The following is a 70,580-nucleotide window of genomic DNA, read 5'->3' on the forward strand; positions in this document are numbered from 1 at the left end:
CGCCCAGTTCACCAAGCAGTGACCGTCAGACACCATATTCGTGCCACGCCAAAGGAATGCACGACGAAGCTTGTCGATGGCGCTTAAAGCCCAAAGTGGCAAGCATGTTGCAATAGACAAGTAGATAGGGATCATCAAGAGAGTGAACTTGGTCAGGACAGCTCGACCAGCCATGGTGAGGAGGCCAGCCTTCCAAGTCAAGAGCCTCTCCGCCACCGCGTCCACAAGCGACTGCACATCACATTTACTGAGCTGCTTGAGAGATGGGCGATCCCAAGTATTTAACCGGGAAGTTGACCACTTGACAGGGCAAAACACGCTGCAAGGAAAGCAAGTCGTCCTTGTCGCAACGGATTGGAGAGAACTGACACTTGGTAACATTAGTTCGAAGGCCGGAAGTTGCAGCAAAAGCATCAAGGATCGCCTTAGCCAGCACAACGTCCTGCTGACAAGGCGAGATAAAGATCACCAGGTCATCGGCAAAGAGAGAAACTCTACTGCGAAGTTCGGCCACACCAAGATCCCTGAATAACCGGCGCTTATCCGCACACATTAGCAAGTCGTTCAGAGCTTCCATTGCCAACACAAAGAGCAACGGCGACAGGGGATCCCCTTGGCGAAGACCGCAACCATGACAAATATGGCGACCGGCACAACCATTGAGAAGGATCTTGGTTGTAACACCCTACTTTACAACTCAGCCTATTTATATGAAAATAGGATATTTTGGCAGCATTTCCTCTATAGAGAGGTATAACTGACCAAAAGAAAGATCTCAGGCAAACAGAATCAGATATAACCAGCATATATATAAACCGTTATGACACTACTAGCGTCTGCCACAACATGAACCAAGCAAACGATAGACCACCAAAAACACCATTTATAACATCGGTTGAGCTATCAACATGGTGATGAGGTAGTGTGTGCAGCTACCAAGATCCATCCCCAAATGCACGTCAACATCTAAACTACCTGTAAAGAAAGCACGGGTGAGATTCAAAAATCTCAGCAAGTGAAAGGTACTTTAACAAAAAGCTATTTAGCCACAGTTGAATGTGCTAACAATTCTAAATAGAAACTAGTAATGAAACAGACCGCCAACACTAGGAGAAACAATCATGACTAAGCAAGTCTAACGATAACATTAAACATTTTAACATTCGGTTGGTATAATCCTTCAGAGCCGCATATATATCTATATACAAGCTAACTAAAGGAAATCAGATTTGATGCGAATGATTCATTGAATTTCATAAGAAGACATAACCATGCACATGATATGCTCTCCTCACCCTTACCCCTCCTCGGGTAACGTAAGGGTGTGCACCGTACCCCTCCTCGGGTGACATACGGTACTGTACCGGTACGGTCGCGGCCAGAAGACGACGACAAACTTCCAATACATGAGATGTATATGTATAACGTGCTTCAAGCATATCCAACATAACTCCCGGAAAATGCTTGAGACTTAAAAAAACATTGCATAAAATAATAATGAACAACTGCAGAATGGCATATCGTACTTACTGCACTTCATAAATCAATCATCGAGTAAACTTCTGGAAAAGTAAACAACATAGTACCCAGCTCAGAATCAGTCATTCAGATTAGATGAATGCACTGTAATTAAAGAATGTAGGCAACCCAATATTAGGTTAAAGCATAGTCATACAATACATTCACTTGCTTTACCGACGATGAAGAAAATTCGATCAAGAACGTCCGGAAATAGTACCACCTGTACAGGCATAATATTAGAACTAAAACACATTTAAAACACATAAAATATGAGGCGTCAATTCTACGTCTGAAAACGTCACGTATACGCCTACATTCCGAAAAACTGAACAGACAATTGTATCACATGAAATGATACACTATTTTCAATTCAGAATCGAACTAAAATCTCACTAATTAGACTTCGCTCTGATGATCGAAATAAATACTTCGACTCGGATATCGTATCTTCGAATCAATAATGATTATCGAAACGAAACAGACTATTGATCACATGAAATAATACGACAGGAATTGATTGATTTGATTTAATCAAATCACAAATATCCAGAAATTACCGAGAAATCGCCTTCGAAAAAATTGACGACGAATCCGACGAAAAATCCAAAATTTCCAACTTTTCCCCTTTTTTTCTTTTTTTTTTCCTTTCTTCCTTCTTCTTCCTGGCTTCTCTCCCGGCCGGCTCTTTTCTTTCTTCTTTCTTCTTCTCTCTCTCTCCTTTCCTTTCTTTTCCGATGCTTGATTCTTTTCTAGCTCTCGGTTAGCACACACACGGAGAGAGAGAGAGAGAGTGAGCACGGCGGCGGCGCCGGCAGGCGGTGGTTCGGCAGCGCGCGACGCGGTGGCTCACAGGCGCAGGACGGCGCGCGGCAGCGGCGACAGCGGTGCAGGCGCACGGCGCGAGCTGGTCCGGTGGCGCGGCGAGGCGCGCGGCACGCCGGAGGACGAGTTCGACCGGCGGACGGCGCGGGCAGCAGCGCACGGCGCACGGCGGCGCACGCGGGCGATGGCAGGAGCAGCGGCAACAGACATGCTCAGCAACGAGAAGAGAGAGAGCAAACGCGAACGAGAGCGAAGTGTCTGGATGGATCGGTCTCCAGTACTTATCCTCTCTTTTTTCATTTTATTTTTTTAAAACAACGAACGGTCTAAATTTATTGGACTTGCTACGGGTCACAAAGTGCCCGAAACGAACATATGAATAGCAAAATGGATTCATCTCGACGAGATGAACGCAACCACGGTCTCCGATCATCCATACGAGCAACGGATCAAAAAATCAACTTTTTGTCAAATCTCTCTCTTTTTTTCTCAAAAAATTAGTATTACATTGGTGCATGCCGTGGACAACATAAGAGTGATCCAGTTGACCCACCGGCGTGAGAAGCCTAGATGAAGAAGCATGTCAAGGAGGAAAACCTAGGAGATGGAGTCGAAGGCCCGAGCGATATCCACCTTGAACAAAACGCTCAGGCACTTGTTTTGGTGAAGGATTCTCGCACCCAATTGCACCGTTTGGAAATTGTTGCGGATATGTCTTCCCTTGATGAAAGCCGATTGATTTGGTTGTACGAGAAGGTGCATAAATGGTGCAAGATGAACAGCAAGAGTTTTGGTGAGAAGCTTGCATACGCTATGCGTTAGACTAATAGGACGGAAGTTCTTGATTTCGTGTGCCTTTTTCTTCTTCCGGAGTAAGATCATTAGAGAATCATTGACCAGATGAAAACTCCTACCATACAGCGCCCATAAAGCATTGAAGGCACGAAGAATATCATGCTTGATCACCTGCCACGCGGTTTTGTAAAACAAGCCAATGAAGCCATCAGGCCCTGGTGCTTTTTCCGTCGGGAGTTCTTGGACCGTCTTCCAAATCTCCTCCTCTGAGAAGCAAACATCAAGGCCGGTCAGCTCGAGTGAAGGAATGTCCAGCGAACTCAAATTCAGGGCTATCGACCGCGACTCTTGCGACCCAAGCACATCATTGAAAAAACTAAACACCGTGTTTGCCTAATCTTCTTCATTCACAAGAGTTAACCCATGAACCTGAAGTGATTCAACGAAGTTTTTCCGCCGGCGATGGCAAGCCTGAAGATGGAAAAACTTGGTATTTGCGTCACCCTCAGACAGCCACGTGATTCGGGAGTGCTGTCTAGCGATGGAGCGCGCCAAAGATGCGAGTCCCAAACACTTGTACTTCAATTCCTTCCACAGGTCATGCTCATCAATGGATAATTGTCTTTTGTCCGACGCCAAATCAAACCGGTAGACGACCTCCTTGGCCATAGCAAGTTGTAGACGCACATTGCCCACCAACTTTTGGCTACAACGCTTGAGAGCCTTTGCAGTGTTACAAAGCTTAAATCAAGGATGTGAAATGCATCAGCATCCTCAAAGGGGCACTGCCAGGCCTCAGCCACAGTTTCCATGTACCCCGGGAAGCTTGGCCAGATGGATTCAAAACGGAAACGGCCTTTGAATGAGGACTTCATGTTGGTATGCAGAAGGATAGGGGCATGATCAGAGTAGTCTGAAGAAAGACTCCGCAGGCGATGATCAGGGAAGCCAACCTCCCAATCCAAGTTTACAAAGATGCAATCAATGCGCTCAAGAGTCGGGTGCAACCGCTCGTTGCTCCACGTATAAAGGTGCTCATGAAGGTGGAGTTCTTTGAGCTCCAAATCATTGAGGAAACGGCAGAAGCGACCCATAGTTCGCTGGTGCAAGGCATTATTATTTTTATCCTCCGCTTTATAAATCATGTTGAAGTCGCCACAAAGCAACCACAACCCGACACAGCCAAGCCTCAAATCACAGAGTTCTTGCAAGAACAGAACCTTGTCATGCTCATGCTGCGGTCCATCGACCGACGTGAGCCACCAAGACGACTCGTAGGACAATGATGCTTTGATAGTGAGAGAGTATACTCTATGCGTGACATTAGTCACTGACCCAATGTCTGTACGCCAGGCGATGAGGATGCCTCCACGAGTTCTAGAAGTAGGTAAAAAGCAATAGCTAAAACCGGCTCCCAACATTTCCATCATAATTTTGTTATCAATTACATGAAGTTTAGTCTCCTGAAGGCACAACAACGAGACTTGCTCTTGATCGACCGTTTCGCGAACCGCATCTCGGCGCGCCCGGGCGTTAAGACTCCTAACGTTCCAAGCTAAAATGTTTGTAGAAGCCATAAAGGACACAAGTGACCACACATGAACAACCCTCAAGCGGCCATCGTCGGCACTACGGTCCCTGGTGAACCCGAAGGAGCACCTATAGGGAACAACTCCCTTATTGCAGCTCTGTGAGAGGCAGATAGTGGAGAGTCGAAGATGCGCTCGTATTCCACCAACGCTGCTGCATCCGGCGGGCGCGAGTTGAAAGTGATGTCGAGGCTACGCATCAGGACATTTTGAGCTTGAGTTATCAGGTTGGAGACACGGGACCTTTGCGCCACCACACGCTTACTTCGATGGGGCAAGGAGACAGTGCCCTCACCAGATTTAGGTGAACGCGCTCGCCTCCTGGGAGGTTGCGAGCTCAGGACGGGCTGCGGGATTGGAGTGGACACCGAGTTAATGAAGTCTGTGACCGTTTCCCCCACTACCGGATCGGAAGCTTCCACCAAGAAGGGCAGGGGTGACCGCGAAGCAACCGACAGAACAAGAGTAGGTTGCTGATCCTGAGGCAAATTCGCGTTAGTCACAATCAACAAGGCGCGTTCCGGTTGCACCGGTGAAGAGGCACGCTGAAACGTAGGAGACACAGCTCTAGAAGGGGGGTCACAGGGGCCCATAAAAAACTGAAGCTCCTCTGGAATTGAAGCATCCAAAGTACCGAGCCCAAGCTGAGGCCCGGCCTCCTGCGGGGCCACAACAAAAGGGGAGCCCATCAGGCCAGTCGAATCAGAAGGAAGCGAATCGCAACCCCTATCTGGCCACGGGGCGCAGGGCTGGTTTCCCGCGACCTCAACAAGCATGGGATCCCAGCACGGATGTGACTGGGCCACTGGGAGCAGGCAAAAGAAGTCGTCGGGTACTCGGTAGACGTCACGTGACCCAGCCAACGCGCCGGCTCCTTTTGATTTTGTGGGTGGGGGGGGGGGGGGGAAGTGACAGGCACGACGAAGTCACCACCCCGTTCTAACGGCCAAAGAGGATGGGACCCACAAGGGAGCATGCCAGGGAATCCACCAGTGAATGATCTGTTCTTCCCAAGCTTGTTGAGGTCGGCAAGGAGGCAGTTACCCGACGGGAATCATCGCCGAGAACCATGGAAGCAGTGTGACCAGCCAGAGGATGACCCACAAGACCAGCGAGCGCGCTCGATCCACCAGAGCTTGGAACACGACAAGCGCCAACGCCTGCAACAGGACTGTCGGACCCAGGTTCGACAAAAGCATCCGAGGCACCAGAACCACCAGCCGCCGATGAGTTATCAAAACGCGTTCGCTTCGGCCAAGGCTTCGAGCAGCACGGCGGGTTGAAGCCCGGGTAGTCATCTCCATCACTGTCCTAAGTGTCCGGAGGCGTACCTCCATCGGAGGAGTCCGACAACGCACGCCAATTGCGAACCTCAACGATGCGAATGGTGACTCAGTAGTGGAGGAAATGGAGTTTTGAATGGATTATTTCCTCCGAGCGTAGGAAGAGGCCTCGCTCCACATATTCTTGGACGGGCTCCGGCACAATGAGAGTCTTCTCAACTGGAATAAGGTCTTGATCAAGACACCATGCAACCACACCAAAATAGCTCAAGTCCTCCTTAGAGGTGGTCTCCGGCGTTGGTTGCAAGTCTGAACACAACAAGCCTAGGATGCGCTCAACCGTGGATAGGCTCCAAGCATGCGCCGGAATCCCTCTAATCTCCAATAGAACACGAAAGAGCAACGAACGAGCGGACGCCGTCGATTGATGCCGCCATGGTCTAAACCTCAACTGGAATCGAGAGTCCGCAGGCATGGGAGAACGGAGCACGGAATCTCGTGTAGCCGGGTCACGGAAAACCACCAGAAAATCCTCAAGGCAACAACGGTGAACAAAGAAGGCCTCGCGATCAACACCATAGGAGCTCGACAAGAGGCTCCGGACCTGCTCCAGACTAACTAGCGGCCTTGTACTGACGACAAGTGCGACCAGGGCAAGCGAAAGCCTTCCTTCCTCCAGGGCCAGGTCCCCAAAACGAGGGATGACGCAGAACTCGTGGGAAACCCTATGTTCCGGGGCGTCACAAACCGATTCAGAAGGTGAAGGCGCAGGGATGTAATCCGGCGGCGACGACGGAGACACCACTGCACAAATGGAGGGCGCCGAGAAGCTTCTCCCCGTGGACTGCGACCTCGCCGATGGTGTTGTTGAAAGAACCGGCAACCACCCCCCCCCCGGGCAGGCCCGCGATGACGTCTCAGGGAGGAAGTAAGACGCACACGGTGAACTGGGGGCACAACACGACAACAACGGAACGGCACGGCTCAGCGAGAGACATGGAGGGAGCCGGAGCCTGGAGCGACCTCAGGTGGAGGTCGGGGAAGCCTGCAGTGCCGTGCCTAGTGACATTCGTGACGACATCTCAAGCAACACGATGGGTTTGAGCATACCGTCATGACGTGCTCGGTAGAGAAACAATTGAAACAACGACCAACCAAATCCACCGGCACAGGCCTGGAGGGAGGTGGAGGCACGAGCAACCCGAGGCCGCCTCCTTTTCTTCTTCACGACCAACTGCCAGCCATCTGGATCGACGACCGAATGGCGTTGACGCCCAACAACCTGATGCAATGATAATGCACGACCAATCACGAGGCGGGGAGGTGGCGTAGCACGAGTCGCCTGAGGAAGCCGTGACTCCCAAGCTATGTCGTGCGGGGTCTCCTTGTGCATGGCTGCGACGGAGTATGGAGGATGACGGGACGACGAAGGAACATCGAAGGCCAATGAAGAAGCAGAAGAGGGGGCTAAAACGGAGCCACTCCGGCAAATCTGTGGCAGCACGAGGGTGGCTGGTTGAACCAGGTTGGAATGAGGTGGCATCGGGGTTGAGGGGGGATGGCGGCGCAGCCAGGGAGGCCGACACCGGAGGGAGAGAGCTAGGGGAACCGCCCATCTTCACCTTGCAACACTTGACTAGATGTTTCCTACCGTATTCCCTCACCGTAGCTACACTTGTTTCCTTGCTAAGAATGAAGAACAAGCCGATCGCAAACCCGCTCTAATGATATCCCACGGTGCAGGCATTTCCTTGAGCTCCATCCCCTGGAAATGGATGTCCTGCACATCACAAGCAAAACAACTCAGATGTCACAACCCATGCACAACACTTCATTCGAACCACGTACACAAGAATTGATAGTGTCGATCTTAACATACCGACACAAAATGGTTGACATCGCGGTGGTGCACCTCGTCGGCGCGCACCACGATGACAACGTCCTTGAGCGTGGTGTCAGCGGGGAGGCACCAGTAGTCGATAGCAATGGATGGGGCAGGGACATTCTCGATCTTGCCAACCTCAAGGTCCTTGAGGTACTCGGTGTAGGAGTGGATGGCCTCCTCCTTGAGGTAGCCAACGATGCGGTGCACGAGCTTGGGTGAGATGAGGTAGCCGAGGAAGTAGGCGTTGAAGAAGATGACTTGCACGGCGAGGACGAGCGCGCGCTCGTACCACTTGGGCTTGGCCACTTCCATGAAGGTCATGAGGTGCATGTGCTCGTTCTCGGCCTCCTCCAGCAGCGCCTAGATCCAGCCGCCGCTGTGCTCGAAGCTGTGGAGCGAGCGCAGGTGGAGCAGCATGCCGCCCACCATCCCCGGTACTGCCGCCACCATCTCCAACATCATCGCCCGACAGCCGTACCTCCTCTGCACACAATCAACTCGCCGTATTAGCATCGACAGAAATATTTTACTTTTTTTTGCCTCGTTTTCTCGGAGATTGACATGTACACTCCGAGAAAATGGGAGAGAGGTAGGAGAGAAATCGGAAGACCTGGAAGAAGATGTCGGTTGGCACGCGTAGCAATTTGACGGTCCAGTAGGCGATTTTGTCGAGCAGCACCTGGGCTCGTGGTGCCTGGTCAGATTGATCGAGGTGTCTAGCTTGTACATCCCTCAAGGCTGCAGAATTAGCACACGGGGCACGCCAATTTAGACGCCGATTAGCAAAGATGCGACCTTTACGCAGGAGACAGTGGGTACTTACCCTGAAGCAAGACCACTTCCATTACTTATTTGATGGAACATCCTGAGCTATCCTTCTTTCTTGCCATTGACTCAACAAAAGTTATAGATCTCTCATTTAAGGACACAATTTTACTAATTTGGTCTTCTATCCACTTACACTTGTCTTCGCTCTTTTTCCCTTATCTTTGTCATCACCACACGATCTCTTGTTTGCTCTTGCCACTTGGTATTATTTCTTCTAGCTCACTATCATCGTCTAACTTAGCCTCCTCATCACCACCATTCGAGCCACAATTAGGACTTTGAGGGATTACACCTGATAAAGCACAAAAGTGGTCATGACCTGTATTATGAAGGTCTTCAAAAATAACCTTCAACTCATCTTCATTTTGAAGCCCATTCTCTTTAAACTTGCCACATTTTGGAATTTCCTAAAATCATGTATGTATATGTTATAAGTTTATTATTGGTTTAAGCATGAAAAAAACAAATAAATTATAGCTTGCAAACTTACTTTTCTCATCTTCTTCCACTAATCGTTGTTCATGTGATCTGTCACCTTCTTTTCATCCCAACCTATACCTATTTGTTTCAACAAATCCTTCCAAGCAGTATATTCTACCTTCAATTTTTCCCATTTATTCTTAAACTGGCATCTATTGTACAAAATGCTTGTCTCCTCATGAAACTTGCAAATCACATTTTTGTACTCTACATTGTTCAAATGGGTGCTCGAACGATTTCCACATCTAACTTGTTCAGTAAATAATCTACAAATAACTCAAGTGTTCTCTTCGGACCAATCAGCCTCAACCATCTACAAATCAACAATTATAGCACTTAGCAAATCGACAAACATATTATAACACCATTGTCACTAACCCAATCATGCACAATAGGCCTTTTGTTTTCATATCCAAGACAAGCACAAGCCTATCTTCAATTACCAGCACAAGCACAAGCCTATATTGAATATCCAGCACAAGCACAACAACAGCACAAACATTTAGCAAAATAGAGTTAGCTGATAACTTGAAACCCTTGGACGCATTCCAGATCAATGAGCATCTACGCATAATGCAATTATATGAAACATACAAATCACCATTCCTAGAACATCTATGTGATCCCCAAACCCGCATATGTGAGCTCGATCAAACAATCAGCAGTTGTGAGCTCGATCAAACCCAAATATGATGAACTAATGGCCACAAAAACAGACAAATATGAGCTCCATCAAACAATATGTCAATCCAAACCCTAATCAACTATCTATTGTATTACATGAACCAACCAACGTGCCTCTGATTCCATGACACAATAAAAAAACTAAACGAGCTTAAGGTCCACAACCATACCTCTGCTCGTGGCTCTTGCTTGACGTGTGGCAACACCTGAGACACGGGCCGGCATGGTGTAGGTTGGTGCGTGGACCAATGCTAGTGTGCTACAAGTGCTATGCATGCGGATTCGGGGAGCTGGAGCAGCGCCGCAAGCCTGGCGCAACGCTTATGCCGGAGGGGAGGCACCTGAATCCAGGGAGGCCAAAGGGGTGGCATGGTGCTCCAGATGGCTCGAGGGGCGACGCATTGCTCCAGGACAGCTCGAGCGATGACAGAGGACTTAGGGCGGTGGATAATTTCAAGGCACCAAAGATGGGACGAAAAAGGAACCTGTTGTGGCATGGATATGGGAAGGATGCTATTGTGCTCGGGCAGTGGCAACATGTGCAAATACTAAGAAACAGCTTTCTAGGCGTTTCACACCCGTAGGCTTTTCCTGAAAAATGTTTTTCAGCCATTTGGTAGCGATCCTACCAAAAACATCCAAAATTAGAAACATTTCAGCCATCCAAACAGGCCCTAAGCGGCAGTGGGCTATCGGTCCACATTTTAGAGTTGTTTTTAAACAGCTTTAGAGGTGCTTTCAATTGACAACATGACATGCTAAATCCCAATCCTTGCTGCAGAGTCCATCTCATGCTTCCTGCCATAAAGCGGGCAGCCATGCGCGTGTGACGAACTGACGATCAAGAGCATTTGGGGTCACCGTTCAACATGTCACCAACCACACTATACGAAATGGATGGAGGGTCGGTCTGCTAGCACGTGCAATCCATCGTGCTATGTTTGGTTCGATTGGATGACTGCTGTGCTGCTGTTTGACGTGAAACGTACACTGGGTATGCGCAGCTTTAGAATCGAATTCCGGTTGATGCATTTCTACGGCCTTACCAGTCCTCAGGCATGCAGACCTCCATGGAGGCCTATCCAGCCCAATTTTTTTTGACGTACTGTGAAGTGAAGCCCAAATCCAGCTCGTTTTTTCTAGCGCACGGGCTATGGCGCCAAAGGCTCGCCCGGCGCGGCTGGTGGGTGTGTCGCGCCCATGTCCGGCAGGTCCGAGTTGACGGCGAACCTGAGCCATCCCTTCTTTTCCACGAGCCTCAGGCCGGGCTGCAGCACGAGCCCGACGGCCACCGCACCGAGGCTCACCAGCGCCACCTTGAGCGTCGACAGCGCGAGCACCACTACGATCAGCGCCGTGGGTGGCACCAGCATCGCCACGCACCCGGCGGTCCCGAGCGGGACAAGGTACGGCCGCGGCGCGTCGGGCCGGCGCACACGCAGCAGCACGAACGCCAGGAACTCAAGGAGCATGCCGAAGCAGTAGAGGAAGTTCTCGGCGGCCACGATCTCCTGGAACCTCATGGAGGAGAGCAGCAGGACGCCGGAGGCCGAGAACAGGATGCCCACCAGCGGCGTCCCGTGCCGCGACCGCCGCGCAAAGAAGGCCGGGAGCATGCCCCGCTCCGCCATGCCCAGCAGCTGGTACGAGTCGCTGCTCATCTCCGCCACGAACATGCCCATGTTGGACAGCGCCGCCGCCGCCTGCACCCACCACATCAGCCACGCGCCGCCCATCAGCTTCGCTATGTCCGCGAAGTAGCCGTCGCTCCATTGCCCCCTGTCCAGTGGCACCGCGCCGGTCCCGGCGAGGAGCGGGTACAGGTAGCCCACGACCACGAAGATGACCGCGTAGAACAGCGCCTTGGGCAGCGTCTTGCCGGGGTTGTCGACCTCACCGGACAGCGTGCTGATGGAATCCCAGTAGTTGAGGTTCCAGAACAGAGTGTTCAGGTACAGGTTCCAGTCGACGTTGTGGAGGTCGACCACCAGCCACCTCGTCGGCCGGAGCTTGGGGAGTGAGATGAGCCCCATGACGAAGAAAGGCAGGACAGAGAACACCCCAAGGCAGATTGCAACCCAGCCGACGACGGTGAGACCCCGGTAGTTCAGCAGCGTCAGCACCGCCGTGAGTCCCAGGACAGCGAACGCCCTCGGCGGGCCGCCGCCCAGCGCCGGGACGGCGGACTTGAGGTAGTCCAAGAAGAGGACAGGGTACAGGGCGTTGTCGATCACGCCGCTCAGCCACTTCATCCACCCCTGCTGGAAGCCCCAGTAGGGGCCGAGCGCTGAGGCGACCCAGACGACGTACCCGCCGTTCTCCGGGAACATGGTGCCCAGCTCGGCCGTGATCAGCGCCTCCGGGATGCTCCAGATGACGGGGAGGATCAGGAAACCGGCGATGGCGAGGAGCGGCCCCGCCGCGCCCACGCTGTCCTCGATGCCGAATGGCCCGCCGGAGACCTCGTAGAAGATGAGGAAGACCAGCGGGACAATGGAGACCTTGCGGAGCGCCTCGGCGCCCTCGCCATTGCCGTCGGGGAGGCCCCTGTACTCCGTGCTGCACTCGCCCATCGGAGCGGAGCTGGCTGTTGATGCGGTGTTCTGGGTGGGCTTCTGCATGTTGGAGACAAATTGATCGGTCAGATGATAGCATCGTACCAAGTAAGAACTGCAGCAGGATTCGGGTTCAGATGTCAGATCAAACCACACCGAGTATAAAGCATGAAACATGCAACAGATTGGAAAAGGAGACAAAGGTTCACCACAAGAAGCAGCCGTGCGAGCCTGTAATCTCTATTATCATACTCTCGCTCTGCGTTCGTTTCTCAAATTGAAACATTGCAATTGGAGATATATCCCGTGTCGCTCTCAATGCAGAGTTCGGAATTCGAGATATGCCTAGGCTGCATGCAATCCTGCATTTGTATCCGTCGTCGTCGTCGTCGTCGTCGCATCGACGAACACCTCCATTCCTACATAAGCATCCGAATACCACCGGACCAGAATTATTCTGGCTCAACCACCATGAGGCGAATCTGTTGCGCTAAGCGGCGGCGGCGCCCAGAGAAGATAGCGGCGGCCGGTGACACCTGTTGCTGTAGAGACGGCCATGCAGCCTGCTCCGGCTACACCTGTAAGCTGCTGGCGCACCGTGGCAAAATCACAGCGGCCACATCGGGATGGGTCCCCAGCTCCACAGCCGAAAAAGCCCGGTTACGTTTGGAGCGGCCAGGCCAGTCCAAGCCCGAGTTTTTTCTTCAATATTTGCAAAAATAAATGAGGATTTTAAAATATTGTATATATAGATTATCATTGTTAGTTGAAAGGGCGATAGCGAGGTCACTCTTGTAAGGCTCATGGCTCAACAGGTTAAAATTAAATATATTAGCTGACGTGATGTCTACATTAACGTGTCGCACTATCAACTAGTAATACCTTTGATGTCACTGTTTAAAGGATGATAAGACTTTTTTGACACCTTTTCACATACGCTTTTTCATGTTTACTTTTAGACATGTTTTTTCGGTAGGTGTCGCCTCACATGCTTGCACGCACGCATCATGACACATACTGTCCAAGTCCATTGAAAAAGCATATATGAAAAGGTGAACGGGTGATATATTTTTCTGTGGGCTCAGTAGAGTCATGTCAACTGTTAGTTAGGTGACACGTTAACGTGGATATCACATTGAACACGGTATTTAATTTTTAACCATTATGTCATGGGTCCTATAATCGCCCGTTGGATAGGCTACATTTTACTGCTGTTCTTCCAACTGGCAACAGAAATCTAAATGCGCAATATTTTGAAATAGCCATGTATTTTTGCAAATATTAAAAAATAAAAATATATAAATAAATAAAATTCTCCAGGTCCAGGTTCTCCCTAATACCCCAGCAAACTGGACCAGTATTGGGCCGTGCTGGCTAACCATACGGCCGAAGCATTCCGCACTTGAGTAAACATGGGCCGGACCTAACTCTGACGGCCCAGGATAGGGATGGCACACAAGTCTGTAAAAGCTGCGGTTTCTCAAAAAAAAAAAAACTGCAAAAAAAAAAAGAGAGTGCAAACGGAGAAGGAATTACCGGCGACGAGGCAGGCTGGCGAACGGAGGACACTAACGTCGAAGCAAAGAGCTCCACGTGTGCCAGCCACCACATCCGCCGGCCACCATGACCGCTGCACCGTGCGAAGCAGCTTACCACTGAGCGGCGGCGGCGAACACAAGAGCGCACATGAAAAAGGGGTAGGGATGGGGACGGAGACCGAGCGAGCTCACCTCTTGTCCGGTGTCTGAGCCAGGATACGCCGACGTCGCCGTCGAGCCCGACCGGTCCTGGATCACGGCCAGCGGCACCTCCGACCGTCCCGCGGCCGCCATGAGTTCCTGATTTCGTCTCTGCAAACCCTGTCCAATCTTCAAGTGCGCAGGGCCGCGCGGTGTGGACCTGTATAAGCACGGAGCAGAGTCGAGAGGGGGAGAGTAAGAGGTCACTTTCCTTGCGATCCCAGCGTGAAGTACTCATGAGCTAGCACAGCCTTGCACGGCTGGATTGGACTACACCAAGGATTTTCTTTTCCTCTCCGAAACACGCAAAAGGAGTGCGTGCCATTGGGTGAATCGACGAAAAAAGAAGGAAGTTTCAGTGCACATCGGCAATAAGAAAATGTTGGATAATATACCTTAAATAATAGTAGAGTTCTAGTAAGATACAACTTCATAATAGACATCCATACTATACCTTAAATAACTCTTGTACTTCTACCTTACACCATCCTATTAGAGATTTATCTCCGTGATTTATTCTCTTCATATTGGAGGTTTTTTTCATGTTAATTAGTGCCTCTCCATCTATTCCTAACAAGTGGCATCCGACGCCCGTCCGATCTGTTCGCGTCGCACCGCCGTCTGCGTGCTGCTCTCCCGCTGCACGCCGCTTGCCCACCGCCGCCATCGCGACGCCGCTTGACGAAAAAAGAAACAAGTTTCAGTACATATCGGCAAACAATCTGCCTGCAGGAAGGGATAGGAAAATAGAAAAGCGCCTGCCTTTCTCTGGAGCAATCGGTGCACATGGCCAGTGGCATTTTCAACATTTTCCTCTGCTATTGTTTCGGACAATCTGTACGAGTATCCTAGAGCAACCAAGGCCGTGTGGGTCTGGGATGCAAGGAGAGGTCAAGCACTGGACTGCTGACCCACCCCGGTGGCTCCGATGCAGAGGACGCAGTGCAAGATAGAAGTCCAGAAGAGAGAGCATCTTTCCATGTGTGCCTGCATGGCAAGGGTTCATCTGCTGTGTTACCTGCATGGCTTGCTGCTACTGTAATCAGATCGAGCACGTGAGCAAGCAGTGGACTTTATGGATTGATCTCATCCCCGTCCAATCCCACTCTGTCCGGTCGCATTTGACGACTCAATGCAAATTAAGTTTCCTTTTTTATGTAGGCATTATATATAGAGGGGTTTGGAGGAGGACGAGAAACGAGAGATCTCCGAAAGAACAGGCAGGCTGGACGAAGCTTATGATGGTTTGCGGTTGCGCAGCAGTTTCAGACTTGGGGTGCATGAATTATTTATTATTCCTTGCATAGTTGCATGGGATTCAGTTTCGGCGGGTGCAATTTCAGGCTAGCAATCTGGTTTCAGTGGACTCCATTCATGGATGAACACTTTGTCATTTCACCAGTTCTGGCATCACATGATAATGGCAGAGAAATCATTGCACCCGCTCGTCCCATAAATACAAAATCTGCAGAGAAGCGAGAACAAACTCCCAAATAATGGCAGAAACAGTTTATTAACATTCCACAATTAATCGGACCGACTTGTCCTTTGGACCAAAGCAAGCAGCTTCTCAGGATCGATCACACCGAGCGATGGTGAGGGGCTACCAACTGGAGAGATGGGTTGATGCGGAGACCCGTGTCAGCTTCCTTGCGTCGGGACCAATCCAACGCCATAATGCACCTCCCATTCGGCAGCGAAGCGCCGGCGGGGACCAGGCGAGACGAGACGACGATGCTGTCAGTGGCACGGAATGTAGAGGCACGGGCACCATACTTGGTGCTGTGGCCCGTGATCATCCGGGCCATCTTTTTGTGTCCAGCAGGTGCAGCAAGTGTGTGTGACCTAACGGCAGCAGGTTGGTCCGCTAGTTGGGACCATCGAAGTCCATCGCCATCGGACTGAGGATCGACGGAATGATCCAAGTAGAAATACCGGTGAGAAAGTAGCTACCATGATTTATGATCATTCTGCGACGAGAGATTAGAATCAACCGCATGCAGCTCTGGGTGTGAGTGTTTGGTGCGGCGCAATACGGTTACCAGATCATCAAGACGAACGGAGCGTATACAGACTTGCTTAGAACGCGTCGTTGCAATTGGTAGGCATCACTAACACACACAGGCGTCACCATCGTGCCGGGAAAAGTCCACCCGGCGACAAGTGCCGCGTCCCATCGTCATCTCGCTCCAAATCGTCATTAACAATGCATTACGCCGCGATCTCAAGCCAGCCGGCTCTGATGCCAACTTCGTTTCTGGAGCAATCGCTCTGACGCCAACTTGCCAAGCGGCTCCGTCGAAAACGAACGGAAAAGTGGGGAGGGCAGGTGAAAGGCGAATCTTTTCTCATCATCCGCCGCGGCGAACCCGGAAACGGGCAGAGAGCGGTTAAAAAGCGGGCAAAAAAAGAGGAGACGCTGCACCGCGAGCGGGCGAGCGGCAGACGGACACGCACAGGTAGGCAAAGGCAAGGCAGGTAGGCGAAGGCGAGGCGGAGCGCGAGAGGCGACGCGAGGAGAGGAGAGGAGAGGAGGCGGGCGGGGTGGTGCGGTGGCGGCCATGGTTATAAAAAGTAACGGAGCGCGACGCGGGTAGAAACCGGAAGACGGTGGAGGCAGGCCGCGGCTCCCCCTTCTTCCTCATCGCCCCCCCCCCCCCACCTAGCCCACCCCACGCCGCCGCCGGTGCGGCTTGCTTCCTTCCCCCGTCCGTTGGGCCCCCGCGACACGGCGCGGGCTGTGCGAGCAGGGAGGGAAGACACGCGGCAACCACGTGGGGGAGACACCACCCTATGCTCTGTCCTCGCCCGCAGGGTAAGGTATGGAATCGATTCCCTTCATCTTCCCTCCTCGCGCTTTTTGTGCGCACTGTCTCTTTGCGTGCTTCGTCGCTTTGCTTGCTCCGCGGGATTTGGCCCGGATCTGTGCACCAGGCGCCGGATCTGGGCGGGTTCCGAGCGTTCTGTCGAATGCGGAACTGTGCGTACGTTTGTGCCATTAGTAGTGACTCTTGCGTGATGCTGTGTTCTGTGGGTTATGCTTAGAATGTTTTGGATCTGTTTCATTGGGATGATTTGGATTATATGGGAAAAGCTCCTTTTTTTTTTCTTCCAAGTTGGTAAAAAGTCTCCTTTTTCTTCCTTCGTATGGACGATAAAAAAATTGTGCTTTTGGTGCGGAGAGGAGGTAAATTGCGATTAAGGTGGCAATGCAGGTTGTTTACCACTAAGTTCCAACCTAATGCAGTCTTTCCTGTTTCGAGATGGTTGTATGTGCATATTTGCTTGATTGTCTTCGCACGATGAATTGTTGTTGCCGCTGATCACCTAGCAGAATTATTTTCAATGTGCTTATTCGGGGTATATCATGATTGTCATGCTACGCTGAATCGTTATTGCAACTGATAGAATAGCAGCCTTGATGTACCTTTGTTATGCTAATGTTCATATCCAGAAATGCTCATGTTCTACATTGATATTACTGTAGTTCGTATTGAATTTAGCTGCAAATGCAACTATATTTGTTTTTCCAAGAACATGATGCTGCAGTGTGCGCATTTGAATGCTGGTGATATACTTTCTAGCAATGTGTGGTGGGTATAATTTCGTTATTGTTCACAAATAGAAGATAAAGTATCCTAGCTTTCATTAGAAATCTCAAGATCGTCTTTTATTTCTATGTCCGCCGATATATTTGGGCATGCTAGATGGATTGATCGTGCAACATTTGGACATGTTCTGGTAGTTGTGAATGTGGTTGAGTTTGTCGAGCGTCTACACTGTTCCAACTGGTTGCTTGTGGTACATACCTTAATGCTGAATAGCAATTCTTTTAATTCCTTTTGCATGTTGTGTGTGAATCATACACGGAAGAGTAGCACTTATAGATTATATTATAGCTTTCTGACTTAATCTGTTGCATTAGCTTGCACCAGCAGTGATTTTGGGAGCTTGAAGTGCTCATCTGAGACATGGAAAAGGTGGTCTACCGAGCATATCTCCTTCAATGCAATCAGCTCTTTTCAAAAGAAACTCTTGATTGGTGTGTTTTAGCTCGTGGGAACATCCATCTCTCCTCTCTGGTTAACTACACATAGTGGTTCTATGCTCCTCTATGCTTAACAACAGCAGGCTGATGCGATCTTTTCCCGAAGTAGATGTTCGTATAAGTGGGGTATGCACATCTTTCTGGGCTTTTCTGCATCAATTGGCATGTGAAGAAATTAAATTCTAGCGGCTTACTTGGAATATTCTGAATTTCATTTTTCCTTTCCTCTCTTTGCAGGGTTAATATCTTTGCTGCGTTCAGTTGACATCTGTTTCTCCCCTAGTTTGTTGACGTTTGCTCTATTGTGTACATTTTGAAATTTTCTACTATGGTTGCATCTGGCTTGTTCTGAGTGGAGCAGAATCCAAGATACTGAGGTATTTGTTTATCTTTTAGACCTTATTAACCTTACAGATTTCATTTTTTTTCCCTCTGAGCTATAGCTGTCTGTTGACTGAATCATGTATCGTATTTGCTAATTGTAGACAAGAGATTGCTCAGCTCGAACTTGGCAGACAACCTGTCTGTGTTGGTTTTTTATATTTCTCTGGACTTGATTGTTCTGAAGGGAAGGAAAAGCTTGTACAAGACAGCCGGAATACCGGAACAATGGATAGGTAACTTTTGTATTGTCTTGCTATTTTAAGTTGCCTTTGTCTTACAACATGTCTTAATTCTGCAGATTCAAGTTGATTAAGGAAGTAGGTGATGGGACTTTCGGGAGTGTATGGCGTGCTATAAATAAACAGAATGCTGAAGTTGTATGTATCTGACTAAAACTTTTGGGGAACATATTTTTACCATGAACTCTCAATGAAATATGATAACGTGAAATAATTTACTTGTCGATCTAATGTAGGTTGCGGTTAAGAAAATGAAGAAAAAGTATTATTCTTTTGAGGAGTGTATGAGTCTGCGTGAAGTAAAGGTATTTTAGACCAGTGATGTACTTTCTGTTGTTCCCTTTCGAGCTAGTATGAGAGTATATTCTTTCATCTGATATTTCTTTCTTGAAGTCTTTGCGGCGCATGAATCATCCTAACATCGTGAAGCTCAAGGAGGTTATAAGGGAAAATGATATATTATACTTCATAATGGAATACATGGTAATTAAGATGTGATAGATAGAAAAATTCAACTGCCCCAATATTGTGCTCTTGTTGAATCTCAACCCTTGTTTTTCTAGGAGTGTAATCTCTACCAGCTTATGAAGGATAGAGTCAGGCCTTTCTTGGAGTCTGAAGTCCGCAACTGGTGCTTTCAGATTTTTCAGGCTCTTGCTTACATGCATCAGAGGGGCTACTTTCATCGTGACCTCAAACCTGGTAGGTTTTTGTCTATTGTCAACAATTCAGTGGAGATGTTTCAGAAGCTACTCCCTCTGGTGACAAAACAAAGTGTAAAACATAGCAACATTACAATGTTATGTAACTACTTTTCCAGACAAATATATTCATATCATTTGCAAATGTTTAGTCTCATCATACAAAAATATATTGATCACCAAACTTTAGATATTTTGACTACATGGAACAAAAAAATGACACTTTCTTGTGACTAGATGGAGTGTGTCACATCTGAATCAGCCGACCAGTTTTACTCATGCATGAATTGTATTGTACTGATAGCTGCATTACTTGATTGTACCAGAGAATTTGTTGGTTAGCAAAGATGTCATAAAGCTAGCAGACTTTGGTCTTGCAAGGGAAGTCTCATCAGTGCCACCATACACAGAATATGTCTCAACTCGCTGGTTAGCACTGCCCACCCTCCCAACTAAACACTCACAAGTGCGCCTCAATAAAAGGAAACCATCTTTTATCTTTTGTTGATCCCTATGTTTGAATGTCTCAGGTATCGAGCACCTGAAGTGTTGCTCCAGTCATCTGTTTATGATTCTGCAGTTGGTATGGGATCTACTTACTGTTTGCTTAGTGGTAGGCTATCCATAGAACCAACTCATAATCTGATGGTTCTTCACTTTGCCAACTCATAGATATGTGGGCAATGGGTGCCATAATGGCTGAGCTGTTGACACTTCATCCTCTTTTCCCTGGCACGAGGTAATATTGGTTGACTATGTGTGCTACTAAATTTGTCACTTTCAAATCTCTTTTTTCTATTTTGTTTGCTGATTTCTCATTGGTAGCACCTCGATGCTTGAACACACACTAAAGGTCACATATTGACCTATCTCAATTTTACAGTCCATCCTTGAACATTTTGGTTGCAAATTTTTGTGTGTTTGCTTCATTATCTTTCTAGATGATGGTCTTGCAGGTCCCTCATTTCTACTAAATAATTAAGATCTGTCTTTTTTTTCCTTGTCTCTTCGTGGTTGTTTTTTGCTTACTCCTGTTTTCTTATCTCACCATTTAGTGAAGCGGATGAGATTCTCAAGATATGCAATGTTATCGGTAGTCCAGATGAGCAATCGTGGCCCCAAGGATTGTCTCTTGCAGAAGCAATGAAGTATCAGTTCCCACAGGTCAAGATTCATGAGTTCATTTTCTCTTTGGTACTGCCTCAAGTAAAAAATAATTGTCGTCCTAAAATGATGCAGCCGGTGTATTTGAAACTAATGAAAGCAAATTTTTCTAAGGAATTATCTTTGTAACATTTTAATTTCGTTAGGTTCCAAAACATGTTACAGTAGAAATTGGTGGTCAAGATTATGTTTAGGAGGCCGTGTCAATGTCCAATTCGACGCTTATTTGTCATTGGAGTGAGTGCTTTTACTGTAATTCTCCTGGTGATCCCTATCTTTTGGGGAGTTATTTATTGCAAACAAGTGAAACAATCTCTATCATTTGAATCAGGCTAAATTGTTAGATTCTGTTATCTTATGCTTAGTTTTTCTTGAATCTCATCCATTCTGCTACAGTTCCATTTTATTGACCCTTGTATTGTTGCCAAGCCGTGCATGAGATACCAGAAGTACTACACTATGGCGTTATGCATGCTTTTCTATTCCTTGATTGCCAGTTTTTCTGGATTGTGCTACCTCTTGCGTCCCCTTATGTGAATGGATGTGAATAACAGCTTGATGATAATCTAATCTTGAGTGTGTCTTCTATCCATGCAGATCAAAGGTAATCAACTGTCAGAGGTGATGACATCAGCTAGTAGCGAGGCGATCGACCTCATTTCTGTAAGTTTTAAGTTATATTGTCTTAGATGGTATATCTTTCAACCATTGGATTATATTAACTTTTTTGTCAATCTTGTAGTCGTTATGCTCATGGGATCCTTGCAAGAGACCAAAGGCCACAGAAGTCCTCCAGCATACCTTCTTTCAGGTAATACTATCCTTTCTACTCCCTTACCATTGATGAGGTGCTCTTCTTGTCTCCTCAGGAGCATAATCAGTTTTCTCCTTGCCAACTTTTAGGGTTGTACATACGTTCCACCTCCTGTCCGGTCAAAAGCTGCAGGGCTTCCTAAAACGCCTCCATGTGGTTAGTTAACACACTGTTTGCTTAGTAGCTTCTTCATTAAGGATATTTTGTTTTTATCAGTATTTGGTTCTTTTGTTTTAGTTGGAGCAAAAGGAACTTCAGAAAACAATGTTGCTCGAAGATACTCTACTGGAACTCTATCTACAATGAAATCCCAAAGCAACACCTCTGTAAAGTCAAATGGTTCATCTAAAACTGGTAATGTTTATTTTCTGTTTTTTTAGTTGGGCTTAGTAAGCCAGTATTACAGGCTGTATTTTGATTGTCCCTCTTGTTATCCAACTTACAGGTGTACAAAGAAAACTTCGCATGGATCGTCAGGCATCGCTGAAGAGTACAAGACCAGCTGAGAACAATAAACTAACTATGAACAGAGTACCAGCTCGGAATAGCCCAGGCAAGTTTCCTATAGAGTTGCTTTGCCCAAATCCTTACATGAAATTTGTATTTTGACTGTTGAAAGTTTCCACTTTCTTGGAACTATAGGGAATCCTGTACTGAGGCATTCAAGCAGTTTGCCTGAAACTGGCCGGGGAGCAATGCACAAGGTTTCAACCATTACTGAGAAGCTTTCCCATATGTCTGTGACCTCGAGAACACGCAGTACTGTGAAGGCTCCTGCCCCGAGGATGAAGGCTGGGCATGGCAAGTCGGACTTCCTCGGGAAGTCTGACGAGATCCCTCCAGCAAAGAGGTTGACAAGAAAATTGGTCAGCTAAATGAGGGTATGTATAGCGAAAATTGGTCACCTGCAGGAGGGTATAGGGTATACAGAGCAAAAACCGGTGTGCTGAAGCGGATAGCGCAGCCGAGCCTTTGCCTGTTGATGGTTGCGCGGATTTGTTGTCTCCCTAGTTCTGCTGCATCCAAGTGACATGGTAGAAGAGTTGCAAATTCCTGTAAGTTGGTTAACAAGAGCCTGCTGACCTTCCCCTCTGCTGGGCCGTTGATCTATTTTTGCATCAAGCTTGCCCCCATGTTTTAACAAACATGATTGTGCCATTAATTTGGTTTGGTTTGTCACGCAATGCTATCTTGCACCAATCCTGTCACAAATTGTTTGTTTATATGCACATTAATAACCTGTAAGTCCTTGAGCCCCTAAGGGTGGATATTTGGTTTTGCATGTACAGTCCACGAGTATTTGGTGAGGACGTAGTTAACCTGTTGTACTTTATGTTGGGCCTCTTGCAAAGCACTTCAGCACATGACTTGTCGAAATTTCTGTGAGTGTGCATGTTGCTTTCGTTTGTCATTGCAATATGATGGTTCTTCTGTAACTTGAACATGGCAAAATGTATGTGTCCAAGGATTGAAAGATGAAACAGTTTGCAGGATCTCTTGTCGGAGGCAGTGGCCTTGGCCTTTGTAGGTGATCTGTGTCCTACATCACAAAATGTGAGCGTAGATATAATCTGAACAAGTCATTGTTAAAGCAAACGAATAAAAGCACACAGGTCACATTGTTTACACAAACCAAATACAAATTATCAGTAGTAACATTGTTTACAAGAGCAGGCTGAACCCTGAGCCTGCTGCTCCAAACCTCTTCCACCTCTCTGTTCACCCTGTAAAAACTATCACTAACCGAGCACTCGCACTCGTAGTAGCACCACTCAACCCGACCCCTACTCTAATCTTATCTCACTGGCATATTGGCTTCTGTCACTCTTCACCAACGCTACAGATACTGCGCGTGTATTCGGTCTCTGTTCTGCTCCCACCACACCTTCGCCCTGTCCTCGCCGAACTTCTCCCGGCTGCAGCAACGCAAGAATGCAAATTCACTTCACATGAGCACAAGTACCTCGGCGTAATTAGATGATGAATTGATGATTCTTGTTCAATAATCAGATAAGGTGTCGAGTATCGATAGATTTGGCGTGCCTGAACCGGACGCGGCGGAGCTCGCGGGTGCCGTCCCCGAACTCGCGGATGGTGATGCACACGCCGGGCTCGTCCTGCTCCACCCACTCCGTGGCCTCCAGGTCGCTCGCGTTGCTGACGGACACGGAGGCCTCGTCCCGGGACGACGCGGTGGCGCGCGACGCGTCGAAGGGTGGCGGGGCCGGGGCGGGCGCGGAGTTGAGCAGGTTGAAGTGGTGCGCCCACACGTGGTCCGAAGGGTCCGGCACGGCCGTGGACGGGTTGCACGTCGCTCGGCCCGTGGACGCCGCCGCGGCCATGGCCCTACACGAAGTGGCACGGGCGATCGGTTGCTCTCTGCCAACCGCTGTCGGCGGCAGTATCACCGGGCTCTCCCTCGTCGAGTCGGCAAGGGAGTAGAGCGAATCTCTCTGCACAACAAAATTTCAAATGGTGATTCATTTGATTATCGGCGGCGACAACACAAAAACGTACGCGCAGAATCCACCGGCCTAGACGTCGACGTACCTGCGTGGCGTCGTCGACGGAGGACGACGGGGTCGAGAAGCCCTGCTGCCGGCTGAACGTCTGCACGTTGTACAGCTCCACGACGCGGTCGTAGTTCTCCCCCCACCACCGCTGCGCCTCCCACTTGTTGAACATCTCACGGCTGCATACCCACACGCACACGTGCATTGCGACGTTAGTTCGTCACATGACCACAAGCCCACTACAAGCTCATTACTGTGAATGCATTGCTGGCGAAGCCGATCGATCGGTACGCACTTGAAGCGGATGCGCTTGAGGTCGTTACCGGCGCCGCCCGGGATGGAGACGAAGGTGATCTGCACGCCGGGCTCCACCTGCGCCGTCCACTCCCGCGGCACGCGATCCTCCTCCAGGACGACGACCTCGTCGTCGTCGTCGTCTTCCTCCCCGATGCTGTGTATCCAGCTCGCGCTAGGGCTCCTGACGTGCTGCTGCGCGCCACCGTTGATCTTGGCCATTTGACCCAGGTCCCACGTCGACGGGGCGGTTCTTGCGGCCACTGCGCTCGTCGTCGTCCTCATGTATTTAGTGTATGCCTCGGCGGCCCCGTCCGACGTGAAGCCCGAGTCATCGATGATGCCCGGGTACGCGGCGAGGCGGCTGGAGCGGTGGAAGCGGTTGCTCCTGAACGACGGGCTCCCGGCGGCCTTGTACTGACTGCCGGAGCCGGAAAATTTGAGCATCATGTCCTTCAGCTGAAAGCACATTTGTGGAAGCGTCCTCAGTCAGGTGTTATCTTTTTTTGACACGAACAAGCATACAGTTGCTCAATTTTCCTATTACGGTTGTGGGAACTCGTAAATTTTATGTACGGATGTACATGTATATTCAGATGCTAATCTTGGAGCAGCAATTGCCTTCCATTATACAATACGCGCACATTTCGTTCGGAGCAGAATGAAAGCACGCCTTGAAAGACAATCAAGCGTAAGCGAGAATTCAGTCTTTAAGTAAAGTTTCAATGATAACAACAGATGGTTAATGATAGATGATGTTCCGTTTAGGACCTAACATAGCAGGACACAAGGCACTTGAGCTGAGACTTCTGATTAAATGCCTAGACGAAGGCTATAGAACACACAAGAAATTAGACTAAAGCGCAGAACATCTTTTGTAAGCACCATCGCCGTTGGTGCGGATCATAATAACACCTAAAGGAATCATCCACAAACGCATGTGTTGCTGTGTGCGTATATATCTGTAAGTACGTTTTTTTCTGAAGGTAAATATATATTTATACTTCAAAGGACAGGAGCAAAAGTAAAGGCAAAGCGTGCAGTAAGCCAAGGAGGACGAGGCGTGTTCATGTCATGAGGACGCAAGCAAGCAAAGAGGATGCAGCTAGAAGAGGCCCAGCCTGGACTTAATCCCCCAAGCCATTTTCTTCTTTTACGAATCACGAGGGAGTAAAGCTCGGCTAAATCAACCAAAGAATGTCTTTCCAGCTTCCACAAGGGAGAAGAAGATCGCATCTTTCTCAGGATAAAAAAAAGTGAGAGAGAGAATAAAATATCACAATGGAGTACTGGCAACCAGGATTATCTATGGAGCAAAGAGGATAGACGAGTGGAAGAAGGTGAAAGCAAAAAAAGAGAGTAGGGGATGGGGGAACAAAAGTGACAAAATCAAATCAAATTGTGCAGAGTCCATACCCCGTCATCCATGCACGAAAAGCGGCCTTCGCCCACACCCCATCTACTCATGTAATCATATTCCACTGGGCCTTGACCGACTTTATCAACGGACTCTTAAAAATGCAATTTCGCTGTCATTCGCTCTGTACTTCCATTGTGCAAGAAACTATTTCGCCGTACTGACATTGCACCAAGAGTTGCATTTTTCACGACAAAGAAAATAGCATCCAGATTTTTTTATGGCAGGGAGAAAGCAAAGCCTGAGCTCCCTCTGTTTCTGTTTGAACGTCAAGAATGCAGAGACAACTAAGCAGGACAAGAAACAGCAGCTCCGCAGTAGTACGAAATTATGGAGACGATGAGCTGCGCAGAGAATTCAATTGACCGATCAATGCGTCGCATGGTACGTGGTGCTTACGGCCGAGACCAAAGGACATGGGGGAAAACGCAGCTCGACCCAACACCATATCTATCTCTTCTTGGCTTGTTCCTACGTCGAGCAGATAAGCCATATCTAGTGGTGTCACTGTCACATCCATAGTCCATGTATGGGGGAGTGTGCAGTACTAGACAGCTTACCTGAGAGGTGAGAGACTTGCCGCCGTGGGGCGTGGCGGCGGCGGCGGCACGGGAGCCGTCCTCCCCGCCGTCCTTGGTCGAGCACGCGATGCATGCCAGCATTTTCCAAACCTTGCAGCTGCTCAATCGATCCTCACCTGCCGATGTAACAGTACACACAAAAGTAAACTTGTGCCAAATCGAACAGAAACTTCAATAAAACAGTGAGGCTGAGGCAGACACCAGAATGCGCAAGAAACTGCATCAAACATTTCCAGATCAGACCACACTGCGTCCAGAACGACGAAGGAAGCACATGAACACGGGCACATGCATGAGCGAGGCGTGCAGCGCTTGCGGGCCTTGTGGCCTAGCTAGACGCAGTGTAGGCGAGCAGCAGGGTATCAATTCCAGGCCAGTGATGCCGTCCGTTCGAATGCGTGGCATGGCCACTGGTCTGCAACCACTCGCCATCAAGAGCTGCACGGCAACGTACAGTGCCAATAGAGCCCACGCGTGCGCAAGGGGACCCGACCCGGCCGTGTGTGCACGCGCCGGGCCGTAGAGCTCAGAGATGCCTCCATGTCCAAGGGCAGGCCACTGTCTCTAGCAGTCTAGCTACGCCATGCATGCATCATGCATGCTTGTCCCACTGAGCTCGCCGTAGCTAAGAGTAGGGGCACTATGGAGCAAGAAACGAGGTCAATGCCGACGCGAAGGCCGCTTTATATTGTACAGAGACGCTCCGGGAAAAGTGAAAGAATAGACGGATTGATTAATAAGTACCACATGCATGCGGGTCAGGACAGCTTCGATGTTTAGAGCTGTTAGTCTCATTTTTCAAAATTTATACCAGTCCTATATTTTCAATTCCCTATACCTTATATAGAAGAAAAATGTTAAGTTGCTTCGTGCTTAGAATAAAGAGATAGCTTTTTAAAATTATTCTTCAAGATTTTTTTCACATCTACAAAATAAGAGCTAACAATTAGCGTTTATTTTCACCTCCACTCATTTCTCTCTCCTCTAAGTCTGTAAAATAAAAACTCATTCAAATGTGAATTTATTTACTACTCCGCACCAGTTGAGCTAGTGTGCACGAGGGGCAGAGAAGGTTTTGCTCTCCGATGGAGTATCACCCTGAAGACTGAAGAGATGCTGGGGGCGACAAGAAACAAAAAAACAGCAACAATGACCAATAGTGGCAGCAGCACCCAATAGGTTAACAAACACTTGGAGCCAGCCAAGTCTACTACGGTATGTGGATCCTTGTGCTTTGAACGGTATGCGGGTCCTTGTGTTTTGAAAGTCCTACTTCATTTGATCCTTAATATAGGTACGTTAGAGTAACTTCAACTTATTTTCTATTTTCTATTTGTTTAAATAGAGAATTCACTATTTAGATTTCTTTTTCCACTTTTCAACACGCTTCAACCTGTTTTCTAAATTTTCCTTACTATAATTTACTCATCTCTATTTTATTAATATCGTGTAACAAACAAATAATTGTTTCATGTTTAAACAACATTATTTTCGACAGCTATATTTTCGACAACGTGTACTTGTGTGATATCTACTCTTACAAATTCTTACAACACATGTGCTTATAAGATAACTACTCTTACAACATATGTATTTATGTGGTAACTACTCTTAGAACATATATACTTATGTGGTAACTACTCTTACAACACGTATTCACTTATCAATTCTTATCTGCTCTCTCTCTCCCTCTCTCATCTCCTCACCTATGTAATAACAGTAACATGTGGTAGAAAACCTCTCCTATTTACTTAGATATATGGAGCAAGAGAGGATAAATAGGAAACCCAAAAATAGGAAGCTAAGCATCTCGCTCGCTATCGTCACATCTAACGAGCGGGATGAAAAACATGGCTCCAACCGGATGGCTATCTCGCTCGGTATTTTTATTCGCTTGCTATCCGGAGCCACATATACCCAGCGGGAATCGCTCGCTATCGCTATCTGGCTCGTTCGAACGAGAGGCTGACTGTGGGGCCGCTGTGAACAGTACTCACAACTCCGATTTCTTTTCATTCTCTCTATTCAAAATAGTGGTCTTTTGTTGCTTCAAAAATCTTAAATTTTTTTATATGAGTTCTATACAACCTATTTTAATTGAATTCATCCAAAAATCATGTGTAAAATTTAAAATAAAACTCTTTTAAAAAATATTACTTTTATAACTTTTAGTGTTAGTTAGGGCTTAAACAAATTTCTAAAAATCTAGAAAAAATTAATAATATTCTTCTTATACGATGGACTAATTTCTAAAATTATTTTTAGCTATAAATTATATGGTAAAAAAGTAAAATCATTTCTAAAATATAGGTGAGTGAAATTTAAGAAGCGAGATTTAAAAAATCGGTTAGAGTGTGCAGAGAAATAAAGAGAATCTTTTAGAGAGACTCACTATAGGAAAATATAAAGAGCGAAATTTAAAGAGTCGGTTGAAAATACTTTTAAATAGGCAACCAGCTCGATATGTTTTTTTATCATCTTTGCTAAAATTTAGGATAAAGAGAGTAGTAGGGAGCCAATTGAAGTTACTCTTACGCCATCGTCAAATTATGCAGTAGATACTTTGTCCAATAATATTTATAAAATTATATTATCTTAAATAGAAATATGTGACATCAACCTTATTTTGTTAATCTATATAATTTTTAGCTATTGATGGTTAAATCTAAAAAGATTTGACTTAGAAAAAACCCAAACGAAATTATATTTGGGATCAGAGGTAGTATTTTTTTCATTGAGAAATGCTTAAGAAGGCAAAACCAACAAAAAGCACGTATTGCCCGGATAAATAGACCTTTTAAGCGAAGGGGACCCATAATTACTTTTTCCAGTGACTGGGAGTGGTGCCCACTAGGGGGAAATTTGCAAACAATAGCTCTCCTGCAGCCCAGTCTCTCCTAGCAGCAATGGTACTCGGAGATTAACACTCACTAAACAAATTTACTAGGAAGAACCACAGTGATCAATCAATAATGGAGGTGGATGATGCCAAAGTGAGGTAAAGTTAACTTACTACTAGTTACCAAGCGCACATCAGCTATTGCTCTGTCTCTCCGCGAATTTCCCAAGCAGAACACTGCTTCTTGCGCCGCAGCAACAGTGGCGTCTGCTTACGGCTGCCGAGATGACCTGAAGAACAACTGCAAAAAAAATGGAACGATTATGTGAACAAGGGGGCAAATTAACAAACGATCCTGTCTCGATAAAGGACAAACGAGTACTCATTGCTGGGCAAGGGCGAAGGGTGTCCACGCCAGAGCAAAAGGTAACAGTAGGAAACAATGGACCCAAGAAAGGGTCGGAGATCTCGATGATCGACAGATAAGGCACGCCCAAAAGAAAGAAAAAAGGTTCAACATACGAATGGAGAAGCAGAGGAAATGAAGCCCGAATGCAAGTCTCCATTACCTCCTTGCTCCTCTTCTTCTCCGTGGCTGCCGCCTGCTGACGGGTGAAATGTCTGGAGCAGGTGGAGCGACGGATCCCTGTAGGCGGCGGCGGAGCAGCAAGATCCCGCGGAGACGACGACACGGAGCGGCAGAGCAATCTGCCGCCGCCTTTTGGATGGTAGCGACAGGCCGAGGAGTAGATTTCCTTCCCTTGTTTTTTCTCTCTTTCGAGAGAGAGCGAGAAGCAGAGGGTGGTGGTGAGGGGGGCAGGAGTAGGACTGGAACTGGACCCCGGATTCGCTCCCCGCCGTCTGATCCGCTCCCCCGAAATCGAGCGAGAGCGCGAGCCGACCGAGCCGTCTCCGCGTATTTATACGAGGCTCGACCGCTCGAGGGGGAGGCGAGGGGCCCCACGCGATCAGGGGGCCGTATCGGCCCCCGGTGACCGCCGGGAGGGCGCGATGCTTGCGTGGCGCGCCGCCCCCACCGGACAGGTTTGTGGGGGACGCACCGCGCCGTGGCGGGGAGCCGATGCGCAAGGGCAAGGCCATCAGCAACGGTGCCTGGTCGGCCTGGCATGGTGCGCCCGCCCGGCGGCCGGTGGGTCTGTCGACGTGCCGGATGGGAATGGGACGGGCACTTGGTTTCGATCTATGGCTCGGTGCCAGTAGGGCGCATCATTCGTGAGCATCATGACGGCGCGGTGGCTTTCTCGGCGTTGCATCATGCGCGAGATGGTTCGTGCCGATTCAAGTGCGTGCACCGTGCGGGTTCCCTCAAATGGTAAGCATGCTTGTTGCCTACTGTTCCCGTGGCCGTCTGATCCGGCTGGCGACTGGCTCCGGTGGTGTACAGCCAGAATGACTGATAGATATTACGATCGAGGCCCCGTGCACCGGGACTTGGCGCTCAATTTCAGCATGTACTTAACGACCGGTCAAGTCGATTTGGTTTGGTGGCGATGCGTTAACACGCATGATGCCCCCCTGCCTGCTTCACTCTACTGATCGACCGTAAGAATGGATCATCAGTTGTTTCACTGTACAGTGCCCCGGCGTCAAAGAAGATGATGTGACTAGTACTACAGTTGCCGTAAACGGAAATTGGAGTTGAACTTTCCTGCTCCAATCGGAGAAATTATAAGCAAGTTATGTTCACGCATGCTGCAGCTACGGGCTTACGGCACTACACTTCACATGCTGGCTACTTCAAATACGACGAACAAAAATTATATCTTCGAACATTCAACTCTAAAACGACTTTAATATGAAGAGTAAATTTTATAAAACTATAGATATTTTGATAAAATTATTGAAAACTAAAGATTTAGTGCTAATTTTATCGCAATAGTACAAATCTTTGTCAAAATTATCACAAAACTACATACTCAGCATCGATTTTATCGCAAAATTACATATTCTAGAGGAGTTGTTCCCAGCCCTGTTACCATGACGAACGGATCTCGCTTGTAGTCTTACAACAGTTGTCAGTTTATGAAACGAAACATCCAGAGCTTATAAAACTACAGATACTTTGAAAATATTATCGTAAATAGTAAAATTACAGATTTAACCAACAATTTTACAAAGCTATAAATTTAACATCAATTGTATCATAAAACTATAGATTCTATCACATATTTGTTAACCTCACGAATGTGCCCATATTTGCAGTCACATGAACTTCTGGACGATCCATTTTATGAGCTAGCAGCTGCTGTGAGACTGAAAACGAGGCACACTTGTAATGGTAACGAGGCTAAAACGATTTCTCTAGAATCTGTAGTTTTACGATAAAATCACCATTAGATCTATAATTTTATAAAATTATTGCTTAAATCTGTAATTTTACGATAATTTTACCGAAGTATATGTAGTTTTACAGAAAATTAACACTAAATCTATAGTTTTGTGAAATTATTGTTTAAATATGTAATTTTACAATAATTTTATCAAAATATATATAGTTTTACAAAATTTACTCTAATATGAATGGATCCAGATATATTTGCATCACTCAATTATTGGAAGACGGTGGCAGGGTCCAGAAATGGTATCGACTATGAACTTTTTCCTTCTCATTGACGGTTCAAATGGGGCACAAGAACGCTACCTTTGGCAATACGGCATGCTGCACTCGATTAAGTTCGATCTGCATAGTCCCTCGAGAGGCTTTGCGAAAAGAAGCGTTGGTAACGTTAGGCCCGAGCGCACAAAAGCAAAAGAGAAAAGCGGTGAGGTTGTAAGTGGTTGCATGATAGCAGTTTCTTGAGAACACACACCAAAGAAGCAGGTTACCATGGCATCGATCGAGGGACGGCATGGACACTTGGCCTTGCCTGCTGCTGGCGCTGCATGCGCGAATGGCCGCCAAGATGAGAGAGGGCACGAACACAGTAGCACGATCAGGAGTTCGTTTTGATTGAGAAATGAAATTATCCACTCCCTGCGCGGCATCCCAAAATTTAGTATATCCAGTTCAAGCCTAAATTTATTAGGTTTAAAATTAGCACGTTATAGATTTTAAGTACTGCTTGATTAACTGTCGTAACTGTAACGTTATACACTTAATTTTTAACTAATTTTATCATACTTATAGTTAAAAATTTGTTAGGCATATTTTTTATAATAAATCGTATTTAACTAACCTTAGTCACTATAAATTTATACACGGAACAAATTTAAACGCAGACTTTGCCAGCGCAGACTTCCTTGTTTTTTCTGAAGAGTTTGAGATGAGATGCAACGCTGGCGTGCTTGGAAACCACACGCAGCTATTGTTTAGGGACGGGCGTCATGATGCCTTTCGCTTCCTCCACCACATGTTTTGCCGGCAAGGCGGTAATCACCGGTGTAAAGGCTATCATTAGGTGACAGCCTCCGCTGTCTTTGCTTAGTTGTGTAGAGGATCAAAAGAAACAAAATGCTGATGACCGGCTGCCGCAGGGAAGCAAGAATCAAGCGTTCAAAACTATCGGAGAGATAGTAGCGTAGCAGATGTCAGTATTTGGGAGCGCAGCGATTGCCCGACTCAACAATGTTATGTTAGTTCCTGATCCCAAGGCGCATCACATCTCGCAAAGGAGCCAAAGCACAGGGAGAGCTCCGAGCGGCACGCCCCGGGGGGGGGGGGGGGCAACATGTCATGTTATAACCGTGTGTTTCGTTCCGTGCACACGTATCCCAACATGGAACGGTCAAAGCGGCACATACAACAAGTCACTGTTGACAGGACATACAGCCTTAAAACACATATCGCTATTACTTAAAAATTACATACTATTTTTCATATCAGATAAAATGATCTGTCACCTCCTCCCGAGCTCTGACATGTGATCCCTCCGATCCTATCAATGCACGTCGCGCTCGCTCCCTCGTTTCCTCTCCGATCCCCGTGACCACCACTCGTCTCCCCTCCCCCGATCCCTCCCAAGCGATGCTGCCTCCTCCCCGCTCGCTCCCTCCCGGATCCACGCCGCCTCCTTCCCGCTCACTCCCTCCCCGATCCACGCCGCACTCCACCTCCACTTCACCGTCGCACTCCCGCCCTGGTCCTCGTGCCGCCACAGCCGTCACCTTCTCCCCACCTGATCCTTCTCCTCCCCAGATCCCTCATCGTGCTCGCCGCACGCGTCATGCCTTCACGTCGCCCCTCCGCAGCCCTCCTCCTCCTCGCACTCGCTATTGCCCTCATCTTCCTCCTCCTCTCCCTGCCCTCCGCCTCCCGCCTCTCAAGCTCACTCGCCTCCGCCTTCGTGCTTCCTCCTCGCCCGCCCCCGCCCCGCCACCTGAGCGGGGATTCAAGAGGTGCATCGTCTTCGGTCATCGTCTACAGCGGTTAGGGCGGGGAGGAGGTTGTCTCGAGCACATAAGCTTCCAGCCGCATCCCCTACTACCCATCCAGCTACATCTTCGTCGACCTCCAGCCAACCGCCGCCCCCAAATCGAGCCGCTTATCCCCACCCATTCTATCTCCAACAAACTACTGTAAAACAAAATCCCTAAATCATAGCCAATGTCAATCCCCAGCTATCCCCAACCAATTTGAGTCCAGCTAGCCTCAAATCCCAACGGATTATGATCTTTTATCTCTTAGTTGCAGGTCAAGTTGTCGCCTATATAAAGGAAGAATCAATCTGCAGATGGGGATGGGAGAGACAGGCAGAGCTGCTGCCGCTACCCGTGCTTGGCCGGAAGTTTTGCTACCGAGGAAGGCCCTTGTTGCTGCCCATGGAGCGGCCACCGTCGTGCTGCCACCCAAGGAGATTGGCTAGCGCGCAGAGGGGGCGCGAGGAGGAGCACGACCGAAGCCCTGCTACTGCTCGCGGTGGCGGGTTTGTGCCTCCGACCATCGTCTAACGGGTCCCCTACCACGCTCTCTGGTCGCCGCCTGTGGAGAACAGCCACCACCATGTTGCGACCATTTAGTTTGCGCCGGTGAGCCGCCCTAATCCAAGTATGTCCTTTCTCCCCTTCTCACTGTGATTCGATCTGCCTCATGGGTGCATGGCTTTGTGTCGCGCCGGTGTTGAGTTGTGTTGTGTTGTGCTCCGTTCGTCGTTGTCGTTGAAGCTTGTGCCATGGTCGTGCGTACTGTTTGTGCGTCGTTTAATCTGTTTCTACCTTCGCCATGGGTGTAGGGCTTCATGCTGCGCCGATGTCGAGCTGCACGTGTTTGCTCTAGCCGGTGTGTCGTTGAAGCATTGTGAGGAACGATGACGTCCTAAAAGGGGTGTGTGAATTAGGATACTTAACAACTACTGACTCCAAAAACTTCACAAGATAAACCTATATCAATTTCTATCTAAATGTGTTCTAGGTTTATTTAGTGTGTCTAAATGTGTTCTAGGTTTATCTAGTGTGTCTACTCTACCACTCAAGAGGATTGTATACTCTACCACTCAAGAGGATTGTAATCTACTCTAGTAAGGTAAATTGCAATATGTAAATACGAAAACGTAAATAAGGTAGAGAGACAAACTCAGCACAAAAGATTTTTATCTCGTGGTATCGATAGCATGAATGCCACCCCTAGTCCACGTTAGAGCTCCACCAAGGATATGCTACCCGTTGGCACCTAGTCATGACTCTTGAGCCACCAAACCACCAAAGCAAGACCTCAAGCTGGATAAGCCATCAAGCCACTAAGGAAAGGTCTCACCACTAGTATCTCTTCTGGTCACTTGCCACTGTAATCACTTTGGAGCTTGAACCACCAAGGCAAGAGTCTTTACGTCCCTGACTCCCCGTACACGTGTTTTGCCACCGCTTCACACTAAGTCAGAGGGTCAACAAGTTTACCGGCGAGTCACCAATACTTAAGAGTGTCGGCGTACCTCTTGGTATAAGTTAATATCACTCTCTAATCCCTTATTCAAGCCGTAGCACATAGCTACAACTCACTCTAGACCTATAAGCATTAAACACTCTCTAATCTTGTGCTTAATCGTCTTGGATGATCACTTTAAGTATTTTAGTGGTTTGAATGTCTACTCAAGTGTCTATGAGATTCTCTGGACTCCAGTAGCATGCCACACCTTCAAATAACTGAGTGGAGGGATATTTATAGCCTCAAACCCGTCAACTAGTTGTTTTCCCAACGACTCAGAAAAACTGTTAACACCAGATAATCCGATGAGAACAGTAGTACTAATGTCGGATCATCTGTTGAGTACAACCTCAGAAACTAATTGTTGTAACTCCACTCAATACCTCTATGAACACTAGACACTCTGATGTACCTTCAAATCTATCATCGAACCTTCCAATGACTTATCTTGAGTCATGCATGTATCTACGATGCATCTTCTTGCTTTGTTTTTTTTTCCTTTGATTTGCTCCTTTGTGGTTGTCGTTTGTGATTTGTTGTTTGTAAAAAATAATCAAAAGGACTGTTTGAAAAAAAAAGGAAGTAATTTGAGTTCTTGTTATCCGATTGGATTTGATTGTCGCTTGCCAAATTAGTTGAGGAATCAAATTTCTTGTTGTCTTGGCCTGATCCGTCCAAATCATGATCGGCGGTGGCTGAGTCAATCTCATGCGGTCATCAACGGTGGTATCATTCTCACCGGATTCCGCAGTGTCCAACCGAGCTTGGAGGCTAGCATCGCAGTGGGGCTTGTTGTCGGGATCATAGCCTTAATCCTTGGGTCCTTGTGGTCACGTCGTCACTATGATCCATCATTATTGTCATCTGGCTTTGATCCATCTTCTTCATGCCCGACCGTACTGTCTTTCTCGTGGTTGTGGCATCGATCTAGCAATCTCGGCTCCCCTCATCACTGCATTGACAGGGCCTCGTGAAGCCTTCTAAACCTGATGTAGTGTTGAGTTGTATCTGTTATTAGCTATGGACTCTTTCTATACAATTTTCGTTTTTGATTGGATTTTCAAGTCAAAGAACTGAAAAAAAAAGTACGACCGACCGCATTAGAAGAATAAATCATTAGGCAACAGTCTAAAGGATAACCCACAATATAAAAATCATGCATGTCCAAGCCAAGAGACTTACTAAATGGAGTTAGCGCACCTAGTTATCCTAAATGAATCACACGAACGAACATGCTTGTGTCACGTAGGGAGATAACGAACAACCAAATAAAAAATATCTTTTTGGATTTCTTTTTCCTGTTCTCATCCCAATCTCAACCATTATTAATTTTATTCTATTAAGACTCTTTATTTAGATATTTTTCTTCTCAAACTGTATGGAAATTGAACTGCTAATTTATCATAATTTTTAATGCCAAATTTAACTATTTATTAATCGTATTTGATATGACTTTTGATAAATCTAGACTGTTGAATATTCATAACAGTAAGTGATATAAATTCTTTTTTTTTCTTCAAATTAACGTGATAATTTTATAGCTTGTAAGAGCGAACGTGAAAACTTCTTTTGCACCTCAAATATTAAGATAATAAATTATTAATTATTTATTTCTGGTATGTAATGCTAAGAAATAAAATAAAAGATGATAAGAAAGACATGGTGCTAAATAACTTCTTGCACATAATTTAAAGCGTAACAGATTTACCTGCTCATGCGTTTTGGGTTCTACGGGCAACTCCTAGATCGACTAGGACCCAGGGCCGGCCCTTGGGGGGGGGGGGGGGCGAGGACCGGCCCTGTAGTACCGCTTCGGATAATGCAATTCAAATCTCAACTCTCGACACGCATGCAGAGGAAATTTTCTTCTCCCAAGACCTAGTACTGTAAGAATGATCGTGCTGTATAGTTGAAGAATGCTCGAGTGTGAATGTACGTACACACCGGCTGCACCGTTGATGCATACGATGGCGCGGAGCCACGCCACGTACGCGAGCCGTCTGTCCCTGCCTTTCCCAAGGCTTCAGCTGGACAAACTTGGACAGGGCAAATCAGATCGTAACGTCATCGAACACTCTGCCAGCTGCTTTCGCTGCCCATCTCGCCATGCACGAAAACCGTCAAACACTTGGTTTTTGCCTCTGCGAAGTGGGAAACTCTTCCGTGCGTCTTTACTCTGCGCCCCCCTGGTGCCTGGCCACTCTAACGTTAAGCGTGAGCAGCAGCGCTGGGGCGGGCGAAAACGACCGGACGACGAGTGCAGCGGACAGATCGAGGTTTCGTGGAGAAAGCAGAGAGCAGGAGCCAAATCTTTCACGAAAGGAGGAGAGCAAGGAAAGAGCGCGGCTGGCGGGCGAGAAAGATTGTCGCAAAGACGACGGCCGCGAACTAAAGGTGGAACAGTACTGGCGCAGAGCGGATGCGATCACGTTGAGTTGGTGCGGCGTACTGCGTGCAGCCTTTGGGAAAAGGCCACTCGGCTCGATCGAGCCTACTACGCACCTCGCACCGCTGTTGGTGGTGTGGGTGCCGACCTCGATTGCAACGCCACGCTGCACCACCACCACTGTGCTATCGCTATTCCCTGGCTGCTTTGGGTCCAAGAAAGGGATCGTCGAGCTGTGCGGCGGAAAAGCCTAGCCCATCTCGGCCCACCGGAGCAGAGCCTGATAAAAGATCCACATCGCTCAGCGTTGTATTTTTGGGTCGTATCACTCGGCAACGTGGTGACCCCTCAAAGAAAAACACTCGGCAACGTGACGAGGATTGACAAGAACGGGAAGAAAAAAAGGTCGCTGTTTCTTACAGTAAGTTCTGCAGGCAATTGATTGCTGAACAGGAAGGCATGGAGCAGGAATGTACACAAACACGAACTCATGGAGTAAAAGCGGCGACAGAAGAGATTACGGTGCATCTCTTTGGGTGATTAGACGGTTTGCTCGATTTCGCGTTTGACTCGTCTGTCACGTCGGCTGCGCCATTTTTATGGATTTTATTAGAGATGAATGCACAGTTATATATCTCCTAATTTACTTCCTCTAATGGAGGATCTTACCCTTCTAATTCCGATCTAATCCGGTTATATAAGGAATGCCACCCTAGCCTCAAGGTTGCACAGTGCCCACCTCATCCGCCGTGTCTCTGCATGGTATCAAGCGATCCCTCGATCCTTTCTTTCCGCTGCCCACCACCCACCCACCAACCAAAACCCTAGCACCACCTCTCTTCTCCCTAGCGCCGCCGTGTTCTCCCCAACACCACCGTGTGTCCCCTAACGCCGCATGCGTTCCACTCTCCCTACTCTCCCCGATAGCTGTTACCGGTACTGGATCTGGAGACGGCGCGATCTCCATAGCGTCCTCTGCCCTGGACAATGTCGCCCTAGTTGTCATCCTCTCGCCCTACTGCATTGTTGCTGTCAAGACTCACGTGCCCATCGTCCTCGAGTTCCAGAACTCGAACTACACCAAATGGTCTGCCTTCTTCACCTCTATGTGTGGCAAGTTTGGTCTAATGTCCCACATCAACGGCGCGGCTCCAACCGATCCCGCCAATGATCTGTGGGTACAAGCCGATTATGCCGTGCACAGCTAGCTGTTCGGTTCGATCGCCGATGATGTTCTTGATCGCCGCCATGAACCAGATGGCCCTTCAGGGTCCCAGCAACTGGATCATGGACAACGGCGCTAGTTCTCACATGGCGTCCAATGATGGTATTCTCCTTCTCCGTCTCCCACCCTCTCCCTCCGTTGTCACTCTTGGCAATGGCTCCAACATTCCAGTCACCTCCCACGGCAATTCACTCCTTCGCATGCCCGAGTTTGATTTTGTTCTAAACAATGTGTTGATAGTTCCTTCGCTAGTTTGCAATCTTCTTTCCGTTCGTCAATTTACACGTGACAATTCTTGCACGATAGAATTTGATGCTTTGGATTTTTTTCTGTCAAGAACCCACGGACGCGGCACGTGATCACACACTGCAATAGTCTTGGAGACCTCTACACTTTCTCCCCCGGCACCGCAGCTGCTGTTGCTCAAGCCTACCTCGCCACTTCATCCACCCTATGGCACCAGCGCCTCAAACATCCAAGCCCTGCTATCCTCGATACACTCAATAAATCATCTTCTATTTCATGTAACAAACTAGCTCACCCACTTTGCCACTCTTTTCAGCTCGGCGACCATGTGTGACTACCTTTTTCTAGTTCTAGCTCGTGCATATCTGCGCCTTTTGAATTAGTTCATTGTGACGTGTGGACATCCCCTGTTGCTAGCATCTCGGGTTCTCTATATTATATGGTCATTTTAGATGATTTCACTCATTTTTACTGGACCTTTCCTCTAATTAAGAAATCAACTGTTTATCAGCACATTGTGAATTTTTCCAACTACACCTCTACACGATTCTGCTTGCCTCTTAAAACCACTTAGGCCGACAATGGCACTAAATTTGTGAACCAAGCTTGTTCTCGATTGCTTGCACCTCGTGGCATTCTTTTGTGCTACTCTTGTCCTTACACTTCCCCTCAAAACGGGAAGGCCGAGCGTGCACATTGAACAATGTTGTCCGCACATTGCTCATTCATGCCCACATGCCACCTCCGTACCGGGCCGAGGCTCTCGCTACGGCCACATACCTTCTAAACAAGCGTCCCTCCTCCTCCATTCAAAATTCAATCCCTTTTGAGCTGCACTTCCGCAAGAACCCCACATATGATCACTTACGAGTGTTTGGTTGTCTTTGCTACCCGAGCCTTCCCTCCACCGCGCCACATAAACTTGCTCCACGCTCCGTCGCATGTGTCTTCTTCAGTTATCCTAGTTCTCACAAGGGTTACCATTGCATGAACATTGCTACCCATCGTATTATTATTTCTCATCATGTGGTTTTCGATGAAACTACATTTCCTTCGCTACGCATGGCTCAAGTTCAGGTGGCGCACTGGACTTTCTTAATGATCACACTGTGTCGGTGCCTCCTTCATCGGCTACGGCGTGCCTCCCACGGTAGTTCCACCACCTCGTGGTGTTGAGCGGTCGCACTCTTCATCCATGGCTACTCCTTCGCTTTGCGATGTTGAGCAAACGTGGCCTCTCTCAAAGGCTCACCCCTCCGGTCGTGCGCTTGCACAACTCGACGTGACGCCTATGGCCTCCCCTACACGAACGTCGCCTGCTGCCATGGGTGCGCGGATCACTAGCCCGCACAACGATCCAGGACCCCAGCGAGTTGTCTCCTGCGTCCACTTCACCGATGAGCTCGGCTCTCACGTCCAACATTCCTACGACAGTATCGGATATCGCGCCAGCCCCTGCAGCACTGCCTACTCCACCTCCTGGTCTGGTGCCACGGTCGCCTCCACCTCTTGGTCCAGTGCCACGGCCCTCACCCGATGATCGCTCGGGCAGCCTCTGGGATCGTCAAGCCGGTTGATCGCCTCAACCTCAGTTGTGCACTCATCCGTTTCCGTCATCCCGACGAATTATCGTAGCGCGCTGGCGGATTCTAACTAGCGGGTTGCAATGGTAGATGAGTACAAGGCATTAATCGACAACAACACATGGCGTCTCATTCATCGTCCTCTCGGTGCAAATATTGTGGCAGCAAGTGGATATTCAAACATAAATTCCACTCCGATGGCACTCTTGCCTGCCACAAAGCCCGCTGGGTGGTACGTGGTTACTCTCAACGCCATGGTGTCGACCATGGCAAGACCTTCAGCCCTGTGGTCAAGTTGATGACTATTCGAGTTGTGCTAAGCATCGCCGTCTCTCGCTCTTGGCCTCTACACCAGCTTGATGTCAAGAATGTCTTCCTCCACGGTGCTCTCTCAGAAACGGTGTATTGCCAGCAGCCCTCTAGTTTCGTCAACCCATCCCGACCAGATGCCATGTGCCTCCTTTAGAAATCCCTCTACGGCCTCAAGCAAGCATCCCATGCATGGTACCATCGCTTCGCAACATATATTGCCTATTTGCTCCTCTACGTGGATGACATTGTGCTCACCACCTCGTCGAGCTTCCTGCAACAACGCCTCACCACACATCTTCATTTGGAGTTTGCCATGACATACTTGGGCGCCCTACACTTCTTCCTCGGCATCTCCGTCGAGCGTTCCTCCGACGGCCTCTTCATCTCCTAGCATCAGTGTGCTGTTGATCTTCTTCAGCGTGCTGGCATGTCTGAGTGCCACTCCATTTCTACATTGGTCGACGCTCGGCGAAGCTCTCTGCTCTCGATGGTGCTCCTATTGTCAATCCGTCAGAGTACTGCAGTCTGGCTGGCACCCTGCAGTACCTCACCCTTACCAAACCGAACTTGGCGTACGCCATTCAGCAGGTCTGTCTATTTATGCATGATCTGCGAGACCCCATCTTGCGTTGATCAAACACATCTTGAGGTATGTGAAGGGCACACTTGGTGACGATCTCTTCATTGGTCCTTCCGCGCCGACGTCCATCACAGCCTACTCCTATATGGACTGGGCCGGTTGTCCGGACTCTCACCGTTCCACTTCCAGCTACTGCGTCTACCTCGGCGACAATCTCGTCTCCTGGTCCTCAAAGCACTAGACGATTGTCTCACATTCTAGTGCCGAGGTTGAGTACTGAGCCATCGCTCACGCCGTCCCTGAGTGCTACTGGATCTGCCAGCTTCTACAAGACCTGCACATCTCCATTGCTTCTACGACTTTGGTCTATTGCAACAACGTAAGTGCTGTTTACATGTCGTCTAACCCGGTTCATCATCGCTGCACGAAGCATACCGAGATCGACATCCATTTTATCAGTGAGAAGGTGTCTCTTGGGCACGTTCGAGTTCTTCACGTGCCTTCTTCACATCAGTACGCGGACATCATGATAAAATGCTTGCCTATACAGTTGTTCAGTGATTTTCATACCAGTCTCTGCGTAGGGTCTCCTCACGCTTCGACTGCGGGCGGGTATTAGAAATAGAATATACAGTTGTATATCTCCTGATTTGTCTTCTCTAATTGAGATCTTATAACCTCTAATCCTGATCTAATCCGGTTATATAAGTTAAGGAATGCCACCCGAGCCTCATGGGTGCACAGTGCCTACCTCATCCGCTGTGTCTCTGCAGATTGGACACGCATGACCGTGCATGCCTTATTGACTGTCTGTCTTTGCAACCCATGCGAGACACTGCCGCGCAGACGCGCGCAGTCCTGGCCCCAAAAACAAAGCTTGTGTACGTTCCTGCTCCCACATCTGCGCTCGCTCGCTTTCACTGAAATCCAATCCGCCATCGGCATTAGTGCCCAGTTAGCTTTCTCTCGGTCCGAGTTGATCGGCCATGCACGCGTGCTCCAAAAGACCTGTTGCGAATGCATTCAATCAGAAACTCTTGTGATTTTATCAGTGCAGTCTGCAGCAGTGTGGACCGCAGCTTGTTGCGAATGCATTCAATCATAAACTTTGAATGCAACCGGCCGGTAACTAGGTAGCATGAGTTACATGGTTGAAAAGTACAGTCCTCCAACGGGACAAATTAATCGGACAATGAAGGATCAACTGCTTTACCACATGTGTTAGCTCAGCATGGAGGGAGTTTCAACTTTTGATTAAGCAAGTTTGTCATCTCCGCGAACTACATTCTTTGTGCCTTGCTTTTAATTTGTCATGGTATCATGGACAGTGGAGTGCTGGAGAGAAGACCATGTGCCCATAGATCGGTTATGACGGAGCTCCAATATGGTCGTGGCCTCAGAGGTCAGCAAAGACGTCCTCAGGTGCCGAGGGACACCTGAAAAATTGACTCCATGTAGGAAATGCAAGTGTATGAACATCAACAAGAGTTCAAACCATTCATCCAATGAAGTACAACATGATGATTCCCCTCTGCGATTAGATGGGCGTGTGCAGTGCTGAAACGAGGCCGCGGAACAATAGGGTATGCAGGCACCGGTACTCCGTACTCGCCTCATCTTGGGCTACCGCGACAACCATGGGTTCAGGATTGCAGCCTAGCCCCACAGGCCGACATAGATAGAGACCAACGAGCGTGGAGTTACTAGGCTAGGCTTTATGACCTTATAAGATGTAAGACCATAATATGTTGTCGGTTGATTTGAATTGAAGCCCGTCTAGATGTAGCAGCTCTACTGGCCCATGGAAATCTTGATCAATGGACTACTAGGCCAACAGAGCAGACTTTTTCTTTTTTAGATGACCAGAGCAGATGGTTGATTGTGAAAAATTTGCAGTTGCCTCCTCCCTGTTGTTGAACACACAAAAGGCATATAAATTGGGTACGGCCACTGACCGTGGTCAAGTACACAACAAACCAAGATTGCTGTGGAAGTACCAAGTACAACGTGTGTGATCTGTGAGATGGCAACTGAATCAGTACTGGTGTACTGCCACGAGTCCCTTCTGCTGCACCACCAATGAATTCGGGCGTTGAGGTAAGAAGTGATGAGGCGATGTCAGCGTGGTCCATGTCGCATATACGCGGGTTATTCCTGCGCTATACGCGGGTTATTCGGGCGTTAAGGAGCTCAGCTCGGTTTAGCTCGTTATGTTAACTAGATGGCTCGATTTAGTTTGGTTTAGCTTGTGAGCTAACTCGTTAGGCCCGTGAGTTTGATATAGTAGTTGTCATCGTAGTTGTTATTGGCGGTCATCGACACAATTCTGCTTGACATAATGAGATGCAGGGGCCCTTGAGACGAGCCAGACTGTGACGTGCTATGCTGTGTTGTCGCGTACTGCGCCAACATCCTTTGTGAGTCTATCCATCTTCATCGACTCCCCGATCTACTTCGAAGTGGCAATTGCACCAACACAAATTGGATAGACACAAATTCAGCATAACAATCAAGAAACAAATGTGCAATTGCCCGCAACAATATGATAGACGACACAATCAGATCATGGAACTTGATAGTGTGATAGACAACACAACCAGACCCCATGCAACCACGTCGACGTCAAGGGTCGGGCGGTGCGACGTCGAGGGCTCTAGGAGGAATGATGTGCCAATGTCGAGGGCTCCAAGAGGCACATCGTCAGGGGCTGGAGGCGATGGCGGCTAGGGAAAAGGGCGTTGCCGATGCGTCGAGTGACTTACGTTGAGCTAGGGTGTGGTCACGTGGGAGCAGTGCTTAGGCCTCAGGCCTCGGGTGGGCCCGGTAACTAGGCTTATCTCGTTAGGATCGCGAGCTGGCTCAGACTAACTCGTTAACAGAATGAGCTAAAATATTGGCTCGGCTCGTTACAAAATACAACGAGCCAATCCGAACTAAGTGAAAGTGCATCTAGACTCATTTGTGGGTTTTAGATAATTGATAACAAGCGATTAAGAGACTAACAAAGTTTAATGAGTTTATGAACATGTATTAGTCCCATAGAGAACTTAGTAGACGCTAGGCACCCTAAAAAAGGAATAGAGAAACGCATGTGGCTACTCAATATATTTAAATTCCTTTGTTTTTAAATTTGAGTATAGGTTGCAGTAATATTAAGAGTGATGCGTATATATAGTCTTGAGGATGTCTCAGTGCTCAAAGTACACATTTGACCTAAAAAATGAGAGACACAAAACACTCCACGAATGCCGAGAAGTTTCATATTGTTTTTTGTATTCGGATGTTCTGGGCTGACCTGGAAGTTTCGGGTAGCCAAAACTTCCGGATGCGAGTTCGGGCAGGGGTGCTCGGTTATAGGTTGAAGCCTCAACTTGGAAGTTTCAGATGGGTTCGGAACTTCCAGTTTTTGTGATCTTTTAGCCAAACCTTCCGAATGAAGTTTCGAGTTGGAGTCCTCGGTTATCTTGGTCTCTTGTCAACCCAAAAATTCCGAGTTAAACCCAGAAGTTTTGGGTTAAACCAGAAAGTTGTATAACCGCTAGTTTTTGGGGGTTGGGTATAAATACCCCCTCACCCTTTTTTTAGGGCTATTGGCCAACCACAAGATAAAAGCTTTCAAAGCTATTCAATAGCTATCCCCACTCCCTTTTGGCTTCATATCTTGCAAGGATTTGAGTGTTGGGTTGAGAGGTTGAGATTGAGTTCTAGTGAGCTTCATTCCAATATTTGAGCACTTAAGTTCGTCGTCAAGCTGATTGATTCCGCGTTTGTTACTCTTTGAGCTTGGAGCTCCTAGACGGCTAGGCGTCGCTTGTGAGCACCCAATGTTGTGGTGTGCTGCAAGAACATTTCTAAAGGTTTATCCTCGCTTCTGCAAGGGAAGAGGACGTTGAGTAAGCCCAAGCTCAATTTTCGTGGTCGCTTGGTGAGGAAAAGGGTTGAAAGAGATCCGCCTCTTTGAGCACCATAACATAGACGTAAGATCATTGGATCTGAACTTTGGAAAATAAATCACTTGTCTCCTTTGTTTACGTGTGTTTATTCTTATTCTAGTTGACTTTTGGGTGATTTGCCTCGATCTATGTGATTGTAAGTTTGTGGTTGTAGGTGAACGGTTAAAAGGTCTCTAGATATCATTTGAAACATATGGTAACACTTAGAATCATTAGATTTGCTTAGGCGTACTTGTATTTCGATTTCGTTAACTGTATCTGGAAAGTCCGAGTTGAACTCGGAACTTTCAGTACCCAGAAGTTCTGAATTCTGTTAATCTACCACAAAGCTTTAATTTTAGGGACACCTATTCACCCCCACCCCCCTTATAGGCGACATCTCGAACATTCACTAAGCCAAGCCATCTCCGACCCAAGCTAGCTCATGACTTTCGAGCTTTACGTCCACCCCTACTTTGTTGCATGGAAATGAGACCACTCAATGTGAGTTACTAGCTCGGATAACTGGATATCATTTCATCTCCTTGTTCCTTAAACTTTTGACGTTCTCTTTGTACCAAAACACAGACAATTTTCTCAAAAGAAAACCTTACTTAGTAATTGTAACACCCCATGCGTTCCTCTCACCCCAATATGCTAGACAAACAGCATATTGAACACTAAGTTTGCAAAAAATTGAAAATTTTGGCAAAACCTCATTTGTGTAATGGAAGAAAAACTGAGACACTTACATAGACATAAGATAAAAAGAACGACACAAATATCTCTACTGTACAAGGTAAATACCACCAAACCATACTTTCCTAATAGATTCATTTCATAAGTTAGGTTAACTACCAACATGAACCAAAAACTTATCACATACAAAATACTACCAAGTGGTGGTGTGTGTGCTACCACTCCTAAGCCCTTCATGATTGATAAGTCACACTAATGCATGCTTGTAATGATAAAGCGAGCGTGAGATTCACTATCTCAAAAAGTAAAAGGTCATGAAACAACATGTTTAACTACTAGTTGTTTATCATGACTTTCATCATATTTAAATATAGGATAAAACATGTTTATATTAATCATGAGGTGGATAGTACAACTAAAGGCAAAGTCTAGAAAGTTCTGCAAGATTTCTTCCATTTAAAACCAAAATAATGTCTAAAGGGAAAATGACATGACATGAACATATATTAAACCAACAAAGTATGTACCCTATAGTAAAATATACTATTGAGATCTATACCGTAATCTGCTCATTCATTACACTTCTAGCACATTCTAAAGATACCAGAACAACACATTCAAAAATGCAATATGAATAAACTTCAAACAATCAACTACACCTAAGTAGCACATACTTAGGAGCCATAGAACACCATAACTTCATATACGGTAGTTAGTGACATGCATGACATCTTCATCAAAGTATGAATAAACTTTAAACCTACACTGCTCGTGACATATTAAGCACAACTTCACTTTATGTAAACATTGTTGTCAAATAAGCAAGATGAACTTGCATATGATTATAACATATGACTTTCATGAAATGCGTATGTATGCATATGCCATACTCTTTCTCTCTATTACCCCTTCCCAGGTAACATAAGAGTATGCATCATACTCCTTATTAGGTAAGATATGGTGTTGTACCGGCGACATAACTTCCAACGCATTTGAGATGCATATGGCATGCTGCATACAGAAATGATAGACCAACTTCACATTTTAGATTCTTATTACCTAACTTCCAACATGAGTACTTCACATTTTTTAGCATATAAAGAAAAAAGATAGACCAACTTATATGCAATTCAATAACATGAATAAAGCATATTCTACTTCATTAACTTTATGATCACAAATCATATAAGAAACAAAGTATGAATAGCAAGTAACGATGACATATCAAGTTAATTAAAATATTAGTATGTGCTACATTTAGAAGATGGAGACAATTAAATAAAAAGACAAAACAAACCATCGTTGCATTCACTTGCCTTGGGTTTTGCAATAAAGGAGGACTACTCACTTGAACCCCCAAATTATATTGCATGTTACATACCGAGATCATCTTAAGCTAACAGGCACGACCACTAGCACAAAACTTAACGATTAGATCCAAAGATCTCCATACATGTCAACTTCAAAGATATAGATGTCATGCTAAATATTAACTACAAACCCTGAATCTTGAACCATTCCCAACAATGTAAACTCAACTTCTCCTTAAACCTCATAAGCGAAAAAAGGCATGGAGGGAGGCTACTCCTGTGAGTTTATGCTTTCTTGTCAATATATAGGGATTCAAATAATACTTTTTATTTATCTTCAAGGTCATCATCTTAAGTTGAGAGAGTCTATTTTATCCATTTGTGCAGCAAAAAAATTGAGTCATGACGAAAGCAAAACAACCGCTCCTTTTCTTGTCTTTACTGACGGTGAAGATGAACACTAAATGCATCATAGAGTGGAACAACTTGAACAAGCACATATTTAGCACAAAATACACGATGATAACACATAAGCAAAAAGTCACACACACTCCTATGCCTGAAAACCCTGTACTCACAGCATTACCCAAAGGCCAACATTCGGCCAACAACAGCAAGGTTGTTTCACAATTTAATATCTTTAAATATATTGTACAAAATATAGCAAATTATGATATTTTTTAAAACTACAGAACAAAGGCTATCACTTTCGCAAAGATACTATATGTTAATTATGAATACATCTATGCTTAAAACATGACGGAAAATAGAGGCATGAAATCTAAATAGTGAAATTCAAAAATATCACTACTGGCAGACCATAGCCCCAAAAATTATTAAATTTATGCAATGAACATATCATATCATGAACAACAACTTTTGGTATTGCTCAATAATTTATAAAAATCTCTAAGGTTTCTGAAACAGACCTTGAGCAGTAACTGTCTAGAAAACTGACACTGCAACATAACAATTTACCATCATCAATTGCACACAAACTACACAACCAAAGTTTCTGAAATTTTTATGGTAGATATACATTTAAATTCTCTACAGAAGTCTCTAAAATGCTTAAGCTTGGATTGGGTTCTATCCCTATCAAACCATTCGCTAAACGAACACTTCATAATATGCTGTGAACAAGAAACCTGATCCATGATGTAACAACAAAACATGCCACTAATCCACCACCATCCACTAATCTCAGAACATACAACTTCACAAAAATAGAGGAATCCACAACGATTACACCTAGGTCAGCCTTATTGGGGAACCCATGGAAAAAAAATGTACAATGTGATTTATCTCTCCTCCCTTCTTTTCCTTGCAGCTGCTGATGTCCTCTCATGCTGTTGAGCGCCACAGAGCTGCAACGGGTGGTGGGGAGGGCGTGCTGCAGCAATAGTAAGGTGCAGGGGCAGTGGCTAGCGGCTCTTTGTGTGTGGATGGGCGGGTGGGGGAACAGCTCGGTTTCACAAATTCTATAGACCATCGAAAACCATCCAGGGTCGATAACACGGTAACCATCCAGTAATTTGGTGGAATTCGGAAGAAACCGATAGAATTTTGTTAATTTTTTTATTTTTTATATTTTGAATTTGACTTTAATTGGTAATTGCTTGGTTTCTAAACGCGGTGCGAACCGAATTGGCCGATAACTTCGATAACCGAGCTGTTACTATCACATTTTCGAACCCTGGGAATAGCAAGGGGAAGGTGCAACCCCTATGTGGGACGCCCCCTTTAGGGCTTGGGCGGCTGGGCCCAATTGGACCAACCTAGGCCCAAAGTGGAGGTGGGAGGGGTCAGGGCCTCCCGTCCTAAGGTAGCCTATTAGCTACTTTAATTTTTTTAAAACATTTTCGCGGCACAAACTCTCCAATCACCATTCGCCGATTAAGCCAGAAAACGAAAGAATAGCCCAGAAATGACTTTTCAACTTCTTGAGTGTTACAATAGTAATTCATCTACACTCTCTAGTTTGGAATCCATCCACCAGGTTGCAGGCGCCAGTGCCAAACCGCTCCCAGCAACCTCGCACCGCAAGTACTGGTGTGGTGATCCCATGGGCCCTTCATCATTACTTTTCCCGGAAGATTCAAAACCACCAAGCTCGCCACGCAACTCCCCACCCCACCCAGCTAGGGGTGGAAATGGATCAAATACAAATCAAATAGCCCATTTTTCTCATTATTATTCATATTTTAATACGAGTATGAATACAAATCCAAATATTATTGAATGCAAATATGAATCGAAATATTCGAATATGAATAAGCATCCGAATACCTACTAGATTCAGTTGTATATGAATATCCTAAAGCTTTAACGATACATTATGAAATAATAAATTTATTTGACACAAGCATGATGGCAATTCAACATAATGAACTTCATTTTTAGTGCATTGATCTTTTACCTTAAGGCAAAGAGACACTTTTAATACAATACATGACTTTAGATGATTTTAGACCTCTAAGCTGTTGGATGGGAGATGAAACAGCCAGATTTTTTACATTCCGTAGAAGTTTTTATGTTACAAGATAAAAGAGCAAAATAGATTTATATTCCATATATATCGTGTATAAAACAGATAAGAGAACAAGATAAAAGAATAAAACTTTATGTTACTCATATTTATATTCCGTAGAAGTTTTTTTACATATTCGGATACATATATTATCCATATTCAATTCTAAGAAAACGGTATATCCATATCCATATACATATCTAGAAAACGGATTCAGATATATCTATATCCATATTCATATTCATCTGTTAATCATATATGAATTTTTCTTACCTCATTTACGTTTAGTGGAATACGAATATCATATAATATAGATATATCATATCCATTTTCCACCCCTGCACCCTGCGTTCCACTTACAGCGGACTCGTCCTTTGTCACTGAGAAACCAAGTGGATAAGTATCTTGGTTGATATATGTGATAAGTCATTGGCAATGCTTGAGTTGAGTTGGACTTGGTTAGCATGTATATGTTTATGCTTGTTCTGGTTCATGACTAACTTGAGTTGAAGGAAAATGGAATTAGAATGATTTTCTCTGAGTCCAAGTGATTTGTTCTCACTAGATTATCTGGTGCCTGGTAAATTAGCTTCACTGGATGATCTGAAGTGGTGTTGATGCTGACGCCGACGATTTTTAGTTTGGCAACAAATTTTGAAATAGATATCGGATGGTCTGATGTTGGCTACTTGTGTGCATCAGACTATTTCTAGCAGAGAAGGATGCAAACTGGGTTCTGGTGAGTGGTACTCATCGGACAGTCCAGTGATAAGTTGTGTGAGCACCAGAGAGTACACTGAAGCTTTTCTTGCATAGAGGGTGAAATTGTGAAATCTAGTGCAGTGGTACTCACCGAAAGGTCCGATGTGTGCAGGGTTGAACACCGGAATAATCACTGGACCATTTTTTGCAGAGGGATTGAAACAATGTGTTCTGGTAAAGATGAAGGTATTGGATGTTTTGGTGACTAGATAGTGAACACCGGAGCAATGCATCGGACCTTTTCTTGCAGAGGCAAGATTCTTCAGTGCACAAAGGAGTTGAACTCACCAGATGGTCTAGTGTTCAGAGGCATAACACACCGGAATATCCGGTGTTCATGATTTCTACATAATGTGCTTTCATTTGAGCATTTTTGTTTTGAGCTAACCTGGAGATGGTTGGAGTGGGAGAAACATGTTCACTTGTTTCATGGTGTGGAGGTGATGGATACGACCTGGCATTCGACAGTGAGATGATCAGGATCAAGCTGGAGGCTTGGTGTTAGACAATCAAGGAGGCCAGACGGAATCAAGGATGATCCTAGTAGTACACGTGGAGGTCAAGCAAAGTATGGATGAAGAAGGATGAAGACGACGTGTTGACAAAGTCAAACGAAGAGGATGCCAGTGCAAGTGACAAGGCAGACCGAGGATCGGAAGCGTGAGAGACTTACCGGCTGTCAAGATCATAAGACGGAGTACACGTGTTGACATCGGATCACTTGTTTAAGGCAAAGCAAGTGGTGGCTAGTCATGCTTCGAGAAGCGTGCTAGAGTTTTGCGGTTTATCCATAAATCCACAGGAGGACTGGAGGGTCATGTGACATCATCACGAAGCTTGCATCAAGGTGAAGATAAGTCTTGAAGAAGCTGTGACCATTCGATGGAAGGAGCAAAATCTAGACCAAAATATCTCGATGATAGGTATGACTATACTACCGGTGGAGGGTATTTTAGGAACAAGGAAATTTAAAGGGCAAGGAAACTCTAAAGGGCTATAAATAGAGGGGTGAAGCTATAGGAGAGTTAAGAGCCTAGTGATAGGTTTTGGAGGAGAGTAGATTATACACTTAGTCTTTATAATAGGCTAGAGCTTTTGCGAGAGAAACAATTTTATAATTTGTTAAAAATAGGACTGATATTTGTGCTTAATGAAGTTTATTTTCTCGCATGAGCTTGTGTGCATCTCATTCTAGTCTCCTTCTTTTGTTTCCCTTGCCTTCGAAGCAAGTTTTTCGATTTTCTTGCTGAATTCCGTTTTGCTTTTGAGATGTGATTTTATTCAACCTTACGAAGTTATTCTTCTTGTTGCTAGAAGTATAAACATTTATATACTCATGTATTTGAGAGAATCTTGAATCCACTTGTCTCTATATCATCAACTTGCAGAGTTACTTTTTTTAGTGTCTGTCTTTTGCTTTATTCTTAGTTCAAATTTTAAGTTTTGTACTTAAAGATATATGAAATAGTCTTAAATAAAGTATATAGTTTATATTTCATACGTGAAGTCGTGTTGCCTTAGAACTTTTTTCTAGTTTCGTCTCTTTAAAATTTATACTTTTATTTATATGTTTTTAAGAAGCGTTAGTGAACTAAGATTAAACACTCTATTTTATAAAAAAATTTATAAAACGTCTACTCTAGTTATCTTTATCGATTCTACAGTCTCACCACCAACACCAACGCCCACATGCCGCATTTCCTCCCGCGCGAAGGCGGCTGCACGGCACGTCCAAAAGCCACCAAATTTAACCATACCAAGCAAGTCCATCCATCACCTAACACCGATCGCTGGCCATCCCATTCCCACCCCTCGACGCGCGCGAGGAAACCGCACGCGTCCGGCAGGGCAAGTCAGCAGTGCTTAACTCGCACAGCACCGCGCCATGCCATCGCCCATCGACCACCAACTTTGGAAGCTCTGGCCAGACCCACCCGAGTACCCGACCCAAGTACGGTGGACCCGCGGTGGCACGGTGATTATTGCCCTCTTCCCGTTACTAATCCCCGACATTTTCCTCCCCTTTTTACCGGTGTGGCATCGTGTCCACCCCGGTCCGTCCCAACGCTCGCAAGGCAATCATAGAGCGGGGGCGGCGAGGTGGTGGAGCCCTCGTAACATGCGGGGGCGATCAAAGGTGCCGCCCAGCTTGCTCGTTTGTTGGGGAGGATGGCGTGGGGAACTGGGGCAACGAACATTGCTTGTCACGGGCTCCAGGTAGCAAAGCAACGGATCCTGCCGCCTGATCATGTTTGCTAAAAGGAGCCACGGGTCGCGCTCCGTTGTGCGCTGCTAGCTGGTCGATTCGATTCTGGCTGACGAGTTACTACGACCTGCAGCTGCAAGCAAGCCTCCGCTTACAAAAGGAGGTGGTTACCACTAGGAGCAGGGCATGCGTGATAAAAAGCTCAATGAGGCATAAGCGTCACGTTGCTGCACTGTTACTGCCTCGGTTGGTAAATGAATTGTGCATGCAGGCTTTTACACACATAATGAATTGATCAATGGGGCCACACAAAGCGTTGAGCCCAAGGAAAACGATCTCATCAGGCGACTATGGAGTCGCTTTGTTTGGTACATCTGACACGGCGAAGGCTGATAAATTACAGAAGCATAGATTGTTTTTGTAGCTACTGCACACGGTGGAGGCAAGGGCCTGAAGAAACTCAGAACGCAACAGCAACCAATACTTGGCTCAGAGACATCACGATGTTCAGTCACCTGCAGAAATCAGAAGGTGTCTTGAATACAGTAATTGTGCTAAACTGTGGGTACAGAGCTGACATGCAACCTTTCATTTTTCTGGAGGAACATAACTTACCGTTCGGCGATTGGGAGCTGGCCACCGAGAAGTCCGAGGACGCCATCGGTATGGAAATCGACAGTTGGGTCGCCGAGAACGAGAGGTTAGCATTCTCATCAGCAAGGCCTGACCAGGAGTCCCTTGCCTTTGGCCACTCGTCGAAGAAGGGCCGCAGCGTCTGATTCTCCTGCTTCACGGAGTCGACGGTTCCGAACTCACTCCCTAAGAAGGAAAGTGGCTGCCTATCCATCTTCGAGAGAGAGTCGACTGTGTTTTGACACAGGTCACTCAGTGCCCCAAGCTGGGGGTAGCTCGAAAGAGGGAACGGAGAGTTATGAGATGGCGGAAGGCGCCACTGGTTCTCCATGGATGAATCAATAGCTTCTGTAATGAGCTGACTGTGCTCATCTGCCAAAGATCTTATTCCGTAAGCAGTATACCTGGATTTCAGAAAGCACAGTGAACAACGAAATTAGAAGGGATAAAAAAAGAATTATCATGAAGACACAAAACTGAAGTATTCCTCTTGTTAGAATTTTTTTTCCTCATTTTGCTGATTGATATTTGTACTGAACAAACAAAGTTTCAAAAGAAAAAACAGATAACCTTAACTCGACACAAGCTACAGTTGTACTAAGCAATCTACCAATTATCTTAATATTTGAGGGGGGAGGGGGGGGGGAGAAATCACCACTCACTCTCAAGGCCACAAAATTACCACGTTAATTGGAAAAAAGAAAAAGATCTATACCACTAATTGTTATGAACCTCTAACGGTCTAGATTAAACCAAAAAATCCATATAAAATATGATTAATAAATAACTAAATTCCGAATTAACAATTATGGAAAACTAGTAGTTCGTTGTCCATAGAAAATATCTAAATAAAGAGTAAAAATAAAATAAAATAAATAATAATTGAAATTGGGGATAGAATAGAAAAAAGAAAGATCCATATCAAAGAGTATTAGAAAAAAGTTCAAATTATTATAAAAATCAAATATTTAAATAAAGGGTGATGTAAAATATAATTAATCAAATGTTATCGTGATAAAATATTGCAACAAAGCTAGCAACACTATTAGTGTGAGGCACCTTGCTAGTTACTCTAGAAATGCCAGAAATGCAAGGTATTCGGAAACAATTGAATCAATGCGTTTAGAAAGGAATATATCAGTGCACTATTGAATCTACTGACAGGTTGAGGAAAAAGAAACTTAAAACACAACCATAGCATTCAGAATCAAATTAAATCTGCCTTTCAATAAAATTATTATTTATATTTATTTAATCACCATATGGTATCTAAAACATACTTATCGTGATTGGGTTGTAACCAAATGTATGATGACCGAAGTATACATATATTTTTTAATAAAAAAGTATTTACATGTAGAACAGTATGTAGTTACTAAGACAAATGACCCAGTAAACACAATATATTCAGTAAAAAGGAGAACACTTCTGTTATTAATACTATCAAGAAACCAAGCTTACCTACAGCTCAGTAGGACACAAGTAACAGTCAATAGCAGCACAAAGGAAAGTAAACAATCAATGTGTTTAGAAAGAAAAAACAGATGATATTACACTCAGAACTGTACAGTTTCCCTTAAATCAACAATTTGTATTGGTAGAAAGAAAGTACTGGTATGAGCAAAAAGATAGCGGCTTCAAGTATCATGCCCATGCTGCCTTGTCAGAATTTTCAGTAGTTACAAGAGACAAATTTATTATAACCTGCACCCTAAAAGAGTTGCAAGAGAAATGACTGGATTCAATGGAATAATAAAGACTCAGAGTAATGGCCAGGGGAGGCCAGGATCAGCAAGCACTAGCACTCCGACCACAGAAACACAAACAAGCTTCATCTTTATATGGTCGGTACGTGTTTTACGCTTAGTCTGTGCCAAAGCCGAGAAGGCTTTGCACTGCATTTCCACCTGAGCGCAAATATCTCATAGAAACACGGACACTGCCCTGGGCTTAGGACTGATTCCAGAAAGTATGGGCAGATCAACGAACCAGACCCTGAACGGTGAACACTACACGTAATTTCTTGCAGCGAGTAAAGTTCCAGTAGGTCATGCCTATTGCGAGTGGCAGAAGAAAAGTACTGAGCATGCACTACTTGTTTTAATTGCCACTGATGCAAACAAATTGGAAGACCCTGATTAAACTATCGCAGATAAACGAGAACCTCTGCGACCCTCTGACGACAATCCGTAAAAACACAACACTGTTAAGAAACAAGATGGCATTGGAAAAGGAAGAAAAGGGAAAGAACAGTCACCTGACATCTTTGCCTGTTCCACCACTTAGAGCTGCATAACTGGCAGCATTGTCCATGTGCAGCTGTGCAGACACCAACGACGAGGAGAACGGCCTGGAGATGTAGCTGGCCCCGCCTGCACCAGTGCTGCCGGCAATGGCCGGGTAAAGGGAATGGTTCTGGAAGTTGCTGCTGTTGGTGGCAACTGCGAGGGGCGTTGCGGCGGTGGCGGGCGGTTGGGACTGGGGGACGAGCTGCGTTTCCACAGGCTTTCTTGAACGGTTGCGGCCGCGGTGCATGTGGCGCTCGCAGTACTTGGAGTCCGGGGCGGCCTCCTTGGAGCACCGCCACTTCTTGCCGTCCGTACGCCGGCACCGGCCCGGCTCCCGATCCAGCTTCTTGCCGAAGTACGATCCATACCCAACTGCGCAAAACAAACCGAGCAAATCAGACGCTATTATCTATCCATTTATTTAAGCATCATTTATGCGTTTGCTTTATCTGCATGTATGCATCTGGCTAAGCAGCTTCCAAATGTATTGGCATTTGGTACAGGACACTAACGATGCAGATGCAAGGCAAAGCTGCCTATTCCTAGCAATCGACAGAAATGGCGAGCAGGGGAGCAGCTTATGTAGCATTTAATGGATTTGCTTGCTCGTCACCTCGCCATTTATTGATCATCCAGAACGAGAACAAAGAAATAGCAAAAGTAGGAGCTGGTTTCTAAAGTTAGGAGTACGAGTACTCTTCAGCCACAATGGTGCTACTGCTACAAAATGACTAAATTCAGTATCAAATCAAAGAGTACAAAACGATGGGATAGCTCTCCCCGAATCATGAGCTAAATCTCTGAGAAAGCACGAGCTCGGATTAAAAAATCAGAAACTTTCCGGGAACAAATCGGGGTCTTAGTATATAAACTTACGCGCAGTTCTTGAATCGCGCGTCAGGGATTAACAAATGACGGGAGCAAACTAATTAACGGAGGTAAAGTACACCTGCTCGGAATAAACAAAGGGTTCGGGTCCGGAACAAGCACCTGAAAGCAATACGGCAAGGATGGCGGCATGACGCCGAGAAGAGAGAGGGAGGGGAAAGGGCCGTACGTGTTGGGTGGCCGTAGAAGCGGGTGGCGAGGGAGTCGAGGCCGCGGCGGATGGGGAGCACGAGATCCGGCGGGACGGGCACGCCGGCTACCAGGTACTTGTATATGAGTGCCTGCTGCTCCAACTCCTCGTACTGCGCCGCCGTGAACGGCGGCGACCTCGCCGCCGCCCATCTCCCGCTCATCTGCGCGTCGTACCCCAGCCTGCCGCCTCCTACGTCACCCCTGCACCAGCACACACGCCACCACGTCACAACCAAGAACCGGAGCAACACATTTCTGAGCCAAGAACCGAGTGAAACAAACGACGGTGGGAGCACAGAACAGCAGGCCGTCATCGCTTACGCGGAGAGCGGAGAGGAGCGGCAGAAGGGGAGGAGGGACGCGGTGGCGGTGGAGGAGCGGTGGTCGGCGCCTGCCGGGGAAAGAGAGGCATACGGCATCGCCATCTCTGCTGTCTCTCTCGCGCGCTGCTTGCTCCCCCCGGCCGGCCGCTCCCTCTTTAATGAGCTCCCCCGCAGGCTGGCTGGCTCGTGAATCGTGATGTGCTTTGCTTCGCCCGCTCGCTCGCGCGCGCGCGCTGCCTTTATTGCGCGCTCTGTCTCTCTCTGCGTCGCTGTCTGCCTCGCGCTGGGGTTCTGCTATCTGCTGTGCGTGTCGTCTGCGTTCGAGAGGAGGCTGCGAGAGAGCCAGCGAGTCCAATGAGGTGTGGACGAGCCCGACACGAGGAGGGCGCGACGGGGTGGCTCCTTCCGACCCGGCTAGATGACAAGCAACGCCTGCATCTCCCTGTCTCTCTAGCGTTGTGGTAGTTCACCTTCCGTTTCGTAATATTTATCCATAAAACCACTACCACATTGCGAAACGTAATAGGCTAAGGCGGAGTGGTGATATTTCTCTCTCCTCCCTCTCCCTTCACGTATAGCTTTCTTCTGTTTCCTATGCTGCTTTCTTTTGTTTTGGGGCTTATTTTTTGTAAGGGTGGAGTGGATATGGATGCAGGTACTGTAGCGAGAGGTGACAAGTATCATGTGGGAAGAGAGAGAAGCAGGTGACTGTGGCTTTGGGCTGGGTTTTCGTTGCGGTTACCGAGGCTGAATTTTAAAGGCCGCGCGTGGGCGTCATTTCCGTTTACTCCTTTTCTCGTACTCATAATTCCTTCCATTTATATATTAAAAAAACCTTTCTATATCAAAATAGATAACATTTTAATTTTTTCTGTAACATTTAAAATGCATGATGTTTTATAAGTTAAGGTAACTTTAGTTTAAATTTTTCAATTAAATTTTTGAATCTTACACCATCTATTAAGTAACTTTTCTCATAATACCAGTCTTATTTCTCACGTAATTAAGGGTATTAAAAGAGAATATTATGATTATTTTACTTTTTACTTTAAAATTATGCTCAACTTTAAAACGTTATTTATTTTAAAACGAACCATTTTTTACTTGGTACATGTCATCCATCATGTGCCACTTACTAGTACAGTAGTACTACTTTTTTTATAGGGCCATGACATTTGATCAACCTATTTTGCAACTTGGGCAAGTTTCTTTTGGTTCGCCATTAATAATTCTTGTTAATTACTTGAAAAAGATTTTCCATGCACTACACAACCATATTTTACGAAGTTTTAAATGGGTGAGGATGAATGTAATAGTAATATTACTACATAGTAGAGTTATTTGGTGTTGCCAAGAAACTCATTTAGTTCAGTTCCAGTTCCCAAGTTTGGAAGTCTGAAATGGGCAGATCAGAATCAAATTCTCCAAATACATATGCACAAAAGAACCAATATTTCATGCATCGTTGAAGCGCCAGTGTTTCACGGTTGCCGGAGATCAGCAAAACTGCATCGATCTGCGCGTCAGGGTAGCAGATCGATCCACCGGGAGCACTCCTGAAATGTTGAGCCTGGCTCATTAATGGGTGAAGAGACGAGACAAGTGATACCTGCTCTCAAGTGTCTATATAGACAGTTAATGCTTGTACAAAAGTGGGCAGTAAACTGTCAACTCGGTCAAAGGGTGAAGCATCTCTGTTCCTCCGCTCACTTCTGACAACATTTCTTTTTCTTTCTGACCTCCTACTGAACCTGGCTTACGTGATAGGCAAATGACATATCGACCGTTACTACTACTGTATAAAGCAATCCAAGTCACATGCCAGAATAAAAAGTACTAGTAGAAATACTACGTACTACTGAAGCAGCGACGTCACGCTGAACCGGTTGCGCCAGGCTCCGCCGCGGCATCTGCGACTGCGAGCTGAGCGCGGCGAGCGCCTGCGCGCTGCGGCGTCCATCACTCCTGGTCGAATCCATCTCGAAGCTGCCGTGACGACTCGCGAGTGCTGTGCACCGGTCAGCGGCGTCCGCTTCTACGTTGCTGTGGCATGGCATCGATTTATTTTTATTTGGTACGTGGGCATTAATTTACTGATACTGTCTTTCTTGGAAGCGTACCATCCCGAAACACGAAGCTGGTTCTTTTTCTCCCATCCAGTACTCTACTGTACTTCACAGAGACACAGAAGAGACGTCAGCATCGCGGAAGCAGATAAAAAAAATCCTCAAGGACCCTGATCTTGTCCAACTTTCAGCTTTACAAAGTAGTAAAAAAGAGAAACGAAACAGCAAGCATGCATGGGCCGTGCGTGCATGCATGGCAGATGGAACCCAGCTTCATCCAGGTATCTTCCGTGCAAACGGCAGCTGAAAAAGACGAGACGACCGCATAGAAGAAAAGAACCGGTCCAGAAAAGGGCTCTACCTCGCCCGGTGCGCACTTGGGCAGTAGGCAAGGGATCTCATCTACATCATCAAATCCATGCGTGAGAATCTTGCGGAAGGAACAATAGAACCGCGATTCGGTTCGAGGAGCCGGAGCGGGAGTAAATGGTGTAGGGGCACGGTCGCCATGTCAGCTGCATCATCCCTGCATGCATGCCATCGTTGCAGCGGCAGCGGGCTCCGTTTCTGGCCGCATCTACTGCTCGCTCCAGCGCCCGCGCGGCCATGTAGGGGAGCCAGTGAGTTGGCTTTCCGTTTGGTGTGGTTGGGCTTTTGCAGGAGCAGGACAGCTGGTGCACGTGACGGGGCGGGAGGGGGCATGCTTCCCTGTAGTAGCCAAGTAGGATCCTAGCCCCACGCGTAGCTATGGCCGGCCGGCTTTACTACCGCCTTGCAGTTGCAGTAGGATGGAGATGGATGCCATTGTCACATCACGCACCTGTCCCGTCGTGTGTGGCACTGTCTCTCTGGCGGGAGGCGTGGTGAGGTGGGAAGCAAATTCTCAGAGATTTTTGAAAGAAAGATTCTCGTGAACTTTTCTCCTAATTGAAAAATACATAATGACTTATATATGTATGTATAGATGTGATAAAAAATACGTATCCTATAGAGACAATGGTCTACAAATGAGATTCGATCTCATATAATTTGCTTTCAAGGAGGGGTGCAATGCCTGTAGCTGTTAACTAATCGTGATCGATTGGCTAATTCGTTAGCTGTCCTCATGCTGGGATGGGCCCTGTCGGATGCGTTCCTTGAACTCGAAGCTTCTACAGGCTGATCCAGAGTTGCACATCACTGATCAACTAGTTGTGTCAAGGTGCTAAACTACCTGACACGAGCTAGCATTTCGCAGTGCGAGGTGCAAAGAACTACGCGACACCAGATGGACGGACAAGATTAACAGCAGCAACAGGAAAAGAGGCAGTGAGTTGCAGTGCGCGCCCAGTGTGCGGTAGCTAGAGCTCCCTCCCCAGTTCACCTGGAAGCGCAGAGACTGCTACTTCGAATCACATCAATCTTCAACAAGCTCCAATGCGTACCTTGCATACGGCGCGCGCGAAGAAGTTACTCCATTTGACTCCCACAGCGCGTGGTCAAGAAAAGCGACCTGGCCGGGTAACAAAAAGCTTACCGCAAAAGTGATGTGACAACGCTGGCTATAAGCCAAGACGTGATTTGCTTTTTCAATAGCTGGCCGGCCCCAAGTCGTGTGTGCGTGCTCTCCCACCATCTTCACGAACGCGCAGGCTCGGTCGCAGAAGAGGAAGGCGTTGCCGCCAGTCGGCCCCGCGCCTCCCAACGCCGGGCGACGGGCGTTGCACTGGCAGCCTGGCGTGCATGCATGGTCCAGATCGCAGAATGGCAGACGGCCCAGCAGGCACACGAGCGCGCGGCGAGCTTGGTACCACCACCGCTCATCTCCTCAGAGCAAACAACTGGCACTCATGTCGTGTAATCGAACAACCTTTCCGCTTTTAAGCTTGCCCGGGGTACAATTCATGCGACGAAATTGAAAAGACTGTGCCCAGGACGCTCTTGCGCGCTGAGACTTTGCTGACCCTGCACCGGTGTTCACATGCAGCGAGAAAAAACGCCAACAGGGAGAACAAACACGAGAATAACAACGACATAGTAGCGCGAGCGACTGCATGTCTAGTACTGCAATATATATCTGCACCAGAATGATTTACTTGAAGGCCGTGCATGGTAGGGTTTTTTTTTAACGAACCGGCAAGAGAGCTGAATCATGTTATTACAAGAGAAAAGCTCCACGGGCAGCAAAACAAAAGGTCCAGAAATACAAAGCAAAAGATGACACAAAAGCATTGGAAAGGAAAAACACAGTCCAAAAAACACGCGGAAAAGCTATTCTCGCAACAAAAAGCACTCTAAATAGTGTGCCACTGTGATAAACCAAGTGTTCACCTCCTCGAAGATCCACCCCACAATCTATTCTACCGGCTGTTTCTTTCTCTCGATAATGCATCTATTCTGCTCCTTTCAAATTTTCCAGGTAGCAAGCATGACAAGCGGTCTGAGGGCTTGCTTGGAGGAAGGGATGACAGAAGTGAGCGACACCACCAACCATGCACCGAGTAGAAGGCCGGCCACATTTCAAGGTGAATGGTCATCTACTTAAGCTTCGCTCCTATGATCCGCAAAACTTGCCTAGAGAAGGAGCATTCTGTAACGAGGTGCAAGTCGGACTCGTTGAGTTGCTCACAGAGCGGACAAATGGGGTTGCAAGGCCAGTTCCTCTGTTCTAGCCGATCCACAGTCCAAAGCCTATTTCTATTTTGAAGCGCCAGCCAGACAAAGAAGAATTTGTATTTCGATGCCACCCACACCTTTCAGATCAGCTGGTTGAAGTTTGTTGCGATGAACCAACATAACATCTTGGAGTAAGCATGGCGAGGGTTAATCCCTAACAGGGATTCCGGGGTGTATCGGACGATGGGTGTGTAATCTGTGTTCTAGGGGATATGCCTGTGCTAATCTAAGAACACGAGAGTTTATCTAGGTTTAGGCTCTTCTTAGGGTAACAGCCCTACATACTGTGTATTCTTCTCATTGAGTATTGTTTTTCCTTTGTGTCTTTTTACGGGGCCTCCTTTTGCCAAGGCGGACTCCCTTCCCCTTATAGCCCAGGAGGAAAGGAGTCTTACACGTGGGTCCATCAAATAGACCCATGCCTACCTAGACGATCTACATAGACTATCATTATAGGATACGATTGCGTTGTGCCTGCCCTGATGCGTGTCCCATCCGCTGGCCGCATCCTTGCTTGTCGCGTCCGGGTCATTCGGCCTACCCTGTCCCATCGATGGTTGCTCACGCGTGCCTGCCATGCCCTCTATTGCGCCTGCCATGCCCTCTGTTTAGACAGTTGCTCACACTGGAACGAAATGCCTAGGGAAGGAAAATGGCATGAGTAACGATATTAAATGAGGTTTGACGGGTTAGACGAGTACCTATCCCGTGACCAGTAAGGGCTGGTCGCGTGAAAATCTCAAAGGTCAGGGTCGTGGTCAGGCTGGCGCCAACTGGTCGCGCGGTGAGCCTAGGCTAGAGAGATAAAACTGATACTACCAAAACCGATCGTTGTGGGCCATCCCGGTGGGAGACCCCTATATTCTTTACATCGACAGTTGCCCCCAAGCTCCATCGCAAATATGGTGATCTGGGCTGTTTTTCATAAGGAAGCAGTCGGACCTGGTCGTAACATTTGGACCCCGGGTGAACAAGAGTTTTGCCCAGGGAGTGGTCGGCGACACGGTCCACCATCGTAGCCGGCTCAGGGAAATGCATCATGAGGGGAGGTTAAATGTCCATAGAGAGAGATCGTGGGAGAGAGAAAAGAGGAGGGCGTGCACGAGGGAGATGATCGTGGGAGAGAGAAAACTGATGGCCGTTGGGCTTCGAGGGAATTTCGGTTCCCCAAATGGCCCATGGAATTCGAGGTAGTGGGGCTAAGTCGATCCTATAAATCGAAGGGCAGAAGCCCCTGAAAACCCCTTCGCACTCCAAGCCCTTGCGCCAAAGCCCATTGCCCCCATTCTCCTCCCATCTTTCTTGTCAAAACCACCGTGGTTCTCCCATGGTGCCACGCACCGGAAAGGAGCTTGATTTCCCCAAGTCCAAGTGCACCAACATGAAGCTAAAGCATATGTACAAGAATCGCCTACTTCCGTGCCGCCTGTCTTCGAGATATCATCCTGGGGGGAGGTCCCTGCTCCCCGCCAGGAAGAGATCGTAATCTTCTCCTCGTTCTTCTTGGCGGGTCTCGTCCCCTCCTTTCCCGAGTTCTTCTCCACCATCATCTCATTCTACGATATCTTCCACCTCCATCTCAACTCCAACTCCATCATCATGTTGAGCATCTTTGCTCATATGTGTGAAATCTTTATTGGGATCGAGCCGTGCCTTGATCTCGTCCTGTTTTTCTATACGGCCAGGGTGCAGCTTGGGCCGGCCACTAGGAGCTGTGGCATTCGTCTCTGTGATGGTGTCGTGAGCTCCTATATGGAGATGAATCTTAAATCATCAAGGTCGGGTTGGAAGCGTCGACTCGCCTCGCAGAGAGCTGGGGAAGCTCTCCAACACTGTCTGCCAAACTATTGTCCCTTACCAACCGGGTCAGAATGCTTGCGGAAGCCAGCCTGTCGGGGTTGAATGTCATCCGCGACTTCATCAAGCGCTGGTTGTGTTTTCTATGGTGGAGAGCACACCCGACATTTCTATACATCAGGAGTGATGATGACACACGGGAGAGCTCTGGAGGTAACAACACAGTTGTCCCCATATCACTAGGTGTTGGTCGAGTGATGTCTTATTCCCTTTTATCAGATTTTCCCGATGAGGTCATCGACTTACAGGTCAGGTCGTTGATGGCGACGACCGCCAGGAAGGGTGGCCCTCCGTGTGTCCCCTTGTGTAAGCTCCCTCAGTCGGAGAGGGCTCAAGTTAGACTGGTATGTTTAGCATTTTTTCAGAGTTTCCTACTCAAGCCTTTTTCCTTGGTCAGGGTATTATGGCTCGAGTTATTTTTCCTACCGATAGTTGACGAGGTCGAGGAGGTCTTCCGGGAGATTGAACGTGAGGGCCGCCAGCCCTTATCGTCGACTATTATGCTGCCCCCGACACCCATCGACCTACTCGTGACATCAACCTGTTAGGTCGGGGAGGCGACGAGTCTACTCAGGGTCAGGCGCCGCTCGCGGGCGGTGGCTCTGCGAGCGGTGTTGGCCAGCAGGAGGCTGACCTACAGCGCCCTAACCAGATTCACCACGACTCGACGCCCCGCGAACATACCCGACTAGGCCAGGTGTGCCCCGACCATGTTAGGTCCGACCCGAGGCCTCACGACCAGGCCCGCGCCGACCAGATGCGCCCCGACAAGACTGTAGTGGACCAAGCGTCTGCGCAGTGTGGGAAGAGGCCAGCGGGGGACTTGTCCACCGTGAAGTTGTCTAAACGCGCTCGTGGGACCCTGGGTATTGGCCGCCCCATTGCAAGGTTGTCTTCCCCGACCAGTCGATCCGGTGGCTTCGTGAGAAATAGACTTGTGCTTAGCTCCCCGCCGCCATGGTAAGTTTATCTGGGCATGTATAGATACCTTGAATTTCCTTTCCTTCCTAATTCAGTAACTCTGTTGTTTGTCGTAGTCCCATAGTAGCTATTGTGGCTCCTGTCATGACTCCTCCGATGGCGCTCCCGCGGGTCGCTCCAGTCCCTCCGTCAGCTCTGATTTTGTCCTTTTGAGCGTCAGCGGCAGCTCCAGTCCCCGTGGCCTCGGTCGAAGAGCCCATGCTGGCCCTTTACTTGCTTACTTTGGTCAGCTGTATCCCCTCTTCTGTTCGCAGACTGGTCAAGGAGAAGGAAACGGTGACTAGCAGGTGTGCCGAGCTGGAAAAACAGCTGGCCCAAGAAAGGGAGTACGAGCGATGCTGCAGCAAAGGTGTGGTGAGCTTCAACGGGTGAAGGCTGCACTTCCCGCCGAGCACTCCCAGCTTAAGGAGGATGAACACACAACTGTCAGCCTTCTTTAAGATGCCTTCAAGGCACCGGTGGATCCCTTGGGGAGCCTCAGGCTGGGAGCCACGAAGTCGAAGGACAGGCGCACCGCCCAGGCCTAGGCCTACGCCATCAGGTCCTGGCGGCAAACTTTTCTGAGCACCCTGCCACCCTGGCGCTGAGGGGTGCAGAGGACGTGGCGCAAGCGGTAAGGTCGACTGCGGAGTACATTTTTTTGTGCTACCGCAGTCATGACCCAAACTTCAACTTGGACCTTATCCCGGAGGAAGCCGTGGTCGCCAGACCTGTAGCTGAGGAGAGACTGCAGCGGGAGGGTCAAGGGGCGGTGGACCACGTGACGTCTGTCTTCGCTTTCTAATGAGTTTGTGTCGTTTGTGGTTGTAGAGTTTCTGGAGTGTCTGAACCATCCGCACGTACCGAGTCCCAGTTTACGCTGATCAGCCCCAACCTCTTGGTGGACCCCCAACCATCCCCACCGATGATCACGCTAACCGGCATATTTTGGGGGCGGCAGCCGAATGTAAGTTGGGGTTTGCAGTCGAGCGAGCGAGTACGCCGAGCGATCTTCAAGGTGTGTTATTCCGACCACCTGAGCCACATGCTGGTCCCAAGTTACCCATGCAGTACTCGACTAGCTAACTCCTGTGTGACTTACGACATGTTTCTTGACTAGCCTGCCAGGTGGAGCTACACGCGGCGTAAAGGTATCTAGAGCGGGTGACCAAGGAAAGCATCCTACAGAGAGAGGAATTCCACGACTGCCTTTGTCGTTGTCGGGAGGATCTGTTGGCGGCCCGGAAAGACCTAGAGCAGATGACCAAGGAGAGCGACGAGTGATATTTTATAACCAACTCAGTTGGGCGTTTACCCCATTTGACTCATTGCTTTGGTCCGCCGGTGTTCAGGTTCACCCGACACCTGGGAACACCGAGAACGGTCATCATGAGTGGTTTCTTGCGGCCTTCGAGGTGGCACCTGGCCTTGAGTGGAGGATTCGCAAGACCGTCGGTGACCACCTTTTTTAGGTCGGTGTTTTCGGTGCCTGCCTTACCCTTGCTTGTGTCCGCGACCACTTCCCCGACCTAGACCTCCTGTCGGTAGTCGGTGTCGGTTTTGAAGGTACTCGGAAGACCATGGAGGAGCTCGGCGCCAGTGCTGACTCATTTTTGTATGATGTTCGTTCCTGCCTTTGGACCATTCAGTTCGACCCGCTTAGGGGTATTTTTGGGTCTTAGAAGGAATGTCCTGAGGTCGTTTAGAAATAGCCCCCGAGCTTTATCTGAGTTATTGCTTTGTTATAAAGGATGCTTGTCTTTATGTGGATTTTTTCTATGATCGGGCGACAAGTAGCCTCGGAGTGCTTGTAGTGCCCAGGGAGGATCCCGTCGACCCGCTCGCTTAGCAAGGTTCCCGGCACTGAGGATGACCTTTAGCACGATAAGACTTTCGGTGGTGACCAGCGCTCGACCCGAGCTAGGGCTTGCGGCATTGTGGCCGTTAACCCTTAGGCGCATTTTCCCTTGCAGTGTGCGAGCGGTCAATTTTGGATCACGTCCCATCGATATGAGTAAGTGTGCTAAACAGACCTCAAACTTGGCTGCAAGACGATAAATCACATATCCTAATAGTTCTGGAAGAAGAGGTATATATGAAACAACCTCCTGTGTATGAGGATAAGAAGTTTCCTCAGCATGTTTGTCGGCTTGATGAGGCTTTATATGGTTTAAAGCAAGCGCCACGCGCATGGTAGTCATGGTTGAGTGCTAAATTACAGGAGATTGGTTTTGTACCCTCTCGTGCCGAAACATCACTTTTTATTTTTAATCATGGCAAAGTTGTGGTGTACATACTCATCTATATTGATGATATCATTGTTACAAGCTCTTCAGATCAAGCGATTGATGCTCTCTTAGCTGAGTTACAATAAGATTTTGCTTTAAAGGATCTTGGTGAGTTAAATTACTTCCTAGGGATAGAAGTACAGATGTGTGATGATTGCATCAGATTGTCTAAAGCTAAGTATATAAATGATGCACTGAAGAAAGTAGGGATGATGCATTGTAAAACAGTCACTAGTCCAATGACAACATCCAAGAAGCTTTCTACTATAGGAGGAACTATGCTTGGTCTGGTTGAAGCAACTAAATATTGATGTACAGTTGGAGCACTATAGTATTTAACTTTGACACGTCCGGATATTGCCTTTTCGGCAAACAAAGTATGTCAGTTCCTGCGTGCTCCAACAGAAGATCATTGGACAACTGTGAAAATGATACCTCGTTATCTAAGTATACCTTGATAGATAGATTGGTGATTAGGAAGTCATCATCAAAACTAGTAAGTGCTTTTTCTCACGCTGATTGGGCCGGGTGCTCCAATGATAGGAGATCAACAGAAGGATTTGATGTTTTCTTTGGACCTAATCTCATATCCTAGAGTGCAAGAAAATATGCGATTATGTCAAGGTCGAGCACTGAAACTGAGTATAAAGCACCTGCTAATCCAACAATAGGGATTGTATGGGTTTAGTCACTACTGAAGGAGCTTGGTGTTAATCAGCCTAGAACACCTTGTTTACGGTGTGACAACATTAGAGCCACGTATCTCTCAGCCAACCCTATGTTTCATGCTTGGACAAAGCATATTGAAGTAATTATTATTTTGTTCGAGAACGGGTAGTTCGAAAGATTCTTGAGATAAGATTCATTCTATCACAAGATCAGATTGTTGATAGCTTTACAGAGCCACTTACAGTAAAGCAGCTACAATTTTTCAAAACCAATGTCAACCTCAAAGTATTATGATCGTGGGAGGGTGTTGAAATATAGATATCATATATGTTTAGATAGAATGAGATCAAACCAAAGACTTAGAGATAGAATAGTTTAAGTTGATCTGATCTTGCTTCCTATATATGATAGGACTTGATGTCGTATCGTCGTGTGTGTGCGCGCGCGTCTATATCTATATCTATATATATATATATATATAGGACACCTATTCTATACTCCTAGGAGTATGTACTCCCACATGCAATATACCACCTAAACAAACACTTTATACTCTTTTATCATTTTTAGTATACTCTAATACTAATTCTAAGATACTCCAATATGAGTTGTATGAAAAAAAAATTCAATGTTAGCCTTTCATTTTTGCTATATACTCTTTTTTATACATAAAAGAAGTATATAAGCAAATTATGATAAAAATCATGGAATTTCATAAAATTTTTCATGAGATTTGTATTGTAGTATCTTATAATTACTAATGAAGTATATTTAAAGTGATAAAGAAGTATAACACACGTGTAAAAGTGGTATATGAGAGGTGGGAGTACATACACCCAGGAGTACATACTAGTTATATATATATATATATATATATATATATATATATATATATATATATATATATATATATATATATATATATAGAGAGAGAGAGAGAGAGAGAGAGAGAGAGAGAGAGAGAGAGAAGGGGGGAGGAAGCATGTTTGGTACTTCTGGGAGCATGTACTCCTATATACGTATTTCATAATATAGGGAGTATCTCGTGTGATAAATGGTATGTACATGGAGTATGTGAGTATATAAGATTGTCTAAGTATGTATACTTTTTTATGTGGTTTGCACATATTTTTTTGAGTATATTACATTTTATGTAAAAATATAAAGGTATCCAAATCTATTAAAATTGATGGATTTCTTCTCAATTTTTTCATGTAGTTCATATTAGAGTATCTTAGAATGAGTATATAAATATACTCATAGTGATAAAGGAGTATATCCAGTTCATTTATGTGGTATCAGGGTTTCTGTTATCGACCGAAGCTCAGTAACCGAGCTGCGGTGGTAACCGAAAAACCGTGGTAACCGTGATAACCACTCGAATTTTGAATAAATTTCGGACAAATTGTTTTTGAAAAATTTAAAAATTTGGAAAAAAATTCATGAATTTAGCCTCTCGATTTTTTCTCTATTTATCGAGCGATTTTCTCGAATTTTCGCATTATCGGTAACTGCTCAATTTTCTCGATTTATCGAGTGGTTTCTCGATTTTCCGTGAAGTTCAATAAAAAACCTAAAAATTATTTTAATCTTGTAAAATTAATAACTAATTCCTCTAAGCTTCAAATTAAGTAAATTGTTTTTGGTTTCCTTGTAATATGATCTACATGATAAAAGTATTTATACTCATAAAAATTTCAAAATTTTCTGTGAGAAAATATATTTGTTGAACCAAGTAAAATGCATAGTTTACTCTTTGCTAATCCAAAAATCATGAAACTAGTTTTGTTAGTCTTATTACATGATCCTATGTCTTTTTAAAATACATAAACTCATGAATTAGTTATTGTAACATACAGGATTGTGTAAATATATTGCGACTAGATTAATTCATAACTGATCCATCACACCTCAAAAATTAGTGAAACCACTTTTATTAGTTTATTTATATTATTATTTACGTAGGAAAAATAATAGTAGATATGAAAAAGTTAATTACAGTGCTGTTTCTTAATATATTCACTTTATGCTTGTGAACTTTGTAAAAATCATAAAGAAATTAATAAAATTCTAAATAAAGTGAAATGAATTTTAAAGATCCTCTTAAAATACTTTTTACACAATAAAAATATGTGTTTGCATGTTAAATTTTTCCTTAATATGAGTTAATAACTGAGCCGCACGCTTCAACTTTTTTCATTTTTTGCAAAGTTTCTCCATATAGAATATGATGCAAATGATATTATTTTTAATTTTTTTTCACAGAAGGTCTTAGAATTATGTCTAGTTTTTTAAAAGATTTTTTTTGATTTTTTTGATTTTTTTTTTTCAAATTTTTAATTCAAATTCAGTTACCGTTCGGTTTCTGAAACCGAGTTAGATCTAGATGCCCGATTATCACAAATTTTTTTCGGTTTCCGATAAATTTTTGAACCATATGTGATATATCATAATAGAAAGTATGTACTCCCAGGAGTAGAGACTAGTGTTCCTATATATATATATATATATATAAACTAGTATGTACTCCTGGGTGTATGTACTCCCACCTCTCATATACCACTTTTACACGTGTGTTATACTTCTTTATCACTTTAAATATACTTCATTAGTAATTATAAGATACTACAATACAAATTCCATGAAAATTTTTATGAAATTCCATGATTTTTATCATAATTTACGTATATACTTCTTTTATGTATAAAAAAGAGTATATAGCAAAAATGAAAGGCTAACATTGATATATATATATATATATATATATATATATATATATATATATATATATATATATATATATATATATATATGAAGCATATTTAGTACTCCTCGGAGTATGTACTCCCACATATGTACCTTATTATGTATGTAGTATCTCATGTAATAAATGTTACGTAATGGAGTTTGTGAGTATATAAGATCATCCAAGTGATA

General features: G+C 46.4%; 4 protein-coding genes and 1 pseudogene across 8 annotated transcripts; 1 reads left to right on the top strand and 4 right to left on the bottom strand.

Annotated features, from left to right (window-relative positions):
- Positions 1–7,594: 7,594 nt before the first annotated feature.
- Positions 7,595–8,624, bottom strand: LOC133918048 (ubiquinol oxidase 1c, mitochondrial-like; annotated as a pseudogene).
- Positions 8,625–10,218: 1,594 nt separating this feature from the next.
- LOC133919595 (polyamine transporter PUT1-like) lies at positions 10,219–14,503 on the bottom strand. 2 transcript variants are annotated; one of them, XM_062364031.1, is made up of 3 exons: positions 14,173–14,306; positions 13,979–14,072; positions 10,219–12,502 (listed from the first exon to the last, which is right to left on the bottom strand). In XM_062364031.1, exons 2-3 carry the CDS (start codon positions 14,051–14,053, stop codon positions 11,039–11,041), a joined length of 1,539 nt encoding a protein of 512 aa, XP_062220015.1. In that variant the 5' UTR covers positions 14,054–14,072; positions 14,173–14,306; the 3' UTR covers positions 10,219–11,038. The 2 variants fall into 2 exon arrangements, with proteins under 2 accessions (XP_062220015.1, XP_062220014.1); XM_062364030.1 differs by lacking the exon at positions 13,979–14,072 and having other exon boundaries at positions 14,173–14,503.
- A 1,908-nt stretch (positions 14,504–16,411) lies between these two features.
- On the top strand, positions 16,412–22,864 carry LOC133919596 (cyclin-dependent kinase F-4). 3 transcript variants are annotated; one of them, XM_062364032.1, is made up of 18 exons: positions 16,412–17,001; positions 18,107–18,355; positions 18,467–18,606; positions 18,715–18,846; positions 18,912–18,990; positions 19,089–19,157; positions 19,246–19,335; positions 19,416–19,554; positions 19,880–19,982; positions 20,084–20,136; positions 20,226–20,292; positions 20,609–20,717; positions 21,315–21,380; positions 21,460–21,528; positions 21,621–21,687; positions 21,769–21,885; positions 21,977–22,084; positions 22,174–22,864. In XM_062364032.1, the coding sequence occupies exons 4-18, from the start codon at positions 18,839–18,841 to the stop codon at positions 22,404–22,406; spliced, it is 1,377 nt and encodes a 458-aa protein (XP_062220016.1). In that variant the 5' UTR covers positions 16,412–17,001; positions 18,107–18,355; positions 18,467–18,606; positions 18,715–18,838; the 3' UTR covers positions 22,407–22,864. The 3 variants fall into 3 exon arrangements, with proteins under 3 accessions (XP_062220016.1, XP_062220017.1, XP_062220018.1); XM_062364033.1 differs by having other exon boundaries at positions 16,412–16,996; XM_062364034.1 differs by lacking the exon at positions 16,412–17,001 and adding an exon at positions 17,139–17,161.
- Positions 22,865–23,131: 267 nt separating this feature from the next.
- Positions 23,132–30,055, bottom strand: LOC133919598 (protein Brevis radix-like 2). 2 transcript variants are annotated; one of them, XM_062364036.1, is made up of 7 exons: positions 29,745–30,055; positions 29,360–29,476; positions 26,316–26,452; positions 24,340–24,797; positions 24,082–24,223; positions 23,575–23,984; positions 23,132–23,447 (listed from the first exon to the last, which is right to left on the bottom strand). In XM_062364036.1, exons 3-7 carry the CDS (start codon positions 26,415–26,417, stop codon positions 23,369–23,371), a joined length of 1,191 nt encoding a protein of 396 aa, XP_062220020.1. In that variant the 5' UTR covers positions 26,418–26,452; positions 29,360–29,476; positions 29,745–30,055; the 3' UTR covers positions 23,132–23,368. The 2 variants fall into 2 exon arrangements, with proteins under 2 accessions (XP_062220020.1, XP_062220019.1); XM_062364035.1 differs by having other exon boundaries at positions 23,132–23,984; positions 29,350–29,476.
- A 23,056-nt stretch (positions 30,056–53,111) lies between these two features.
- On the bottom strand, positions 53,112–57,374 carry LOC133919599 (growth-regulating factor 4-like). The gene is made up of 5 exons (XM_062364038.1): positions 57,147–57,374; positions 56,803–57,026; positions 55,715–56,117; positions 53,440–53,861; positions 53,112–53,339 (listed from the first exon to the last, which is right to left on the bottom strand). The coding sequence occupies exons 1-5, from the start codon at positions 57,248–57,250 to the stop codon at positions 53,332–53,334; spliced, it is 1,161 nt and encodes a 386-aa protein (XP_062220022.1). The 5' UTR covers positions 57,251–57,374; the 3' UTR covers positions 53,112–53,331.
- Positions 57,375–70,580: the final 13,206 nt, after the last annotated feature.

Source organism: Phragmites australis, chromosome 5 (assembly GCF_958298935.1).
Source record: "Phragmites australis chromosome 5, lpPhrAust1.1, whole genome shotgun sequence".
Taxonomy (NCBI): Eukaryota; Viridiplantae; Streptophyta; class Magnoliopsida; order Poales; family Poaceae; genus Phragmites; species Phragmites australis.

Bases quoted from the DNA above. Each gene is read 5' to 3' on its own strand.
- LOC133919595 (XM_062364030.1), bottom strand. From the start codon at position 14,274: ATGGCGGCCGCGGGACGGTCGGAGGTGCCGCTGGCCGTGATCCAGGAC. The intron at 12,503-14,172 runs GTGAGCTCGCTC...TCCAACATGCAG, and splicing joins GCTCAGACACCGGACAAGAG to AAGCCCACCCAGAACACCGC.
- LOC133919596 (XM_062364032.1), top strand. The intron at 21,688-21,768 runs GTTAGTTAACAC...CTTTTGTTTTAG, and splicing joins TCCTAAAACGCCTCCATGTG to TTGGAGCAAAAGGAACTTCA. The intron at 21,886-21,976 runs GTAATGTTTATT...TCCAACTTACAG, and splicing joins AAATGGTTCATCTAAAACTG to GTGTACAAAGAAAACTTCGC.
- LOC133919598 (XM_062364036.1), bottom strand. From the start codon at position 26,417: ATGCTGGCATGCATCGCGTGCTCGACCAAGGACGGCGGGGAGGACGGC. The intron at 24,224-24,339 runs GTGCGTACCGAT...GTGGGTATGCAG, and splicing joins CTCAAGCGCATCCGCTTCAA to CCGTGAGATGTTCAACAAGT. The intron at 23,985-24,081 runs GTACGTCGACGT...TTTGTTGTGCAG, and splicing joins CCGTCGACGACGCCACGCAG to AGAGATTCGCTCTACTCCCT.
- LOC133919599 (XM_062364038.1), bottom strand. From the start codon at position 57,250: ATGGCGATGCCGTATGCCTCTCTTTCCCCGGCAGGCGCCGACCACCGC. The intron at 57,027-57,146 runs GTAAGCGATGAC...GTGCTGGTGCAG, and splicing joins CGCTCCTCTCCGCTCTCCGC to GGGTGACGTAGGAGGCGGCA. The intron at 56,118-56,802 runs GTACGGCCCTTT...TGTTTTGCGCAG, and splicing joins CTTCTACGGCCACCCAACAC to TTGGGTATGGATCGTACTTC.